The 72089-nt window shown below is 33.4% G+C and overlaps 2 protein-coding genes and 2 long non-coding RNA genes across 5 annotated transcripts; 3 read left to right on the forward strand and 1 right to left on the reverse strand.

Moving 5' to 3' along the window:
• The first annotated feature begins 1225 nt into the window (after positions 1-1225).
• On the forward strand, positions 1226-32599 carry LOC134855574 (uncharacterized). The gene is made up of 5 exons (XM_063872112.1): positions 1226-1339; positions 21757-21880; positions 23361-23515; positions 27253-27386; positions 32329-32599. The coding sequence occupies exons 1-5, from the start codon at positions 1300-1302 to the stop codon at positions 32596-32598; spliced, it is 723 nt and encodes a 240-aa protein (XP_063728182.1). The 5' UTR covers positions 1226-1299; the 3' UTR covers position 32599.
• A 346-nt stretch (positions 32600-32945) lies between these two features.
• On the reverse strand, positions 32946-53653 carry LOC134855228 (uncharacterized). Of its 2 annotated transcripts, none has more exons than XM_063871686.1 (8): positions 53560-53653; positions 51416-52493; positions 37917-38111; positions 37610-37780; positions 36578-36739; positions 36070-36272; positions 34135-34213; positions 32946-33455 (listed from the first exon to the last, which is right to left on the reverse strand). In XM_063871686.1, exons 2-8 carry the CDS (start codon positions 51752-51754, stop codon positions 33357-33359), a joined length of 1248 nt encoding a protein of 415 aa, XP_063727756.1. In that variant the 5' UTR covers positions 51755-52493; positions 53560-53653; the 3' UTR covers positions 32946-33356. The 2 variants fall into 2 exon arrangements, with proteins under 2 accessions (XP_063727756.1, XP_063727755.1); XM_063871685.1 differs by lacking the exon at positions 53560-53653 and adding an exon at positions 52940-53089 and having other exon boundaries at positions 51416-52562.
• Positions 42091-43157, forward strand: LOC134855664 (uncharacterized). The gene is made up of 3 exons (XR_010164527.1): positions 42091-42197; positions 42604-42715; positions 43015-43157. It is a non-coding gene; the product is annotated as an uncharacterized LOC134855664 (long non-coding RNA).
• On the forward strand, positions 43357-45627 carry LOC134855665 (uncharacterized). Its single transcript, XR_010164528.1, has 3 exons — positions 43357-43479; positions 45072-45250; positions 45514-45627. It is a non-coding gene; the product is annotated as an uncharacterized LOC134855665 (long non-coding RNA).
• Positions 53654-72089: the final 18436 nt, after the last annotated feature.

Below are 72089 nucleotides of genomic sequence, written 5' to 3' on the forward strand. Positions count from 1 at the left end.
AATTTTGTCATTTTAGAAACCGATTGTCTGTGCAGCTTTGAGGTATGCAGCAAGGCCATTGAGATCAAAAACCCCAGAAAAAAAAACTGAGGAAATTTCACAAACTAAGGGGGCAAACTAAGTACACAAAGTTTTTTCTTTAGTTCACCTCTTACAGCTCAAACTACTGTCATTGGATATAGAAGTTGCAGTTTTCAGTTTTCAAGCTAGGTAATGAACAAATTTTTCCCGTGCTGGCCGTTTTCTCGATATCGCCAAGATACAGGGATCAATTTTCTAGGGCAACTCTTACTTTTTGCCTTCCGAATAGACTTGGGACCCTTTTGCTTGTTTTTCATAGTTTTTTTCCCGAGATAAGTAGTCAACTAATTGACACCCCTAGAAAGAAAATTGCCGGCCAAACAAGTGATTTTATTCGAGCGTTTTACAAAATAATAATTAGACATAAAATCAATAAAATGATTTTTTTTGCATAAGCAGTTTTTCATCCAATGTAATTAACTTTACCGCCACAAAATCAATTATGTTAACTTTTTGCGCGACAATCTAGTATCAATGATTTTTTTGCTGCACAAAAATTGCGCTCTTAGACAAGTTGTTGAAAAAGGAGAAAGTTAGCACGTTAAGAAGCTCAGTCCTCATTGTTATGGCTGCATATTAACCAATTTCAAATATTTTTAACCTATATTAACCAACTTCAATTGATACAATTTTTAACAAAAATATCAAATACACTCTCTCTCCCACTATGAGTCAAAAACACACTCCTAACGTTCGCATCTAATAAAACAGTACTTAGCAATGGCTATTCTTTAAACAGTTTACTTTTTCCGAGTTAAAACTTCACATCTGAACAACAATTGAAATTATTTCTGAGTTATTGATCCCAATATTGTCAAGTTGATCCCAATATCATCAAAATATCGGCCTAAAGTTTCTAAAAAAATGCAGACTCAATGGACTTATAAATAGTATTTTGAGTTTTTTGTAAGTCAAATTTTGAATACAATCATCTATAATTTTCATGAGACTTCACTACAGGTTTCTTAAAGACGACATCTTAACGTCTGTCCAGTTTTTTTTCTAATAAAAATCTTGTAAGTGTTTCGCCAAATTCTTTGCACACGATGAACTGATTTCAGGACGTGAGCTCAAAATCACTACCAGATCTATGATGGACTAGCTCGCCTTTAGTTTGCCCAAACTTTGTTTGATTTGGAGTTACTGTATGCTCTTCATAAACAAAACTCTGTTCACCTTATTCGCAGATTTCTTTTTAACTTAACATTGACAATTATAATGATTTGCGTTACTTTGGTTTTATTTTGCCTGCGATGGCGTAAGTATGAGCGGACAAAAGTCACACTATCCAAAAAAATTTCGATGCTCTGTCTCTTTTCAACAATTTTTCAACACTTTACTTTTTTGCTGAACTTTTTGGACGTTTCCGTTCCAAACTTTGCTTTTTCTATAAATCTCTTCATTTTCGTTTTTCTCAAAGAGTAGTTGTCGCAATACGTCCGTTTTTTCTGTTTTATTTTTATTTGTTCAAAAATAGCTGAAAATTTGGTTGAATAGTTTCATTTTTTTGAAAACTCATTTACAATTACCCTAAGTTTTTGAACCAATCAGAAACAACGCATTGCTATTTTGAAAACGGAGCAATTCAAAAACTTTTAAAAAACTGAAAAAATCTGAACAGATTGTAGCTAAATTAAATCAAGATTTGCTGTCTAAATATTGGAGAATTCAGTCCCTTCTGGAACCTGATCTAAACTACATTTTATGATTGGATAAATTAGATATTTTACCAATGTAAAGTATTTAATATTAACCAATCATGATCCATCTGACTAACAATCCACTTATTTGTAAGTGCTGAAATTACTTGTAATTTCAGCACCAGAGAGATTTGAATTTAACTTAGAAATTAGTTGACTCTCCAAGAAGACTTCAGCAACCGCAATAAACCAGTATACCCTAGTTCTATTGAGCCTAGCAGAGACTAGTTAAACAACCTGAGACTAGATAGTATAAGAGTAAGATTAGGATCGGTATTAGACTAAGAAGTTGCACGAATCTATCCGGCCGAAAATAAGATAGCGTGACGAGCAGACGGTGTACCCTATCCGAAATTACTCTATGAGTTATACCCATCGGTCATAACTCATCTGGTGCGACCATAAGTCTCGAACAAGACCTTAATAGCTTAGAAATAACCAATAATAGATTAGAATTTAGACAAAACATTTACAAAATGTTATACGACAATAATTTAATCGAAATGTCTCTACGACTCAATAGATCAGAGCCAATATTCCGAACGATAACAGAACTACCCGGAATTGGAAGAAGACCTCGAACCAGAGACGACATACGACAAAGCAGAAACTTACCATATAGTTATATGATAGTTCGGCAAAAGCCAGAACAAACTTTTGTATTTAGAATACTACTAGCAATGAATTTAGATTTTCATTTGCAAACATAAAATTTTGAAGTCAATCTTCAAAATCATTTCAGGCGCTAAACAAAATTATTAATACACAATAACGATTGATAAAAAGATCTCAGATCGTTTTCCTAATTTCTGCAGTAATATACAAAACATGTTTAAAAAATATTTATTGAAAAAACAAAATAAAAATTAGTAGCATGACAATAAATGGTTAGTAATTATAAATCATCCTGTTGTTCCAGCTACATCACCTAAACATAACAGCATTCATAAAATCACTAATATCATAAAAATACTAAATCTTTTCTTTACACAAATTTAAATCATTATAAACTTAAATTCACTCAATTTTAAAATCAGATCATCAAGGCTTATCCTTGGATCTTAAATCATTTTCTATTTAATTAAATTTAAAACTTGATCATCAAGGCCTATCCTTGGATCAAAAAGAACAACTTTGTTCTCCCCCACCCACTTCACTAATGTCTAACGACCTCAAACGTCGATTCACTATCCAACCCTTTCTAAAAACCCAGGACTAATAGAAATTTTTGAACAAAACTAATCATTCAAATTAGGATAAACAGTGAAGAACTTCGGTTATTCATCCTTCACTTGATCCCCCCTCTTACCAGACCCAGCATAAATCTTAAACTTAGTAAGTTTAAAATAGTATCTAACGAACTACTCGCGTTCTAATTATACCTGAACCTTGTGGATCGATTTACTATTCTCCAACCCTGAACACAATCACTACCCTTAAGTAAGATTAAGTAAGTTAACACCTTAGCTTATACTAGCCACGAGAAAGTATAAAATCATTCTTCGGAATCGATATACTTTTCTCCCCAACCCTGAACAAATAGACCCAGGTTAGGCTAACAAAAAAATCGTAAGGACTAACAGTTTAAGCAAATAGAAATCATTTAACAACCTTTTGCACCCGTCATCCTAAACCTTATCTCATTTAAAAACCTAGGAAATAAACAAACAATCGTTTTTTTCACAATTGTGAAATAGATAACAAAAAATACGACCTTGTAATCACACCTCATACACAAACAGTTGGATACATTAGAACAAAACGACAAACATTAAAGAGAAAAATAATAACTAAACAAAGACAAATAACACGAAAAAGATTTTCAAAAAATCGAAACGCATTTTCAGAATCAGAAACCAACAGTTTAGACGAACTTTATAAACTAAAAGAATCAATAGATAAAAATTGCCCAATTCACGATCAATTATATTTCTCTGACTCAGAAACAACTTCAAATTCATCAAAAAGAGGAAAAAGAAGAATAAAAAAGCAGTATAAACACAAACCAGTACATTTATACAATTGGAATCAACCAATTAGACACATTGATAATTACATATTAACAGTCATCGAACGAAAAAATGAGCTCAAGGCACACCCCAGGTGAAGAAAGTCCAGATGATGATGATATCTTCCCCTTTATCGTAGATGCAACCACTGATAGAGGACAGCATATATTTTGCAAAAATTTACTCTTAAATTTGTTTGAACCCGGAATCAGTCCATGTAAAACAGAGTTCCCAGATGTAAAAATCAAAAGACAAATTATCGATCACTATCTAAAAAATATATGTAACCTAACACAACAATACGGAATCTACTCCATAGAATTCAACTCACCAAATCAGAATCACAATAAATATATAATTCAAACAGACGACCTTGATTTAGAATTTTCAAAAGTATTCTCAGAATATATAAAAAGCATCCAATATCATAACTCACAAAGAGCAAACTCCATATTCACCAATGAAGTTTTTGCGATAATATATAGTTATATATCGATATTAGAAAACGAAATCCAGATACCAAATGTCTCACCGACAGAAACATCTAAACATTTAAGAGTACGACATGAAATCACACTAATCTCTAGTTTTCTAAATATAATTAAAGAAAGTTTCACGAAAGATGAAGTTTCCCAACATACAAAACACGACTTACAAAAAATTTTGGCATGGTTCATAATAGATTATTTCACACATAATATTGATTTTATTTCACAAGCAAGAAAAAATTTTAGACCCCAAAACTCAAACGATGATACTGCCATCACAGAACAATCAGACTATGTTTGGGACCCCGAATGGTCTCATCCCGCATTCATAAACTTCCCACAATCAATCTCAAGTCAAGCAATAAGTACGATATCTTATGTAAGAGATTATGTAAGAGTAATACCATTAACCATTGATGCAACACCATTAAACTATAATACATTCTTACCCGATATGCAAAATAATAGTTTAAACTCTACAGTCATACACAATGAAAACCTCAATGGAACTAGGAATCTTACTCAACAAGATATCCAGACACCATCACACTTCATAAATGAAGAAATCGTACACACAACAACTACACAACAAAGTATTTCACCAATACGTCCCAACTTAACAACACCAAGAAATACAAACCCTTCACAAACACAGGTAACCTTACAATCAACCGTTAAACCTTCGGTTGCCCCAGAATATTCACACATGGATTACCAAACATACAGACCTATGACAATACCGCCAAAAACACGCAAAACGTTCACTAGAAACAATTTTGCAGACCATAATTATAATTACACACATCCATCAAAAACAAATTATCAACCGCGAAAAAATTTTAGTAATTATACAAGATCTCGAAACTGGGATAACTCAATTGCACCACCTAATTCAGTAAATTTCCAAACAAATTTACATCCTCCACAGGATCGTAGTGAAAACTATCCATTTTTTCAACAAAATAAAAATAAAAAACAAACATCTTATCAAATGGATTACTTATCCTCAGATGATGATTTCTTACAACCAGATATATTTGCACCCTATAATCAAGAATATCGTGGACAAGGAATACAGAAACCACATACACATCATAGAATTTTTTCTCCACCACCAATAGATACACAAAATCAACATCCAGTTCAGCAACAAAACCCAATTAATACACAATCTTTTCAACCAATTCAGCAACAAAACCCAATGATTGCAAACTCGTACCAACCAACACAAATGCAAAATGAAATACCACTCCCATATTATCTTCAACAACACGAAATAACAAGAAATCAACTTTCAAATTTTTCTCAAATGCCAAATGCAGCAGAATCATTACAAATGACAATGAATCCATACCTTATGGGTGGATCATCAATAACATCAAATAAACCTTTAATGGTATTCACAGGAACAGACCCTGAATATTCTGTAGAAGACTATTTAAATGCAGTAACAGCAAATTTGATTTTAAATATAAGACCTGAACCAATTAATACGCCACTACATCAAAACTGGATACATCGACGCACAGCGTTGATACAAACAACTTTAGATGGCGCAGCCCAAAAATGGTTTTCAATATTGCCTATAGAAATAAAATCAAAATGGAAAAGATTTACACAAGAATTTTCAAAAATGTTTGACTCCGAAAGAAACAAACAACAACAAAGAGTTTTATGTAATGAAATTCGCAGATTACCAAACGAAACTATCAAGCAATTAGCAGTACGAATCGAAACACTAGTTCGAAAAGCATATTCATTAAATACACATGACTATAAAAACACAAAGATGACAGAAATCTTAATGATGACCTTAACACCGCAATTAAGAAAAATAGCAATAAAAAAGAGAGCATCCCATCCTTCTTCAATTCGAGAACCCGATTTAGATTTTCGAAAACTAGTAGACAAACTAGAACAAGCAGAAATCACAATGAAACTCGAAGAAACGGGAAATCTGAAATTACAATACGTTAACAGAATTGAAACAGCTTCCACAAATATAAACAATATACAGGAATCAGATACAGACCTCGTTGAAAAAATCACTGAAATACTCAATATTTACGAAAAACACCCAAACTTTAAAGGCAAACCATCTTTCAAAAAATGGTGTAATTATTGCCGACGATACGGACATAGTATTTCTGAATGTAGACAAAAACAGCAAGACAATCAAAATAAACCTCAAAAATATAAAGAACCAAATAAATCATTCTATCAATACATGAAAAAAGATCAAAATCTACCGAACAAAACTGTGTACAGCAACAACAGTTCAGGAAAACCACTCCCGAACAATACAAATTATACAAGAAATCAATCACCATATAACTCAAGTTATAGAGGAAGATCACCAGAACGAAGAAACACGCAAAATTCATCACAAAATCACTACAATAGACCAAATAGTCGAAATAACTATTCCAGATCAAATTCAAATACACAACGATTTGTTTCTAGATCTAATTCCCAATCAAGAAATAATTACTATCCAAACAATCAATCACGAAATTCATCATACAATAGAAATAGAAACTACTCCAATAATCGCAATAGAAGTTATTCAAACAACCGAAACCAGAATTACCCGAACAATCAATCAAGGAATAATTCATATAATAGATCGAACTATAACAGACCAAACAATAATTACCAAAATAGATCGCGAAATAATTCACAAAATCGACACTCAAGTTATAATAATCGTTATAGAAATTATTCCCAGTCACCACACCGGAATAATAATAACTATAATAATTCTAATAATCGCCACAGAAGTAGTACACCTAAACATCAAAGACATATCAATCAAGTACAATCTAATCCAGAAACAACATCAGACCCTCCAGGTATTGATGACACAGTAACTGATACGTTACAACTCAATCAAATAAACTGTGGATCATCAGATTCAGAAAGCGATGCAGAAAACACTCTCTCCATCAATATGATAAAAGTCGAAAATGACTATGAACCTGTTATATATGAACAACCTTTTTCATCACACATATATGAGAATCAATCAGAACTCCTTCACAATTATTATATTGAACCCGTCCATTCCACACCGACGACACAAAAAACTAATGAAATTAACACTACAAATCAATCCAATGAGAACGAAAAAACAAAATGCTTGAATACAAATCACATCTATCAAAACATACAAAAAGAACAACCCAAAGAAAAAATTTGTACAATACCATTTCTTTTAGAAAGTCCAAGAAGCAAAGAATTTCAACCACCAGATCTTGAAATTGATTTTTTAATTGATTCAGGAGCAGAATCAAATATAATAAACATTCCCACATGGAATGAAATAAAAACCTTACACCCAAAGCTAACACCTCTTGAAACCTCCAGCAAACTAGCAACAGCACAAGGATCAACATTAATAAACTACGGAAAAATTCAATTGTTTCTTCTCCCCACAAGAACAATGGAACAAAACAAAATTTTAACCAAACCATTTAAACAAATATTCCATATCACTGATATTAAATATAATATCATTGGAATACCATTTATCTCTAAATATATACCAACAATCAACATATTGAATAGTAAAATATTAATCAAAGATAAATATACAAAAACAAAAGACACATCCCTAACATTTTTTCAAAGATTAAATAAACAACCACCATTCTTTTCAAAATTTTATCCAATATATAACCAACAGAGAAAACACCTGAAACCACTATCAGGAAACATCTATAATTTTTCAATCAAACAAGTTCACCAATATGATAAAAAACAAAACAAACAAAAATTTTATATGTCAGATTTTGAATTCAAACCTATTCATAAGTTTTTCAAAATCACAATCTCATCAATAAAATATTTGAAAAACTCGAATTCAGATATTATTTCCTTACATGTATACAACAATACACCTTACCAAGTAACATTACGTTTAGGACTTTTAGGCTATTGCGAAACCAACGCTACAATATCACCAATACACGAAAAAGCATATCGTGTAAATAATATACTCCAATTACTAGATATTTGCCAATCAACAATCCTTAATGAAGAATTATCTATAAATAATATAATAAGTAACGAAAACAGAAATACGGATTATTTCACAAAAACCCCATATTTCAAACCTACATTCAACATAAGTAACTACACAGAGAATCAAAAGAAATTTTTAACAATGTTTAATTTCCAACATTCACAAATAACACAAGACGAATTTGAAAAACTAGCCAAACAACTAATTAAATATTCATCAGTCTATGCAACATCCAAATTTGATGTTGGCAAAATCAGCTCATCACTACATCTCCCATTAAAACCAGACGCAGTTTTCAAAAAACAAAGAGCAAGTAAAGTACCAATTCACTTACACGATAAAGTAAACAGATTACCCGACATTTTAGAACAATACAACATTATATCACCAGTAAACAAAGAAGAACAACCAAAAGGCAACACATTTATCAACCCTGTTATCATTCTAGCCAAAGGAGAATCATTAAAAATTGTTCTCGATGCTAGATACCTCAACTCACTCATAGATGAATCAAAGTGTAATTGGCCTATTGAACCAATACAAGTTATTTTAACAAAAATAAACGGAAAATATTTTACAACCGCAGATATGAATAGTGCATACAATCAAATGCCATTAGATGAACAATCACGACGTTTAACACAATTTGTTATTGGAAACCAACAATACGAATTCAACCGCTTATTCTATGGAATATCCATAGGACCAGCAGCATTTTCAGCTTTTATGAGCAAAATTTTTCGACCACTAATACTCAAGAAAAACGCAATCACCTATTTAGACGATGTTTTTATGCAATCACAGACAAAAGAGGAAATGTTCAATGTTTTAGAACAATACCACCAAATACTTCAGAACGAAAATCTGAAGGCCGCCCCCGATAAATCACACTTCTTTCTGACAAGAGTTAAATTCTTAGGACATAATATAGAAAGAAAAACAATCACTCCATTGAAATCACGTATAGACGCTATTCAAAAACTCCAACCACCAACAAGTAAAAAGAAAATCCAAGAATTCCTTGGAATGTTAAACTTTTTAAGCGAATATGTTTATAAAATGCAATTATATCTACGACCATTCTATAATATACTTAGACAACAAAATAATTTTGAATGGAATACAGAACATCAAGCACGATTTGAAGAAATTAAAAAACTTCTAACTGAACAAATTTCAAACACAATTCCAGACTCAAATCAACCATTTTATGCAATGTGCGATGCTTCGAACTTTGGCATCGGCGCAGCATTATTACAATCACATAATGGTACAAATAAAATGAACCTCATATCAGCAAATTCTCGATTATTCACTCAAGCAGAGCTACGACTCTCAACTCTAATGAGAGAATGTACAGCCATAATATATACACTAACAGAATACGAATTTCTGATACTTGGATCAAAACATCCCACAGTTCTATTCACAGACCATAAACCAATCATCTTTCTTTTTACACAAAAGTCTAATCCAAACCACCGAGTTTATAGATTTTAACTAATTTTAATGAAATTCCCAAACTTACATATAGTTTGGACCGCAGGAAAAAATCTTGCATTACCAGACACATTAAGTCGAAATACGCCACCTGAATTACTTACACGTAAAACCACAGTTGAAATACCCAAAAATATAAAATTCTACCTTGCAGAAAATGAAACATCACCCCGATTAGAATGCAAATATGCAGTAAAAACTGACGTTGAACAATCACAAATAAACAATCTACAACACTTCCCACTTTATTTAGATTGTCAAAATAATCACTATGAAGTTGATCTACTTGGAACATCAACTTTTAAACCAATCCCATATTCACAATGGATAAAAAATAACACCCAACAAAAAAGAGTAAAACCACACTCGCATAAAAAGACCGTTTTCCACTAATTGAAAAAGAAAATTTAACTGATAAAATAAACTTATCAGGACCACAAACAAACGATTCAAAATACACAATAAATCAAGTTTTTGACCTCCATGACCCACTTGATACAATACCCTTATCTAAATTAGAAATTGAAAACTTTTTTCTCCCCCCAACAGAAACAATTACAATTTCAACACTGAAACAATATCAAAACCTTGACCCAGTAATTCGACAACTGAAATCATGGCACAAATATAAAACTAAACCTATCAAAGCAGATTCAACTATTCTAGGAAACAAAACACTCCTCCGATATTTTCGAAAATTCAATAATACAACAATTAACGAAAACACAGACCTTCTAGAATACAAACTAAATGAATCTACAGTTCCCTGTCTCCCTTTAAGTATGATTTTCATAGCTTTTAATATTTCACATACACAAAATATTAAAGGACACTCTGGATCAGAGAAAACATATTCAAATTTTATACAAAACTTTTATTTCCCAAATGCACCAATTTGGATAAAAGTACTATGCAATGACTGTATAGTATGTCAACTGAATAAACCTTACCCAAATCAAAAGCAAATAGCACAAAAACAAGATTTTAAAGGACAAAGTTTGTACTTTAATCATCGTATCTCATTTGATACCAAAGGACCAATTTCACCCTCATCCGAAGGAAACTCCTACATTATGGTAATTGTTGACGCATTTACACATTATGTAGCACTTAACCCAGTACCACATTGTAACGCTTATTACGCTTACACAACACTCTATGAACACTGGATAGCAAAATTCGGACTACCAGAAATTTTAGTTACAGACAACGGTACAGAATTCATAAATAATGAAATCATCACACTATGTCATTTATATAACATTAAACACAAACCTACGTACATCTCACGCACCTTGGACAAACGGCTTAGTCGAAGGTATGAACCGTTCATTACAAGAATATCTCAGATGTATCATCAATGGCAATGATACAAGATATACCGAATGGTCAGCAGATGTAAAACTATTTCCCTTAGCATATAATTCACAAATCACGACAACTTTAGGAATGTCACCATATGAAATGGTTTTTAACCAAAAGCCACGCAAACCAATAATGTTTACAGCAAACTCTCATAAAAACGCACAAGGTTATTGTCAACCAAATAAAGACTCAATTTGCTATAACCTACCATTACATACACACGATGAAGATCATTTTCATCACCCACAAATTCTTAAACTAGCCTCCGGTACACACACCGAATGGATTTTAAACAGAGATAAAAAACACAATGAAATTTACCAAAAAGTAACAAAAAAGTTGTTACAAAGGCAAAATATTAATGAACAAATAAATTCACGCTTTACACCAGCCTCCGATTTAAAAATTGGAACATTTGTTTTAATACCCAATTTTAATACTCAAAAAGGAATTTCAAAAAAATTACAACCCCTTCGTAAAGGACCATACCAAATAATTGCAAAACCCACTGACGTCACATATAAAATCACCGACTCAGACAAAAAAGAAATCGTTCAACACCGAAATAACCTATTACCTTATTATCCAAAAGAATACGCACTCCGCGAACTAACTCAATTATATTCTTTTACAGGTTTACAAGTTATTCAAAATGACCCACATACGGAAAATACAACAAAGGAACAAAATGATATTCACCTCGGAAATCAAAATACAAAATCAACCACCACAAAAAACAATACAAAAAAGCTAGATCAAAATACATCTCAAAAAGAAAGAAAAAGTAGAAAAATGACAGAACAAATAATACCCCAAGAACAAATCGACAAATCAGAACATAGAGAGTCTTCACGACTTAGAAATCAACCACGTAAAAATTATAAATTATTCATCCCACAATCTAAAATATTAAAGAAAGTTGAATTTCAAAAACAACTTTAATTCTACATTTAATAATCTTTGCACCTCTGAAACATTTTACACTTTCATTTTTCAAAATAACATGCTGACAAACAAGCAGCGATTCTAGTTCATAATTAGCCAATAGGATTCATCCAATCCGTCACCTTCTATAACTTTAACACAAACCAACTAGACGAAAAATATTAAACTCCAGGCATATCTATAACTGTAACTCTACGACCTCCAGGTCAAAAATAAGCAAACCACTCCAACTTGACAACTAAAATAAGTATCACCATAATATCATAACCCTCCCTTATCTAATAAACCAAAGATCAACAATATTTCCCCAACTCAGACCTCAAATATCCCCCAAACAAATATGTTAAATTAGCCTAAAGTAAAAGAACGACCATTTTATTTAGCCTAAAGTATAAAAATCTCAAAAATACCCCAGATCACTTGACAAATGAAAATAAAGACAAAGAAGACCTCCCGATCACCATAAAAATTGCCCCCAACAATTTTTCACAAAACTCAACCCACTTGTCAAAAAACTAATAAATAATCCGACCACACTTGAAAATTGCCCCAAACAACAAAAAATATTCGATCACGAAGTCATTTCTTAAATGCTCTTCTATCAAACAGTCACCAAAATTATCACAAACCTCAAACAATTTTTTACGATACTTAAAACTTTCATAATATTTCTTTTTGATATCCTTGAACCTTTTCTAATAATCTTAATCATTTTTTGTAATATTTTTTTAATTTTCTACACTATATTCGAACTATTTCTCCAACTTTCAAAAACCCTTGATTATATCCACAGGTACGATTTATTCAACTTGTCTAAATGATACGAACTATTTTCAGTAGAACTGATATTTTTCTACTATTCGTAATTTTCATAACATTTCTATCATCCCTCATTTTGACAATATGCAAATGTATAAAGAAAGCAATCATCACATTTGCTCTAGCAACAATCCTCCTAATTCTTTTCTTAGAAGAATACTATAATAAACATAAACTTTTTCACTAAAAGAATAGACCAAAAAGCTATCAAAAATTGCTACCCAACAGTCACAAAGTCAGTCTTCACCGACATCATCCCAAGATAACCCAACAACACCAACTACCCAAAATCCTCAAACATCTACACGAATTTCCTTTCAAGATAACCCATACACTTTTGAAGAACGACACGCTCGTTTATCAGAACCACTAGAACCAGTTCAACGACAAGCACCTCTAAGTGAACCAACATATAACTTATACCCAACACTACCACAAGAATTAAGTAGAATAAGAAATCCTAGTCAAAACCAAAATACAGTCGAAATAAATAGACAAATTATACATCCTCGACGAAACAGAAATTTTCAAACTCCCCGAGTTCATTTTGAAATACCTCAATCCCCATCACAAAACACTCCAGAAAACCCCATTGGTATATTACCAGAAACCCCTACGCTTCTTTCACAACGTAGCCCCTCAAGCTTACCATCAGATTATTTAGGTTCAACACCAACATCTGAACAAATACGTGAAAATCCCTTTAACCCCCCAAACCAGGCATCACGACTACCATATTGGACAACACATTCATTTACACAAGGTGAACTAAATTTAGTCAATGATCCAATAGATATTTCTACGGATACAACAACATCCTCATCACTACCATAAACATTATCACTACCATCAACAGCATCAATAAGCCAGATTTCACCACCACCTTTTAACTTAAATTTCCCAAATAACCTCGACGCTAGATATCGAGAACAATCATCAATAAATATCCCTTTAAGACTAGATTGGAATACATTTACAGCACCTCCACCATTATTTGGACAACATCTAGAAGGTAATCGCCTTCACAACTGGGCACTTTATAGATTACAATACCGACAAGACATTCACGACGATATCCGTGATCACAATATCCAAATACTCCAACAAAACAGTTTACAATTAAAGTTTGAAATCACAGTTAAATTAAACAACATTACTCAACATCCCTACCCATTAAATCCACCAAACATAACAGCTCAATCACTACCACCACCATTTATAACCACTGAAGTAATATATAAATACGACAGATATACCAAAAAGACAATTGGTTACATCACATTTTATAACCCATACTCAGGATTATCATACACATGTATATTCTAAAATTATTAATTTTTCTCCAACTCCTTTTTCTAGTAATCTCAAATCAAAACATAAAACCTTCTCCCCGCACAGGACCCCAAGATTTATTAGTAACACATTACGATTGTGAAGAAAACGAACAAAAAACACTACACAAGTATGCAATAAATCAAGTATCACAATGCGAAACAGAACCCCAAGCCATAGAAACTACAAATGTAATAGCAACACTTTATTCAAAAGCAACAACAGTTACAGGATATAAATTCACAGCAACATTTTCTGAAAAGAAAGTACATTGTTCACAAGTCTCAAACGGAAATAAAAACCGACTTGACCATGAATCATTCTACCAGAGTAATATAGAACGACTTTTACATCTCAATCCCGAAGATTGTAAAAAAGAGTTACTCCGACTAAACATCACAAAAAATAAAAACACAGATAGAAAGTTAGTATATTTCCAAGTTTTTTCAGATTCTGTACATCAAGCAGAACTTGAAAGATATCAAGGACATATAAAATTAGATGAAAAGTACCCATATAACGGCGCACACGGACGATTAACCTATGACATGCACGATAAACACTGGATACCACACATTGGTATAAATAACCCATCAAACTGCAAAGCAGACACAAAAAACAAAGGATACCAAGAGATCATGTTTTTCGATTGGAAAATACAACTCGAAAAAATACAACTCACACGAGATTTATCAGACAACACAATGATCTATCAAGGAATTAGATTACCTTGTAAAAACTACCAAGGTTATTGCGACCCTACAACACGAACACAAGCAACAATTGTTTGGTTCCCCGAAGACACATGTACAACATTTCAAGTAGCAAAAATACACGCTCGTATGATAAAATTTCACGAAAAATATTTTATACAATCAATACCATATGAACAAGTAAATCCATTACGAAAAATAAGTTCTAATTTTAGAAACATTAATAATATAGAAAATAAATTAACACGTTTTCAAATATATCAAGAAACAGAACTTGCATGTAAATACAGAAACCCACTCCACAAAACACAATACTCTGAAATATTAGTTGAATACGAAAATGGATTCGACATGACCACTGGAAAACTAAAAGTTGACCCATACGCCACAAGTCATCCTCCAAATGAAGGAACATCATACATACCAGTTCATTTTCAAAAGTATACAGGTCAACCTGGTGGACATTTAAAGCCCCAAGACGATCACAGCACACGTTTACAAGAACTATCCCTAATGAATAGTACATATTTTGGTAATATCCACTATGATATTCACTTGGATATGAAACTAGACTACACGATTAGCCGAATTTTTCAAGAAATGTCACTCTCCGAATTAGAAACACTACACCAACTATGCGAATTAGAAAGAACACAAATATTACAATCACTCGCACTAGCAGTATTAAAAATACCCTACGCAGGATATTTACTATCAGGAAATAGATCAAATTTTTTAGACTATGAAGGAAACATCTTATGGTTTTATACTTGTACTAAAAAAGTATCACCACTATACGTTTTTGAAGATAAACGATGCTATAAAAGAATCCCTATCTTTTATAGGAATAAAGTACATTTCGTTGACACACTTTCACGAAGAACCTATTTCTGGGATACCGCAGTCCCATGTGGATCAGAAAATAGCCACAACGTAGTACAGCTAAACCCTGATGAAGATAAATATTACCTTCTCACCCCATATCCCACATTAATGCAATCACTCAAAAAATTTTCACCAGAAAGCATTCGCGCTATCGCTCGAAACCCAAATATAGACTTACAATCAATAGGAATATACTCAAAATCAGATATTCAACATCACATTAGAACACAACAATTCCAAGACTTATTAACACAAATGGACACAATACAAAGACAATCAATTGACCAAAACTTACGCAAACTTGCCGAAACCGCAGGATTTGCTGACATCTATACGCAAGACTATAGCGGATATTTTAAAGACATTAAAGATTATATATATCTAAACGGTGAAAAATACCGTCCCCAAGATATATCACCTATCAATATTTTTAGCTTTGTTACACTCAAGAATGAAATTCTTGATTTTCTAGGATGGCCCTACTACATCTTAGAAAAACTGACTATTTTATACGCAATGTTTAACTTTATTGGATTTCTTTTTTCACTCTTAAAAGGAATCTATAACACATGTGCTATACACACACAAGTCAATAGACAAGCAAGTGTAGCACGCATACTATTTGCAGGATTTTTTGGAATCTTTTCTACATCTATAAACAAAATTCTTTTAGACGCACAAATAAAAGAATATAACACAAAAATAGCAACAAGACAGAACACATACGACGAAGAACATAACAATGTAGATACAACACCAACAGCACCACAGTTACCACCCCTACCACATAACCATCCATTATCCCTAGTCCCACGTAATTTTCGAAATTTAGCCATAACACATAATCAAAATTTTAGACCAACTATATCACAAAGTCCCATCCAACATATAATGCCACACCACTCACAAGATGACAATACTTATGAACAAATTATAGAACAACCCCATACCACCGCTTTTCAGTCTCAAAATAATAATTTTTTTAGCCCACGATGAGCCGACAACTTGGATCCCTACACCGTTCAAATTCCCACCCAACCAACCTCACTACTCCCATTACAATAATACCACTTTTTGCTTTCCCGCCACCCGATTTCCCAACCAGTAATGTAACATCAGGCATGAATTCCGATACTAATTCACACATCTCAGTTTTATACTCCACATCACAACTCAATAACCCGAATATTGAAACCCCCGATGAATTTGCCGACTCTGAACCATCTCCATCCAATAATTTTCCCACCAACCCCTCAATTTTTTCCCAACCCCCTTTTCAACCCATATTACCAAATAACCCTGACCCATCCAATTCTACACCCTCTTATGCTTCCCAAGTCACTCCAACCTATTCCTCACTTCACTCAGACCAATCATCTCATTCTCCAGATACCCCCCGAATCTCCCCAGAACTAGATAACTTCATTACCCTACAACAACAACCCTATCACCTTGACATCCCAACCATAAACCAAATCTCATCCACAATAGATTCATCCAACCCTCCTACCCCTACAGCCTCTTCAATTTATACTGAATCATTAGCACCATCATCCACATCTACTGAATCTTCACTCAGCACTAATAGAGCTTACCGCACTTTTAAAAGAAAGTTCCCCAACCATCCTTTCCCAGCGAAACCAGGAACAGCCCGTGAATATATCAACCATCCAAAACACACTAACACAAAAGAATTTTTAGCTATCACCTTACCCTCATTTCCACAATACACCTTAAACACCCCTCACGACACTAACGAGACACGTAACTTTGTAGACGAACACGTTTTAATGCCTACCCTTCCTTGGACCTCATATTATCATTTTACTAATCCCCTTTGCTTACCTTTATCTAGCACTCACATCGATATAGAACGAAATAAGGACATGCTATATCGACTCACTACACCACTAACATCTAGACAATTTACTTACATTGGATATAAAAAATCACTAAAAACACACACTGCACCCCGAGCAAATGAATTTACACTAGAATATTACGATCATAACATCATCAGAACTAACCAAGATCAATTCTTAGACGACGATCGCTTCGCTAACCCACAAATCACCGAGAAATTTTTCATTAAAGTACCATATGTATTTACACTAAATATCTTCGATCGCAAGTTTGACCACATTATTTCAGAAGCACTAACAGACACACAAGCCTACGAAAGTTTTAAAGAACGCTTCCAAATATTTTCACTAACCTTTCATTTCCTTGCACCACATGAAAGAGATTTGCACTGCTCACACGATATTATGTTGCGCACTAAACAAACACACACATATACTTATTATCGTTTTATCCAAAATCACTTCGACCTACACACTCCCTCCAGACAACCACACCATCGTTTTCAATTCATCAATTCCAAATACACCTCACCATTCTTTCTTAACTTCACATATTGTATTAAAGATATTAACCTTCATGGTATTCTTCGAAATTATGATCCCATAACCCAAATGTATATTTTTTGTCCCATCACCAAGACCTTCAACGCAGAAGAATCCCGACCCTTCCTTATCCCACACGAGTTTGTACAACCTATAGAAATCCCCATTTTAGAATTCATCCATAACACTAAATTCAATCACAAATTATATAATCTAATCCAAAACACACCTTATGAATTTGCAGTTGGCACTGAAGAACTAACCACCATTAAAGCACTTCAATTGCTTTGGCCAGTACTTCAAACTAAAAATATCATCCGCATTTTAGCTAAATTACTAACAACTTCAGATCTCATCCACGACATCTTCCCCCACGGTTTCTTCCCCGACGACTAACAGGTAAGTATGAATTATACATATTACTAACTAATTAAAATATTAGAAACTCACCATTCTTTATCCATGTTTTCTTTAGAATTTTAGCCTTCACCCAACGATCATCTGAAAAACTCACAAAGGAAAATAAACAATTGAAAACTTCTTCAAACTGTTTAAAACTCTATTAATTTTTTTTCATCAAATAATTAAATAAATATAATACCAATGCAGTAATTTAATTTATAAATTTTTCCCCCACAAGCAGTAAATCTAAAAAAAATGAAAATTTGTTTTTTCCCCCAACAACTAGCAGTAAAATTAAAAATTCTATGTAGTAAATTAATAAGAAGCAAATGCAGTACTAACCTTTTGATATTTTCATTCACTCGCACAAGAATTCTATCCAAACTCGCACAGCTCGCCCACGAAGAATTGTTTAAATAATGAACTTCAGTTTCAAGTTTTCACAACTCAACAACTCTAACACACGATAACAAGTTTCAAACTTTCCTTTAACCCGGTTGGAAAGGAATTATATACTAAACAAAACTAACCAATGCAGCTTACTAAACACCACAACACATAGCATAACAGCATGACTAAGAAAAGGAAACCAACGGTACCCAAACCGGATTAACCCAGTTTAAAACTGGATAATTTATTCTTTTGAAGACTATTATAAAGTCTAAGAAAGAAATAATAAAACACAAAAAGACAAACCCATACCACAAACAATTTGATTTTTGAAAAAAGGACACAACCAACAAAACATAAGAAAAACCACAACAAACCCAACATAAAACGTTGTCACATAACAGGACCTCTCACAAAAACCGCATGCAATCATACTCCCACTCCTGGCCTAACCCACCAGGAAGGACGTCCTGAGCATGCTCTATAGCCGGCCTAACCCACCGCGCTACATCCACGCTTTGTGACCACACTCCTATTTTTAATAAGAGCTACTCAAGGGTGAGTAACTCTTCAAAATAACTGAACTAAAACAAAAAGCTTTTGTGAAAACAACTAACTAAAATCATAATTAAAAGATATTAAACTAATAAAAGTTTTATAAAATGTAAATTACATTATGCAATACATAGATCAGAATACAACACTAAGGACGAACATCCAAAGACAAAACGACCCCACTACACTCGAGAAAGAATGGCCAACTACAATCGATATGCCGCTCACAATCACAACTCAAAGGATTTAGAGTACGACTTGACTTCGCAGAAAAGGACTTCATTGAACTAGACCAATGACCACCTCGATGTTCAAGTATACGTACAGATCCGAGTAACCAGGCATCCCCTCCATGCACAATCTCCACGCCATTCCTAGACAAGATCAAAACACAAAGAAGTTCTCATTAATGAAACAGAAAAACCTGACATAGCCAACCATTCTGAAATCAGATTTGAGTTTGTTGCAAAGACCCAGTCGTTGTCATGAGATGACACAACGATCGAACCTGGAACTTCTCTAACAAGAGAACCCAGAAGAAATATGATGTTCGCCAAATACCAACGTCCATCATCCATCCTTTGAATTGCAGAAAGACTATTCTAAAAAACTCTGTAAAACCCGGATGGGTGGAACCTGATCTAAACTACATTTTATGATTGGATAAATTAGATATTTTACCAATGTAAAGTATTTAATATTAACCAATCATGATCCATCTGACTAACAATCCACTTATTTGTAAGTGCTGAAATGACTTGTAATTTCAGCACTAGAGAGATTTGAATTTAACTTAGAAATTAGTTGACTCTCCAAGAAGACTTCAGCAACCGCAATAAACCAGTATACCCTAGATCTATTGAGCCTAGCAGAGACTAGTTAAACAACCTGAGACTAGATAGTATAAGAGTAAGATTAGGATCGGTATTAGACTAAGAAGTTGCACGAATCTATCCGGCCGAAAATAAGATAGCGTGACGAGCAGACGGTGTACCCTATCCGAAATTACTCTATGAGTTATACCCATCGGTCATAACTCACTTCAGCTGTAATATCAATTATTGTCAAAACTCAAGAAAATTCTGAGATAATGCTTGCTATGAAAACTTAAGATTTGCTGTCTATACAATAGAGAAATCACTCCCTGCTCAAGTAACTTATCAAGAAGTGTGAAAAAAGTGTTCATGAATTTTAATATTTTGGAAAATTACACCACAAAAAGAGAGAAAAACCTAGATCTAATTTCGATGAAAAATTTTTTTTTAAGTTTACTCAGCACAAGATTTGAGAAATGATTTCTCGCCTTTATAGACCTCTTTTCTTATATACTAGCTGGTAGACCCCCTTAACTTCGTAGATAAAGCTTTTTTTGATCGCTCAAAATTCATTTTAACAATGCGCTACTTCCTATAGGTCTAATGATAATAAATTATTTGTAGGTGAAATTGGAAAATTTTAGGTCCCGTTTTTTATTTTTATCTAATTATGCATAAATAGCAGAACCAGTTAAGTACATATTTTAGAGAGTTTTAGAATATTAAGATAATTCTATAATTTTCCGTTATTTCGCTATTATTTCACTGCTGTAATTTCACCGAGTGTTAACAATTTCATCACAGCTAAAAAAAAAAATACAAAGACTGATTGGTAATGGCAAGCAATGAGCAAACCTTGAATCAATCAATTTTTGTTTCTTAGAAAAAACGTTCTCTATTTTTTCTAGAAAAAACATTTGTCAAAAATGACTTAAATTGCTCTATAAATCAAATAATGCTCTCTTTCTTTTTTCTGCCCAAAAACAGTTTCGTGCCCCCTTCTCTAAAGTCTGCTGCTAGCCAAATAAACTAAGAAAAACACATTATTTTGAACATCATTTTTTAATGGTGGGCCAGAACTGTCAAAGAAAAGCTACCTGATTTTTGACCTTTTTGGAAAATTTGAGCAGCCAATGGGCCCAAGGGGAGGCACTCTTCTTGAATCAAGAAAATGTGCGGTCAAAAAGAAACAACTGTGGGATGTGATGCTAAAATTAACAAGATCAGCTCTCCTAAGTTAGCCATTTTTGCTGTATGCTGTAGTTAAATTTTCTAAATTACTAAATTTTAAAATTTTTCTAAATGATTTTTTGTGTTTTTATTGGCAGAATTTGTAGGAGCAACCGAGGTCATGGGTCCAATGGGGGTGCCAGACATGTGGCAATCTTTTTTGTATGTACTCCCCCATGATAACAGCACCATGTGGCAAGCAAGAACTTGTGCCGGCTTCAGGTAAGAACTATATTAAACTATTTGGGTAAGATTTACCTTAACAAACACTCAGGAATAATTTAACGGAAAAAAATCATAAATTCATTTTAGACAGAAATTGCGTGTTCTATATGGTTCAAAAATTCAGTCGTGTAAATTAACATGTTTTTCAAGTAACTTTTTAAGAAAATTTTGGAAACATTTGAAAAATGTGTGTTTCCAACTGAGCGTTTCCAGAGGTGTGGGTCCCCGTACCGAAAGAGTGCAGTTTTTACTTTATATCTAATCTAAATTTCTGGCAAGAATTTCTTGATGAAAAATTTAACTGAAGAAAGGATTTTCTTAAAAATGACTATTTCTCATCTTATTTCTGATTGGAAATGAGATCAATCTAAGCTATTTCTAGCAAGAAACAAATTCTCCTGATGGTATTCAATCTCCGACCTGCAATCGGATAAACGGATGTTTAAGAATAGTTTCGAATAATTTTAGCAGTCTAATGCAAAGCAACACTTGTTATAACAAGTGTTAATTTGCATTGTTTTCCTACGGCTATTGCGTATAATCGAAGCATGTTTTTCTCGCTGCGGTTAAGCAGGGAGCTAATTTCTGGTTGTTTTTTTTTCAGAAATTGTTCATTTCAAAACTAAGAAAAGAAGAATATCATTTCTGTACAGAAAATAATAGAGAAAACTTGACTAGATAATCTATATAACATTCTTTGCACTCACCCAGTTTTGAACTTCAAGTTTTAAAAATTTATTTAGTGTCATAATGCAAGGAAATTTTGCAAAGTGAAAGAACCAACACTTGTGAACAGTTTTGGTCCTCATAACTTGTATGTTTTACACTTTACATAGTAATATCCCGCATTTAGCCGTTAATACATGTAAGGACCATGAAAAAGGAAATTTTGATACGACAGAGGAAAATGAAAAAGAGCCAACATTTTATCTAGGGAAACAGCTTCTGTTGGGTACGGTTTCGAAACAAAATATAGCTTAAAAGACTTGCTGATTGCTCCGACTTTCGAAGAAAAAGCTAAATATTTTTTGCTTGAGGTTGAGTGGTCTTTTATTCAATCAACTTTCCACTTTCTAGTTCAGAATTTTTGACAAAAAATTTTATAATCATCTGAATGATAATGTTGACTGGAGCACAATTATAAACGTTTTTCTAACCATGATCATTTTTTGAAAAAATTATGGGAATTTTTCTGGCCAATTTGGTACAATTAGCGACCGTTATATTGTGTTCTTATTGTGTTCTCGCATCTCGCTCCAAATTGACTCAGACAATACATTTGGCGCTGGTATTAGGATATGATAAGCCAAAATATCCCTTCGCAATATTCATAGCGTATGTGGAATAAATTTTTAAAAAAATGAAATGAAAAAAGTATCAACTGTTTTTTTTTCTAATTGGGCTGATATTGCAGCCAGAACAATATACATACGAGCAGTCTTGTTTTACATCATGTGACATAATCTGTATGTTTTAGCAAACGTTATTGTTTCGTGGGTAATCTTATCAGGTCTAGAGGACACGAAGATTTTGAAGAAGCGCCAGATCAACATTATATTGACTTTATCAAACTGTTGAAACCATTATACACCTTAATCAATTGGTTCTCTATGTCATCATTAATGCCGCAAGGTAAGTTGTGCTGGTTTTTTATTCAATATTTGGCTTTTTGTAATATATTACGAGGAAAAATGCGTATTTTAAGAATTGTAAGCGGCTCCGCAAAACATTGAGAACAGAACTAATGCGGAATCCGCAATAATGTCAATTTTCTTGGTTCTTCTTTGCTGTTTTCGATTTGCGGAAATGGGAACGAAAACCATTTAAAACTGCTAATTTCCGAAGCAACTAGCTATTTTCGCTCATTGCAGAATTACGACAAGACCAAAGTGTCGACAAAAATTAGGTCTCATTTTTTGTGCGCGGATTCCACGTAAAGCTATATAGTGGAATCCACTTACATTTCGGTTAATCTAAAAACTTTTCTCTGGATTCCAGTGATCCACAGACCGTACTATGTGCCTATCCAGAGCTCAGTTTGGCCTCGTATAGTAAGAAAAGTAGGTTGTACCTCGCAAAACCCCCCTACTATTGCACCCTCGCATTTAAAATCCCCCACCCTCGCATTAAAAAAATTAGCCCAAGAGCTTCTATTGAGAAATCTAATTTTGGTGCATCTTGATTTGAATAAAAAGAAAGGAGAGATTGTTAGGTATAGGGTTCGAACTTCGATGGAAATTGCAAAAAAAACCTTGCTGACAGTTTAAATAAGTCTTTCATTTAAATCGGATTCAAGTCTTTGCCGTTTCTTTGTAGAAAAATAGCATTATTTACAGAAAAAAAGTCACACAAGCTGCAAACAGAAGTAAAACATGAATTTAACTTATTTGTTTTTAACAGTTGTCATCCGACCGAATTGGCAAATTAGAACTTATTTATCAATTGTTAAAAGCTCACTGCGTTGAGCTGGTCAGATGACCTTGCTTGATGGTCTGAAAGCATAACATTAAGATATATCGTTCAGAACATAAACAAAGACTTTACGGACTAGTTGTTTTATCTGTGCTCTCAGTTGGAGCTATTCATAGTTTACCAATCCGTTCGGATTCAATATCAATAGCGATCATACCATACGGTATGACATGGCGCAGCCAGCAGGATTTACACAAAACCTACTTAGCATTGATTCATTTTGGGAAAGAGCTTCAGTGGAACCGCCATTAGAATGCTCCAAGTGGGCCGCAATTGTCGAAAAGACAGTGTTCGCAAAAGACGGGATCGAAATTCGAAATATATTACATGACAAACTGGAACTCGTCGATCTAACAGAACCAGTTTTTGAAGTCGAAATAACAGGGAAAACCGAGGCACAACGGAAAAACAGAAAAATTAGAAACCAAGAAAAACCCGTCGGGTGGGAAAACCGATGCCTGAAAGCTCGCGAAAATGGCGTTTTGGGTAACTCAGTACCATGGGATGAAGCAGATGCGAAGGTGAGAAGTTATCTTTTCCTTTGTTTAGATACAGAAGGACAAAGGCAGGTTCAACAAAAACGCTCAGGGTTAAAAATACAATCTTCAAGAACAAAAGCACTAATGCGAGTGTTAGAAGATATTTTCATCACACAGAGTTTGCATTTGACCGAGACAAATTTATTTGCCGTAAACAGAAAAAAAATAATCGTTAGAAAAAATCCACGCTGACTTGGTAGAACTTGCATCACGAGCAGTCCGTGGAGACCGAGAGGATGAATGGGTTCGCGATATGTTCACAGCACACATGAACAACAAAAAATCGCAGAGGAACTAATAGCAGAAACACGCACGTCACAGGATGCATATAAATATGCTATCAGACGCGAAAAAGGTATCGAGGATAGCCGAACTATGAAATCAAATCCATTCCATCACCCATTCAAATAAAAATTAAGCCAATGAGGTGTATTCAACCTCGAGGCCGGGGTAAACAACCACAAATTTCCTACAATGATAGAGGCAAATGCTCGCGAGGAAGACAAATTGCACGCGGAAATCACAGCAGAAATTCACACAATAACTCGTCACAAAAACGATGTTATAAGTGCGGAAAAACTTTTGTATCTTTCCATTTTCGGACATGTCAAGCAAGAAACAAAATTTGTGCAAAATGTGCAAAACGGGGACATTTCGCAGTGGTCTGTAGATCGGAGAGTGCCATTCTCTTGTACAAAACAATAACGACGACCACCCTAGTGCTGATGATTATTAATCTGGAAACATAGAGGAGAATGACCCGGCCGAATTTACATCACAGAATGGCTTGGAGGAATTACAAAGAGACAACTTTTCCATGTTGGCAATCGCTGAAGCGTTCAAAATCAATAAATGCAATTGGAAACATCGTACAATCACCATCAAAGAAGTTTTCAATAGGATCGCCCAAAGATAAGACACGAAAAAGCCGCCACGACCAAAGAACAACAACATCAAAACCCGAACTCAAATCTAGCCTCAGTAGTCTTATCTCTGAAATGGGTTTTCATGAGAAATCGCCAGAATACAAAGCTTGTGTCCAATTTCTGGAAGCCATACGACCAAAAAGCGAAGAAGAAGACAATCAGAAAAGAGAGATTTCCCATTTGGTGTCCACTGCAGAAAGCCCACAGAAAACAGAAAACATGGAGGTTCTCGTCGTTACGAATTTTCAAAATAAGAAACTCACAAATTTAGACCACGACGACAGAAGAGATGACCTCGAGGAACACCAAGAACAACAGAACAAAGATGAACAGGACAACGAGGCCGTCGAACAACAAGAAGATAAAAAAGTAATCATTGGGACTTAAGAACTCAACACCGTCCTTGCGAAGAACTCCGGTCCTACTGGGACCTTAAAAAACTCAAAGTTCAATATTATGATTTTCATGAGAGTGACTAACAGCCGGCCGGATTGCCAAAGTAGAACCTCATTTAGATATTGTTATAAGCTCACTGCGTTGAGCTGGTCAGCTTACCTTGCCTGATGGTTTGAAAGCATAACATTAAGAGATGTCGTTCAGAACATAAATAAAGACTTTACAAACTAGATGTTTTATCTGTGCTCTCAGTTGGAGCTAATCCTAGTTTACCAATCTGTTCGGATTCAATATCAATAGCGATGATACCATACGGTATGACATGGCGCAACCAGCAGGAGTTACAAAAAACCCACTTAGCCTTGATCCATTTTGGGAAAGAGCTTCAGCGGAACCGCCATTAGAATGGTCCAAGTGGGCTGCAATTGTCGAAATGGCAGTATTCGCAAAAGACAGGATCGAAGTTCCAAATTTATTACATGACAAACAGGAACTCGTCGATCTAACAGAACCAGTTTTTGAAGTCGAAATAACAGGGAAAACCGAGGCAAACAGCAGTAAAACATGAATATAACTTATAATGTTTTTGGTAATGTAGAGAATCGCGCTGTTATCTTCGTATCATAGCGTATTGGATATCTGAGAAGGAAAGTTAGGAGCAATTGAGGATCTTGTCAATAATTCACATCTGGTACCTTGTAACGATTTAACCCTTTTAAGAAAGAATTTAACGGCTAAGTGTACTTACGGTTTATATCTTGTAACAAATTGGCCGCTTACATTTTTTTGGTTTTTAGCTGTAAAAATTACAAACAATCGGTGAAATTAAAGCGGTGAAATACTATCGAATTGACGAATTTTTAAAAAAATAATTTTTAAAAGTTTGTACACCACTGGGTCTGCTATTTATGCATATATGGATATAATGAACCCTTTCAAGCCAAATATTTATGCATATATTTATGCATATTTGCCTCTCTTTTGCAAAGGAAGGCAGATAGACGAGATCCGCAGTTTATTTTCATTTTTTCTTCAGAGGTGGGGTCGTGCTGTTTCAATCAAATGACTGTCTATCATAAGTTTGGAACCAAAAATGGAATGTCACCGATCGAATATGTTCACTCTGTCACAAACTTCAGTGCCGAAGGAAAACAGTTGAACTTGATACATGTGAGATTGTTATTATTTTTTTCTTATTAAACTACCTACTGGTATGTGGTCTAACAAATAGCTTTCAAAAAAATCAAAAAGTCATCTCATTTAGAACAAGACATGTATATGTTAAACGGGCCTTTTTTATTTCAAAATTATCTTTAAGTTACTGCAAGATAATGATAATTTGACGATCATGCAAAATCTTACAAGGACTTTGCAAGATGAACAAACAAGAATGCTTTGATGAAGTATAAGTTGACAACCAGAAAAACTTATAAAACGTATAATTGAGGATGTTGGATATAGTCACAAATAATACCAGTTTGATTTTGTCGAAATTACCCCAAGATGACTGTAAAAAGTTTTACGATATTACGAGGCCAAACTGTGTATTTTGAGAACTGAAAAAGAATTCCGCAACAAACTGAAAACAGTTGTTTTCAACAACGCTAGTTTTTTATCTTCTTTGCTGTTTTGCAATCCACAAAATAATATCTAAAGCACGGAAGGCGGAAAATTTTGTCCACAAACAAATAATATTATGTGAGTCTAGTAAAATTACGCTGTCGCGGGATCCACAACTGCAAGCGCAAACTGCAAAATGTAAGCGTAAGCCGCGGTTTGTGAGCAGAATCATCAAATTGCAAGCGAAATCCGCAAACTGTAAACGTAATTCCCAGTTTGTAAGGAGAATCTGCGGATTGTAGCAAAGTCTGCTGAATCCTTTCACAGTTGCTAATCCATTTGGACTTGCAGAATCAGGAATAACTAGCTATTTTCGCCCTGTGAAGCATCGGCGACAAAAAATGTGGTGAAAAAAAATCACTTTATGCGTATTTGAGCGCAGTGTGCACGGAAGTTTTTTTCTTTGAACCTACCTACAATTTGGAGCAATTTAAAATATTAGTCTATGGATTCCAGTGACGTAGAACAGCACTGTAACCATAAAACAAATCAAACAATTAGTTTTTTCAAATTTTTTGAAGAAAATTTTTGAGTTTTCGAAATTTTTGATTCATAAAAAAGGCGTTACAAAATTCCAAATCTCATTTAATTCTAATAAAGCAAAAGCAAACAGCTTATTGATAAGTATGCTCGCTGGCTTTATTCCTTCAAAATTAAATGTAAAATCTAAATTTTCACACCGTTTTTTTCTCGATTTGGGAAAAAGTTTGGAAAATTTTTATTGTGATAATAATCACGTCTAAAAGGGTTTTAATATGATATATCTCAATCCAGTCCGATGATTAATTGCGATACGTGAATTTGTGATGAAAAAAAAAGAAAAAACACACCGTTTAGACTTGATTGGATAAAACTACACATGTTTCTTAGGATAATTGTCTGATTGGTTAAACCAACATATCTGAGCTGAAGGAAAACCTCACAACTAAACTAAAAGTATTTTGTTTTCTATTCAGCTACTCCTTTTCTCAACATACTCCTCCAATAAAAAAAACGTCAGCTACTTATTATTTTTTTCTCTGTACGAAACATGATCTCTTGTACTCAGTGGAAGTCTCACTCAATATGTTCAAATTACAAGTTCGCAAGACATGATTTGGTGTCTTCCGACCTGAAACAGATCTCCCAATTCAAGTCTGGCACATGAAGGAACTAATGAGAAGAGATTTCTACTAGCATCAAAAAAACTCAAGGCCGAACTGCAAAAAACTAAATTAGATCAATGCAAATAATTGAGGAATATTCTAAGCATGTTGGAATGAACAATCCCGAGATTTTTGGTTCTAGATATATGGCCTAATCATTCAACGACTTCTTTTCTTTGGGAGGAGATGGGGTCATTCGAAAATCATTAGTTCAGAAAAAAAGGCAAAACATAATAAGAAATCCGCAATTGTTTTAAATTTTACAATTGATTTGATGAATTTGTTGAAAACATTGAAACAATATTTTGCATCTGGCTTAAAAAGTTTGCAAAATTGAAACTTTTCTTACACCCTAAAAAACAATTGAAGTCGTTTTCGTCTCTTGTTCAAAACATAATAAGTTTTTTGCTTCTTCTTCAAATACTTCAAAGTTTTCCCATGCTGTTGAACAACTTGACTGGTTTTTTCTTCAAACTTGAAAATCAATCAATCGGGACTCCACAGATCCAGTTGTACTTTTTTGTCCAGTTGATGAGAGTGAAAACACTTCTAGTACAGTTTTAATAATTGCATTTGTTTGTTTTAAAAGAAGACACCAAAAATGTAGTCAAGTTTGTGGAGAAAAGGTGCACTCAAAAAAGTCAACCACTTTATTCTAAAAATTTTTGTGCAGTTCAACCTTTCCTCGGTGATTGCTTGTGTTTGTATTCAGTTTGAAGCAAATTTGAAACTTAATAGAAAAAATGTAGTTTTTTCATGAATAACAATGAACCAATCAGATTTCCACTGAAGAAAATGACTTTTTTAATATCAAATTCACAAAAAAAGTTAAATACTTTTTGATTATTTCCTAATTCATTTAATATCTAAACACATAACTAGTGAGCCGGAAAAAGTTTAGCAGACAAACATTTCCTTGTTATCGTTGAACATTTCGTACCTAAAGTTCAGCTCAAGAATTTTTCTGAACAAGTTTTATGAAAATGATTAAGTTTCTTAAAAAAGCAACGCCCATATCTTTCCCCTCTTTACGTAAGAAAACCTGAGCAACCTGAGCAAGGAAAAATCTTGGGTTTCTATGTCTTTTTTCTAAAAACTCTTTGGAAACAGAAATTTATATTTTTTCCTTATTGCATATTAGCTGCCATCTATAAAAATGACATATACATAGAAATGAAGAGATTTACAAAAAAATATTGCCTAATTAGTCTCCATTCTGAAAACTTCGTTCAAAACAATCCACAAACGAACTTACCTCCTAACCTATATGGTGATCAAGATGACTCGTACTGTTGAGTTTTTCAACTTTCTTGGAATCTCAAAAAATATATATATTTTTTCAATTCTCATCATGTGATCAGTTCGCTCTTTTATTCAAAATATTAAAAGGGGAGAATTACTAAAAACCCTAAAAGGGGAGAATTACAGTGAATCGTGCTTTCAACTATTCAAGACGAATGAAATGGAACAAATTGAGAAACAACAGCAAGTCTGTCTTGGCAAAAAAAGAAGGAGAAGCAACGTCGGCAATAAGAAAGACTGTCATTCAAAATGCTGAGAACGTTGAACTTCATCCTATATTGGAACTCAATGCTCGTAAAGAGTCAACAAGGGATCAAATTCTTGCCATCTATAATAAAACAATGATAAATCAGCTTTCAATAGAAGCTGACAATCAAGAAAAACAATATTGAAAGCCAACTTACATTCAAATTTGGTTGTTTATTGCAAACAATAATCCAGCTATTAAGCAAGTAGCCTATCTAAACTAAACTTTAAGAAGATTCAAGAAGCAACACATAACCTTCTTGAAAAAAATCAAGTATAAAAAATTAAGTTGAAGAGTTTTTGGATGAAAATTTTTCATTAATAGTTCAAGCACTTGCAAACAGTAGTAATAATACTTTCGACGCTAACTTTTTTTGTTTGACTGAGACTTTTTCACCTTAAAAATAAAAGTCTTGACCAAAAAATTCACAATATGAGTTCAGTTGTGAAACGAAATAAAGCGCAGAAAGCATTAAGTTTCTGAAACCACATCACATTACTGAAAACTCAAGAAAATGTATAATGTAGAAACAAAACAAAATCAAACATGTTAGATCAAAGTTTTGATTGAACTTCATTCACTAGTTATTTTCCATAATTTTTCATTCTTTTTCAGATAAACAAGTCACCATTTCTTGATTTTGGTCTAATTTTGAGAACAAAAAATGAACAAGCAAGCTTTTTTCAACCAAAAACGTTAGACCACAAATAATGACTGGGATGGTTCGAGTTATATATCATTTTGAATTAATTGCAGTCTGCATTCAAACGATTTTATGAAAATTTCAAAAACTTTTCTTCGTGTTGAGACAAACAAATTGAAATTAATTGATTTTTAGTCGTTATTTGAGCAAATAAAGCAAGCGAGCAAGAATGACACAATGAAAATGATTTTGAAAACTTGATTCAATGCTTCCTTCACAGCATCTTTTTGTATAAAACTATTCAGCAGAAAACTTTGATTTTTTTCTTTTTTTTATTGTTTTTTTTTCATGTTGTTTTTTGTTTGTGGATGATGACTACCTTACTAACTGTTCCCGCATTTGGTTAGATCTCTCATCACTTTATGCACAAAAAACATATAGTATTTTTTCTGTTTTTTTTTAAAGAAAGGTCGAAACAGTCTCTTTAATTGCTCAGAAACCTACTATCCTTCCTTGACCTGATTTGCGTTTCAATTAAACAGATTTTTTTCTGTTCAGTATCCTAATAAATTTTAAATGTTTTATCACAATCGGACTGGCTAGAGCGATAAAAAAAAGATATGGATCGATAAAACGTTAAATTCGAGAAAAACACATCTGGTGTTTTTCAAAAGTTGACAATTGTTCGATTCTAAAAACTGATGTCATATTAAGTTCTTTGAATTTTAGCACTGAGTTCAACACTGAGTTACTATTGTTCAATGGTTTTGTTGACGAAGGGAGTGCAGTTGCAGAAATGTAAAAGTTTTTTTTCAAATTTGAAATAAGAGTTTATGACAGTGAAATCAGAAAATCATTTGTAATCAATGTCCACAAAATTTTTAGATAAGTCAAAACTCTAAAAAAAAACGTTGAAAAAAAATTTGAACCCATTTGCAGGCAAATGGGTTCAAATTAAACCCAAGACTAAAGAAACTGAATATTCTTCTCATTCAAGAAACAGAATTTTTTCCAAATCTTTTCAGTAATCCTGTTATTATTTGGAAATCTGAAAAAAAATGCATATAAGTTGAAGAAAATGGGATTTTTGCACAATCAAGGAAAAACAAAGTTATGAAAATTTTTGGAACCGACGTAAAGTTACCGATGTTTCAGGCACAATACAACAAATTCTTTTGTGTAAACATAATACAAGGTGTGGGTTTTGGCAGCGGCCGGATGAAATTTCGGGGCAAAATTCACAACGCAGTTTTCGTTTTGACTCCAAACGACAATGGATTGATTCACTTTTTTCCACCCGAACGAATCAAGGAGCAGCTGAATTATGATTGGTTCAAGCAAAACGTGATTTGCGAAGAACAATCTTGGATTTGTATAAGGTATCCTCCACGACAGTTAGCCTCCAACTCTTCTGCTTCAACTTAAACTCAAGAGTTTTGATAACAGTAGCTGTTATGTAGATTCTTTTTGCAAAAACGTTAATCAATGTTAATGTTTATGTTGTTTTGTCAGTATAATCACAGTTTTCATGTTTTACTTTGTTAGCTGTGCTAGAAAAATAGCTCTTTTTTTAAATATTTTTGAAAAATTTTATACGGCCGTCAAATATCAAAATAGGTGGTTGTTTGTTATTTCAGTGACACGGATTAAGCTTATAAAAATTGAGAAAACAAAATTTAGTTTTTCGTTGGATATAAATTTTGTATTTTATCATTTTTAACGGAATCAGGAACAAGTAAATATCACTCGAAAAAAAATTGTGAATTAAATTGAAAAGCATAAGCTTTGGATCTATCAAGCTATGACTAAAAGGGTGTCAATTGATTAAATTTGGTGTCGATCACTGGACATCGCATAAGAAAATTACACTAACGGCCGTAGCTCTATGTTTACATTAAGAAGTCAAATCTGGTTGGTCCTAAATGGGATTTAGGCCAAATCAAAACAGACAATTGAAGCAATAATAAAATTTGATGAACAACGAACCACAATAAATATGCAATAAGATCTGAAAAGATGAATGAAACTTCACTTGTAGGTGATTTATCTAAACATAAGCTACGAAAACATCCCATAAATCCAAAATCAACAATAAAGATTACACTTTTTCCCCGAAACTTGAGATTGGGATTGTGTGGATTCAAGTTAAGATTTATAACTCTGCTGGTTATAACAAAGAGAGATTACGCCCCAATGAGATGTGCTGAGAATTCACTCTCTTCTTTGATGATGACCTTGACCTTGGATGCGTTTTCAACTTCCACTGTGAGAGGAGTGCCGGCCTAAAAGAGAAAAGATTATTAAGAAAAACTTTGAAACAAATTTGAAAAAAAAGATGATTAACGAATTTCGTTAAAGCCAAATTGATTCTGCGCAAATCGATCTGAATACGTAACACAAACTGATAAATTTCCTTCTTTAGTTGTTTTTGTAGTCCAGAAATTTGTTGCATTACTATCAAGCCACGAGCAGGTATCAAATTTGGCGCAAATTTGTGATACATTCAATTATATTAGACTGTATATGTCGAAAAAAAACAGCTGATACATTTTATTTTGATATATAAGTTCGTTACTTTTGTAAAAAGTATATAATAAGATGGTACATGCAGTAAAAAAATGTTGTATTACTATCAAGCCACGAGCAGGTACCAAACATTGTAATAACAAAATCGTAACAAATAATTTTGAGTATATTAGGCTTCATACGTGGAATAAATACTTGATAAATCTTATTAATTCGACCTAAAAATGATTTGCTTGTCAAATCGATTTATAAAAGATTGCACCTGTGGTAAAAAAATATGTTGTATTACTATTAAGTCACAAGCATGTACCAAAAATATTACCTGATTTATTCATAGATATTAGACATCATATGTAAAAGTAAACACTTGATATAACCAGTTAACTCACCTTCAAATTAGTTAGTAGTCAAAAGTAATTATAAAAGGTGTTATACCTGCAGGTAAAGTGTTGTGGAGAAATGTACTGTGAACTGCTTCGCTTGTGGAATGGTCGACAAGTACTGCGAACTGGGTCTGAACAACAAAGTGAAAATTTACACAGATGCGAAACATCGCTTCTTAAACTCTTGCGAGAACACGACAAAAAGCAGCTCTATAATGTGCAATAATAATAAAAATTAGAAATGAGCCTCGAATTAGTAAAAATTCGGCATCCTCTGATATTCGAACCTGTGACCAAGGGATTACGAGTCTCACTCACTAACCACTCAGCCACGGAAGATTGATAGGCACCAAATACTAGCCACAGAGCCGAGAACAGATGCTATGCATTTTCCAATGCTACAGTGAAATTTCCAAATAAGTGAACACTTTTAATGAACATTTTTATTTAGGCTAGAAAAAAAATAGGTTAGAAAAAAAAGGATCGTAAAAATAAACTAAGAATTGTTGGTTGCTAAGCAAACATTCCCAAAAATTCTGCCGTTTTTGCTGTATAAAAAAAATTGAAAATCGACCAAAAATCAAAAAGCGAGTGAAAAAAATAGGAAAGCAAGAGGAGGGATACTTACACCTCAATATTCAATGACAATAAATAAAATTTGTAAGTAGCCTAAACAAATAGTAAAAGGTAGCCTAATACGTTAAAAACTTACGGAATGGTGAGTCTCTTGAGTTTATAAAGCAAAAAAATCAAAAATAAGTTTCTTGAAAAAGAAAAAAGGCTTTTTGCCGTAGTGGCTTTTAATTTTGATCAAAAAAGGTTCAAATAAAACTTTCTTTCCCATTCACTATTAAAAACTTGAAATTGATGCATGCTATTCTTGTTTATTGTTTTTTGTTCAGCCGCTGTAACAGTTTGACATCCTCATTTATGCAGCAGCAAAATGGAGCAGCGAATTTGCAAATAACAAAATTTTCTATTACATTGTAATTAGATCCAGAAAATCTGAAGTGCGTAGAACAATTAGAAAAATTCTCGATTTTCGACATAAATATGTACAAGATATTCGAATTGTTAGCAGGAATTGTACGATATGAGCACACTTTCGACTATGTGAATGAGTTATTTCTTCCTAAGTGTGATTCAGATAAAAAAGATAACAGAATTCAAAAATTACTCAGCAGAGTACGCTTGACAAAAATAACTTTTTTAAAACGATAGCAACATTTTAGGAAAAACGATAGAAAAAATGATAGCAACACGAGTACAAAAATTAAAAACACTTTTTCTAAAATTCGAATCAATACTTAAATTTTTATATGATATTGATTGATCAGAAGGTAAATTTTAATATCGATTAAAAAATTAGTTATATATTAGACTCTGAGGTGTTTACAAAACTATATATACGTAGTTGGGTTTCTAACTTTTTTCTCAGGGAAAATTTCATTTAAAAGATTTTTGTCATTTTTTTCCGAATTCTTTGACAACTTTCCTTAGGATGAAATATTTTTCTTTGAAAATGAATTCTGAAAAATTAAAATCCCCAGGCAAAAAAAAACAGGGAAAATTCTCACAGGGCGCATTTAAACAGGCAGTAAAGCCAACAGCATCGATCCAAGTTCAATGCTTGGTGAATGATGATTTATACTCAATTATTATAACAATCTGTATCCGAGAACAATTCGTCATTAGTATAATTTTTTGTTGTTTTTTCTTAAAATATATTTTTTGTGTTATTTTTATTATGTGAAAAATTGTTCGATTAAGTCTAATTGATATTTACTCTTCCTCTCTGAAAACACGTAACTCGTAGCAAAAACAGACACATCTACGTTTGTGCTCTAGTGGATTGTGCTCTAATTCAGCGACATTTGCTTTTAACGTGAGGTAGAAAAAAACTTGCTCGTCACTTTATATTATCAAAAATTACGACAAATTTTCTGCTTATTTGACACTTTTGCTATTTCGTCTAATTGATACTCACTTTCTCTCTGTATACACGTAGTCTGTTGCGAGGATAGACACGACCACGTTGTGTTTTAGCCGAATGTGTTCTAGGTCGGCCACTGACAGTCTGAAATGGAGGGAGAGGGAGAGAGAGTAGACTCCGCTGAGGGGCACTGTGACGTCACTGGAGAGCAGGTTGGACAGGCGGAAGCCACGGATGAAGCTTCCAGTGCCAGAGGGCTGGAACGAAACTAAATCTATAGTTAGGAATATTCAGAGTTACATCGCATAGGTGAAAACCCGCATTGAACAGGAAATGGATGGGGAAACAATTACTTGAATTTCAACTCCTCGGTTATGGCCAAATTTTTGGCACAGGTAGAGCTTAGAACCTCTAAAATTAATTAAAAAGAACCTATCTGCCATTTTTGGCAAATTTGAATTTTCCAGCGAATTTGAGACCTTTTTTTGTCTAAAAATTAGGCTTTTGCATAAAAAACTTTTCTTAAACAAGTTATTTTGCATTTCAAAAAAGTCCAACTAACGATGTAGAAGTTGTTGAGTTTAATTTGGGTCCAGGGGTTGGCAATCATCTGGTCTCTCAGTCTGAGATTGAATCCGTGGGAGAGGGGGAAGGGGTCCATTCTGGTGTCCAGCAGGAACCCAGGCAGGCCCTGGGTGGGGTAATACTCACACACGTTGCCACACTGGAAAAAAATAATTGAAATTCAATTTATAAATAAATGCAAGTAGATTTTTTATTGATAAGGTTTAATTATAATTTTTACTCAGTTTTTATATCACACTGAACAAAAAATTTTTTAAAAAAAATTATATTTTTTTGTCTTTTCACGATCAGTAAATCCCACGATGGTTTTATGTTAACTCAAATTTGCTTCCATTTACAATTTAAAAATAAAAATTTAGTTTTTAGATAACAGAGAAATACTGTTAAATATGTCTTGCTTTTTTCCTGGATAATAAGCTGAGAGCAACGAACACACATCAAAATAAATACTTTAAAATGAGTGTTTTTTTTTCATTATGAATTAGGATACAAAAATGGGCACTTTCAGATTATCTTTGAATTAAAATTAGGGGGCGGATCTAGGATTTTCTCCAACTTTTGAAAAACAGGCCAAAAAAGGTGTTTTTAGGCACTTTTTGGGAATTTTTATTCAAAAAATTGCGTTTTTTCGGCGTGCGCTCCCCCCTCAAAATTAGAATGAGCCTTAAGAAAAATTTCATGGTCAGACAGCCAAAAATGGATATCTCAAAATAGTACAAAATGGGAACCTTTTGCGTCGGCAGGGGGTCAAAACTCTGAGGAGAGAGGCGTCGCATCACACCCCCCCATCCCCCGCCGACACCGCCCCACCCTAAATCCGCTGGTTCCGAAAATGACAAAACGAGTTTTAGATGTATTTTTTATGATTCCAGATAGACATATTAAATCTTCCACTTTTATATAATGCATTGCAATCGAAATTAGATTATCTATTTATTTTTTTCGCCGCAATTACAAAGTTTTAACATGCCATTTAATTCTTTTTCCGAATTTAGAACATAAAACTAACTTGTGACTGGATGACGTAAGCAGCTCTCTGTTCCGACAGTTGTTTCACTTCCTGTCTGATCTCATTCAGCAATTGGGCCGCAAGAGGGCTGTAACTGGGTGCAAATTGAGCATGTCTGCCGTAGTCGTAATTTGAACGATGGGTGTTCCAGTTCGAATTTTCTACTTTACTCTGAAACAGTTGACTTTAAATTATAAATACGAACTGAGATAATTACTTTGTGCTTCAGGGCCGTTTTTTATATTTCAACCGGTTGGTTTTTGTAAAAAAAAACTTAAGGAAAAAGTCGAAATTTGCTCCAGCTTACTTCTGGGAAGTCGAGTATATTTTCCAGCTGCTCCTCTTCATTGTTGTTATTATTGTTTTTATTCTGCGTCTTTTTGTCGTCCGTGTTTTGTTGAAATTGGAGGAATTCTGGGAATGTCAACATGGCATCATCGCCTCCCAGGGAAGAAATGCCTACCGGGCTAGCATGGAGCTCTGATTGGTCGGTTCTGTCTGTCTAAAAAAAACAAGAATGACTCCCGGGTTGACCTTCATACACCAAAAATGCTTATCATTTAATTCCATACATCAAGTGTGTGGAAAAATGCTTGTCATACAATTTTCATACAATTTCTAAAAATGGTTGAAAAAAGATATAAACTTATTTCTGTGGCTGTTTGATTCTAATAAAACAGTCTGGTAAAAAAACCGAGGTTTTCGTTTTTTGAAAAAAAAGCTTATCATACAGTTCCCATATATGCAAATTGTATGACTGGCATTTTTTGATGGCGACACAAAAATTTTTTAAGTAATTTTGAAAATTTGGCCCGAAAACTTTTTGTTTTTTTTTTCAACCGCAAATCGAATTTCGTACGCAAACAAACATTTTTCGAAAAAAAATTTTGCATGCAAAAGTTAATTTTTTTGTGTGCATAACGTAGTCCTGGTTACGATAATATTGGCTTTTATTTTCTTTTGACTTAACTTTTTTTCTTCAAAAACGCTGAAAATTCTTATTTCCTTTGTATGGGGGTGTTTATATATGCCTTGATCAATGTCCGATAATTAGAAAATTCAAAAATTTAAAATAATGACCATTAAAAAAATTTGCCAAAAAACAAAAGTTTGTTGCTTTTGTTATATCAATTGTGAAAGACAGCCGAAATCAGGTCGTTTTCTATGCATTGTAAATGCAAAGGCCGAACAACCTTTGGTGCTTTGAGTAACCAAGGTCTTTGTCACTTGCGTTTGGGTGCAAACACAACCGAAAATTTTTCAGAAATATATTTAGAAAGAAAAAATCAAACTTTTTGGTTTATCGTAAAACACCTTTCATACTATTTTCATTTATGGAAAAATGATTATCATAGAGATTTCATACAATTTTCTGTACGTATGGCATTGTATGGCAAGAAGTTTCTCATATATGGGAATTGTATGATAAGAAGTTTCGGTCATCCTGGGCTGTTTTCCGTGGAAGTGTGACAGAATTGATCGACCATACTAATCTTCACAAAATTTCAAAAGCTCAAAAATTAATTTTTAAATAACAATTTTGGAGTTGGCTTATTTAATTATATTCAAATTTCTGCATGATGCTTCATACTGATATAACTTATCATTTCTTTGCTCTAAATTGTTCGAAAAAACTACCGACCAAACATGAACCGTTTTCGTACAATAACTAGGAAATTTTCAGAAACTGTTAACCCGGGTTGACCTCCATACACCAAAAATGCTTATCATACAATTCCATACATCAAGTGTGTGGAAAATTGCTTGTCACACAATTTTCATACAATTTCTTAAAATGGTTGAAAAAAGATATAAACTTATTTCTGTGGCTGTTTGATTCTAATAAAACAGTCTGCTAAAAAACCGAGGTTTTCGTTTTTTGAAAACAATGCTTATCATACAATTCCCATATAATTGCAGCTCGAATCACGATTGAAAAATCGGCGATGTTACAATAGATGGTAATTTTGTATTTGGAGTGTATGGAAAAATGTTCATCGTACAATTTCATTTAAGTATAAAGAAAATTGTATCTCAATATGCTTGGTTTAACAAGGCAATTGAAATCGAAGTTCCTCCAAATTTATAGTGGCCGGAACAAATTGATTAATCGGTCGCAGAGCGAGTAGCACAGTCAAGTGAGATCACGAAAAAATAAAAAGATCATTTTTTCAAACTGCCTCATCCCTTTTATTGCTGCTGCCTCAAAAATGTTTTAAAGCTAAAAAACGACAAAAATTTGCATCAAAAATTGGGCACTTTTTCCTTTACCCCCACATGTGAGTTTCTACAATAATTATTTTTTCGCATCATCCGTTTGATATAAAAGCTGACACGCGGACTAATAAGGCCATGACAAACTTTTTTAGGCTTCCAATTTCAACCTTGTAAACCCACTAACCGGGTTGACCTCCATACACGAAAAATGCTCATCATATAATTCCAAACAAGAAAAAACTATATCGTACAATTTTATATTTGGAGTGTATGGAAAAATGTTCATCGTACAATTTCATTTAAGTATAAAGAAAATTGTATAATAAGCAATTTTTAGTTTCAGAAAATATTTAAAATTGAAATAAACATTCTTCGAATGCATGCATTTTTTTTGTTTTTGTCTATAAGGTAGTCTAGGCTGGGTTTTTCGTCTGAAAGAAAAAACGATAATAAAAACTTTTGTGCGAATCACTAATTGAAAACTTCATCCTTTTAAACTGTGAGATACACTCTATTTTGTCGAAAGAGAAACAGGCCAAGATTTTCGAGTAGTTAAAGTTTTAACAATAGTAAAACTAATTTTGAATAATAGTAAAATCAAGTTTGACCCGGAATTGAACAAATCTGGTGAAAAAAAAATCAAACTTTTGAACCTCGCTCCTATAAAAACTCTTTTCATTGTTCGTAACTCAAAAGAAATATCTGTTATTCACTAAAAAATTTGGGCACAAAAATTTTAAAGCATACGGATTTTTCTTGGTTTGGTAACGTGTAAAGCTGAAAATTCTCGGCCTAGAAATAACACAAAATTTACGAAGAATTGCAATTTAACAAAGAAGTAAATTTTTCAACTTTTTCTGAACTGAGTCACAATTGTAGAACACCAATTTTTCTTTTTGTTACAGAAATTTCGTAAGGTTTTTTTGCAACTTTTTCCATGACAAACCTCAATTTTTGAGAAAATCATTTTATAAATTTTCAATCAAATTCTGATTTTGTTTCTTTGCTTTAATTATGGATGAAATTTATCCCGGAAAAATTTGTTTTGTTTTCAGATTTGTTGTAAAAATGATGAAATTGTGGTTAATTCAAAACATCTATCTTTTTTCTTTTTTCAAGTTTTTGGAAAGACTTTGAGCCAACTTTTGTTCTAAAAATAAAAAAACAAAAAACCTCAGACAAAGACTCTGTGTAAACACGGGCAACAACAAGAAAAGCAAGCATTGCTGAAGCAGTTTTGTATTTGTGTTTTGCATGGATTAACTGACAACGTCCTTACGAGGCCAAAATGTGCATTGAATAAGAAACAAATTTTGTCGGAATGATCGAAGAAAACGAAAGAACAAATTAAAATCAAAGAGAGCGTCACTGTTGCGGAGTCCACTTACATTTCACAAAATCAACAGATTGACCTCGCATTGGAATCCTGAGCAAAAACTGTTTTGGTAGAGTTGTCGCTGGCTAAAAAATTTCGCAATATCTTAAAAACTTCAAATATTAAAAATAGGTTTGAGGTTTTTTAAATTCATAGTTTGTTTCTATCTTCAAAAACAGGTCCAGACAATTCGGACAAAGAAAATTCAGCCTTATAAAGTTCAGACTATTCAGCTAAAATATACAGAAAATTGAGCCACAGTCAATTCAAACAAAACTTGGTTCAAGTGCCAAATAATGATTAACTTCCTGCTTAAAATTTTATGCTTTAATATCTAATAATGACCGCTGCAGTCGCCTCAAAAATTGCGAATCTGCCATCAGGGGTCAGAACTTAGAGCCGGTTATTCCCGCAAAGCGGCGACGCGCGCCTATCGTGCTTACCTGCTACCTTAAACGGAAAGTTACTCCATATCCAATTTTTTTGTTAGAATCTAGCCTGGTAAAAGCTGACAAAGTTGTATGCGTATTTTTGGCAAAAAAAATTGAATTTCATTTTGGCTGTAATATTTTTGACGACTGTGGGTCCTAACAAAACTGGTCTAATAATCTTGTTTCACGGTCGGAATACTTTTTTCAGGCATAACTTTTCGATTATCTGACGCTTCAAACAAAATTACAATATCTGCAGCTTCGCAAGTTTTCAGAAGCTGTGAATCTCATTTTCTATTCACAATTTTTTTGTTTGATTTTCATAGCTGCTTAAATATCAATAATTTCTTCTTAGTCACTTTTTATTTTTGCGTTTTCTCAAATTGAGGCCGAGAACAATAGATTGGAAAGGTCAAGTTCTTAAATCACCTTTGAACTCGACTTTTTTTGTAAATAAGTAGAAACAACAAACATGTCAGTTTTAGTAAACTAATTACGAATTTGAAGTTTCATAACCAAGAAGCCAAAATGTTGATCCAACTCTTTGTTTTGACTTTAAATGTCGGTTAGTCCTTTTCTTAAATTTTCAGTCTCAAATTTATAAAAACTCTGAAAAAATTATCTTATCAATGAAACAAAAACAAGCTAGTGAGAAAACTGCTTGAGACTCCTTGATTTGAAAAGTTGAAAAAATCGAAAACTACCCCAAAAATGAAAATAAAACTATCATTTAAAATTGAACCTTGCAAAAAATAGAGGTTATTAATTAAAGGTCAAACAAAACTTAGAGGTTTTTGATACAAACAAAATTTTTCGTAGGTTCCAACTCAGAAATCAGAGATTAAAATAGTGCAAATTCGAGAAAAAAAATTGCTCAGAAGTTATTTTTGTCGCCCTTTTAATTCTCAATTCCAAGAATTTATAGTTTTAATTCCAAATTTTATACGTTTTTTATTTTTTATTTTTTCTAGCTCAATCGATGTACGTGCCTGATGATGCATTGACAGATGACTGGCAATCGCTGGTATTCGCAGCACCGTTTGAACACGGAAATATACTATCAGCCAAATGCGCCGTATTCAGGTCAGTATATCTTCATAAATTTCATCAACTAAAACTTTTTCCTAATCTATATCAGTGTGATGAAAATGTCTCGGTGAATGAATATGTATTTTGAGAAAAGAAATACAAAAACCGCCGTATGAAAAAAAATATGAAAATCGAAAGGCAAATTTCCAAGAAGTGAGTAGAACTATCTGGGAAAAAAAACAAATTTCAGAAAAATTGTTAGCGAAAAACAAATGGAGAGAGTCAATTTCAGTTTAGCCCGAATAAATTGAATTACGAATCGTTCAATTTTTTCAACCTATGTTGTGTTTCAGTGATAATTTTTGCCTGCTCGGTTTCATAGTATACACACAACAAACCAGAAGACCCCCACTTGATATCGACGCCTTCAGATTCCTAGATTTGATCGATAATAATTACCCAGAAATCAACTTCTACTCATTCTCTACGACCCGTCCTAATGGCTAGTAATTTTTTTCCTAGAAAAAATGATAAAACGATTTAATTCCAACAAAAAGTGGGTGGGTTCCTGCAAACCTGGAAAAATTTCAGGCTGTTTTTTTCCATCGAAGAAAAAAATTTTAACTTTTTTTTTAGAAAAATTGAACTAACTAAAAAAATGAATCAAAATATTTATTTTCCTAGAAATGGGAGGTTGTTGTTCATATCAGATTGGAATCTACAACAGATTCGGATCAGAGAAAGGATTGTCTCCACGAGTTTACTATGACAAATTAACAGACTTCTCAAGCGCCAACAAACACCTCAACTTAATTAAGGTATTCTGCTGATTAAAATAAAATTTGAGAAGTTTTTGGATCAATGAAATTAATCCATTCAATTACGAAGCACGGCATATCATGGATTTTGCACAAAAGTGATTTTTATTTTAAGAAATCTAAAGCTTTGTCGACACTTCTTTTAGATCTGCAAAGTTTATTTTCTGAGATCTCCCTAAATACTAATAGGACAATATTTCGAGACAAATCTTTTTGCTCTTTATTCTAAAGATATTTGGTCAAATTATGGGGTCGAGTCCACGGCGAGTAGGGAAGGGGTTTGGGCATATTCACCCCTGTCAAGGAGTAAAAGACCATCACACCATCTGTGAAACTCAGGGGTTCTATTGCGAGGATAGATTGCGTTTTTATCTACTTTTGTTCTTTTGTTTTCTTTGATTGCTCCAACAAAATGTTGACTTGTTTAAAGATTTTTCTCTGGATTCCAGAGATAAACGAACACTAAATTGCGCGTCTATCCAGTGCAGTTTGGTAATGTCAATTTCGTAATGTCAAATTCCAGGCAACTTCTACTTTGCAGTGACAAGCATTGTAGTTTATTCTAATTGAATACATTTGCTTTTTTGGAAATAGGTTTTGATACGAGCAAATCAGACGCTTGTAGTACTTGCTTTTAAATGAGAACTGTGTAAATATTAAAACATAGCCAACTTAAATTTGGTAAAGAGGGGCACATTTGGAAATGAACGAAAAGAAACAGAAAAAAACTGACTTCTTTTTTGAAAAAAACTCAATTTGCGAATTTGAAAGAAAAAATAAATACCCTTGGATCTCTTTCATTTTCATTATCAATTTATGATCGGTGCTTTTTTGATAAAACTAACCCAGTTTGGGAAACTCGATCTCGAACAATAGATAACGCTTTTAATCCGCTGGAAAATCTGATGATTACATTCCATTTTCCATTACAAGGCCCAATTTTGCACTGGATAAGCGCACAATTTAGTGTATGTAAGTCTCTGGAATCCAGAGAAAACTCTTGAACATGTTGAAATTTTAATGATGCCGCATTAAAAATTTGTTACTTTTATTATATCACTCGTGCATGAGCAACCAATAAGACAATTCAGGTCGTTTCCTATGCATTGTAAATGGAAGACCGTCCCACCTTTGGTGACTCTAGATTTGAGTAAACCAAGTTCTTTGTCGCTAGTGTTCGGTTGCGAACACAACCCAAAAACTTTCAGAAAGTAAATATTAAAAAAATCAAAACTATTAAATTATGGAAAAATTGTATTCCTTACAACTCATAAAAATCATGTTAATTTTGTTGTCGACATACTAAGTGTAATTGCAGAAAAAATGTTTGAGGATTTTTTTGTAAAGTTTATGAAAATAAAGTTGCGTTTTTTTGGCGCACCCCTCGCCTCCTCAAAAATAGCATAGGGTCTGCCAGAGTCGATAAGGATGTTCTAAATAGTACCAAAGGTGGGACCCTTTGGGTGCGCAGGGAGTATAATTCCTATGGGCTGGTTTTCCCCCCTCTCCCCCTAAATTCGCTACTACTTATGAACCAGTTTTCGAATATTTCAAATTTTTGTTACGTATTCAAATGTCAAGACTGTTTTTAGGCTCAGTACGACTTCGACCTTTGCGTGAATTTAATTTCTGTGGTTGGGTTTGGTCGAGGGAACTTAAGGCGGCGAGGAAGCCAGCTGGTGGCGCCCTACATGTTCCCACCTTACGAGCAAGATTATCAATTATTCGTGTTCGATTTCGATTCCATTCAGGCTACCCTATCTTTTGACTGGTATGTTTTAAATTTACAGTTGATAGAGTAGAAACATTGAATGAAAAAAAATGTATTTGAAAAAAAAAAGGTTTAACAGCGTTTTTTTTTAATTGAAACTGTTTTTTTTAATCACAAAATAGTCTTTTAACAATGTCAAACTCCCATTTTTGGCAAATTTTTGCCAAACTGATCCTTGAAAAAATTATTGACCATCATATTTCATTTTGAACAAATCTAGTCAGCTTTTGTGTATACTTATTCATTAAGGTTTCCAATTTAAGGTATAAAAATACATTTATCTGCGATGAACACCATTGGATTTGCGACGAATTTCCAAATATCAACACATACCACGAGTTCAGACGAAGACTTAGAAGCACAAACCAAATCCAGCGCACAAACAGAACAGTTGATAGAAATTAGAGTTTTGATTCAATTTGAAACAACTTTGATAAATAATGCAATATATTTTGTTAGAAAAAAAAAACTAAAAATTTGAGTTTCAAAGCAATGTTCAAAAAATGTCGTTACCGTACTAAATTCAACAAAGAACAGCACATTGAAAAACAGAATGTTGTGATCAGTAGAACTTTTTTTAAATCTTACTTTTTATATTGGTTCGATAAATTCTCGAAAAATTCAAGTCGTTCCTTTCTGGAGGATGCGAAAAATCCGTGCCTGTACAAAACAATCCGATACAGAACAATCCAGTACAAAATAGTCAAAAATAATTTTTGGATTTTCGAGAGAAAGCTGACATTAAATTATAAACTTACGTTTGCTTGTTTTCACTGTTGAATTTCTCCTAACAAAAAACTTTCAACATTTTTCTTTCATTTTTCAAAAAATGAGCTAGAGTTGATACACGTTTTCATATTTAACCAAATTTTATTTTTTCTTTTGGTAAAATAGAAAACTTTTGCGCCTCCGAAGATTTAGTCCAATGACCTCTAAATTTTGAGTCATACCATTATTCAATAAAGCTCTTGATTTCATCTGATTTAAGGTTCGATTTTCGGTTCTTTGATCTTTTATTAATCTCAGTTCTTTGATCTCAAGTTCGATTCTGTCGTCTCCTAAAGATCAAGGCCAAAAGGTTCAAATGGTTCTCGACTGTTTTGTTTCGACTGTTTTTTTTACTACTTTTCTGATGTTTTGTATGGGATTGTTTTATGTCGGATAATTTATGTACAACCGAAACATCGAGTTTTTTAGATTCTAAAAATTACACCCAATTTTTGCTCTGCTTTCTCGGAAAACTGATAATGACCATCACTAATATCTTTGCCTGAAATTCCAACCTTCTTCCTTATTGCAGCAAGTCTCTAATCAAAGGACGATATTGCAGACTTTTCATGATTTCTTTATATCATTTACGATTATATTAACGTTTTCAGTTTGCCAAGAAAACCAATCACAGAAGCAAGTAGAACCAATGTTACAAGAACAATAATTATTGACAGAAAAATCAACATTTAAAGTGTTCCAAGCTTGGAAAGCCTTTTTGGTAACAATTGAGAAGTAAAAAATTTCATATTTAAAAACAAAAGCAATGCTCGATTTTCTTTCCTTTTTCACTGAGTTTTGAGATTGAATAGCAAAAATTTCAGGCCAGTTTTTCGTCTCCCAGGAAAAACATTTTAAATGTTTTTTTTTTGAAATCCGAACAAAACTGAAATGAAACTGAAATTAAACTAAACAAATTAATAATCAAATGCTATGCTTATTAAGCATATGCTATTCATAGTAATTGACCCCTTTGACACTTTTCTGATAATTGAAATTAAATGGATTAGAATAAACTCCATAGGTAGTTCTGACTGTTTGAATAATAGCAACAGCACAGTTGAGCTACTTAGTGCTAGCAAATCATTTGATGTCTTTGGATTGTTAACGACCGATAAACAAATGGTATAGGAAACATTTGTATAGGTAGCTAAGATTGAAAAGAATTAGTAAAACTGGCACTATTATCATGATGGAGGGACCGAATGATGGATATGTTTCAACCAACCAAAATCGTTACTGTTCGCTGGTATCTTTGCAATGATAAGTTTTTCAAATGCGTCTGAGATCTGACATTAATTGAAACGCTATCTGTCTGCTTAATCTGTATTCGATTTATTTTTATGTTAATGACCAGGATTGATTTGCCAGAACTGAAAATTTCGGAAACCAACTGTTTTTCAAAATTAAACGCTAACATCGATATCTTCACTAAGGCCTGTGATCACATGGTGGGGAAGCTGGTTAGCGGCTGTAAATTTTAAAATTGAAAATGTGAAACGTTTCTGATTAAGGTTGCCACAAATGAATTACTCGGTTTTCTCTCAGACTCGCTACTTTTTGTAGCAGAGAATTCACTGAAATTGATTTTGTTCGCTGTTAACGCAGCAAATCTTTTTGTTTTAAAGCAAAAAATTTCAGCAAAAAGTTTTAAAAATTTTTTCTTCTAAATTGATGGTTTTTGAGGAACTATTTAATTAACTTAAATGGCTTTTTTATTTATTTAAAATCTGGGGCCTAGTCAAATGAAACGCAACCAGCAAAAACAGATAAAAGAACTTCAATGAAGAAGTATTTGAAAAAGTTCGAAAAACGTATGCATATAAATACAACTTTCTAGACAAGATTCAAAAGCGGCGGAATCAAAACTTCTGGCAAAATTATGCCAAAACTTAGAAGCATTTTAAAAATTTTTAGTTCTGAAAAAAAAAGTAGTCAAACAATTTCAAACTACGAGACAATGCTGGTCGTCTTTGAAAAATGCATCTTGGTAAACGAAGTAGTTTTGGATGTAAAATCTTTATGAATTATTTCAAATATTCAAATGCTTAAAATCTACGGAAGAATTTTGAGCAAAGACACGACCAGCATTTTTTCAATCAGGTTTCAATTTGGCTTGGGATAACTTTCAAATTAAACCAGCAGGCTAAGGTTTGCATGTTAAAACATTTTACAATTTGAAAATAATGAAAAAGATTGGCTTAACAAGTAATTTTATCGAATTCCTAAAAAGGTGAGGATTATGTTGGCTTTGGATGTTTTTTTTTCAGTCGAAGTGTTGACAAAAAACGACAGGGTATGTGGATCGCTCTGGAAATCTTCGGATCGCCAAGCGTGTGTGCTTGCACAAGACTTAAATGGGTTGCAAGTTGCTCAATAAAAAATTAATATTCCAATATGCCAAATGTTTATGCGTCCTCATTATCCCACTCTCCAAATTGAGCAAAAAATAGACTTATTATTTCGACTCAAATGTTTACACCTTGGATCGGTCATTGAACGTTCTTTATTTACTTTAGGAGACTATTTAGGAGGAAATTGGAACAAGCAATGTTGTTTCTTTAATTATTGTTATTTTACTGTCCATTTTTCTCTCCCCCCCCCCCCCCCCCCAAATGTGACTTTTTTAATAAATAGGTTTTTGTTCGCCTTGCCAAATTCTCACAAAAACTGGCATGCGGACCAACTAGGCCATGACAAGCTCATTTCGTCTTACGTAAACTTAAAAAACCCCTCATTACGCTATGAAATTGATGGTTTTTAGGGAAAAAGAAAAAGAAAAAGAGTCAATTTACTTACGACTTACAACTATCAATCATTTTGTTGATGGCACTGTTTTGTGTAATTTTAGTGTTTGGTTGGTAATTGGAATTTAATCTTTGTCTTCTTTTTCAAGCTTCATATTTTGAGGTCATCCAATTTTTTCTGACACCAAATTTTTTGACACCAAATTTACATATACTCCTCCTCTGCTCACTCTTTACTATTCCATCTATTTTTTTTCCTTTAAACAGATAAATTGTTACAGGCCTAAATCGATAAATTTTTACAGGCCTAAGAACACCAAACTTTGTTCTTTGGTCAAATTTCGAATGAAACAAAAGCCTTGATTTTTCCCGATGCTCTTTGACGAGTATGACGAACAATATTGCTTTGTTTTTGAAATTTGAACATATTTAAATTGAAAAAAAATATTACGTTTTTTGAAAAATTTCCCCTTATCCACAAAAATACAGTGTAATGAATATAACGCCCAGCAAGGTCTTCAAAAAACAAATTAATTGCCTAAACATAATTTTGAACTATTTGAGAGCCGTATCAAGTCGCTGCTTACGCGTTGAAAGCACAAAGCATATCGCGCGTTAAGTTCAAAACTCCCATACAAAAATCTTAACCAGAAACTATTTAATTTTTTTTTTAATTATTCAATTAAAAATGTAAATAATTTTAAGGTGGTAAAAAAAGAAATTCTGATCAAAAAAGACCGAGGTTTAAACATTGAAATTGGTCCATTAAAATTATTTTTTGAAATCTCTCGTCATTCCTGTTATGTGGTCGCACCGACCACATAACAGGAATGACGAGAAATTTCAAAAAATAATTTTAATCGACCAATTTCAATGTTTAAACCTCGGTCTTTTTTGATCAGAATTTCTTTTTTTACCTTCTTAAAATTATTTACATTTTCAATTGAATAATTAAAAAAAAATTTAAATAGTTTCTGGTTAAGATTTTTGTATGGGAGTTTTGAACTTAACGCGCGATATGCTTTGTGCTTTCAACGCGTAAGCAGCGACTTGATACGGCTTTCAAATAGTTCAAAATTATGTTTAGGCAATTAATTTGTTTTTTGAAGACCTTGCTGGGCGTTATATTCATTACACTGTATTTTTACACTGTAACCACAGAGCTCCATTTCCGGATAGCCAAAAAAAAACTGAATTTCTTGTCGATGTTATTGGCAAGAAAAGAAAATTTAACTAAAAAGGCAACTTCGTCACAGATATTGGACCAATTTTATTTAAACCCTTAAATTATCTCATTTTTTTCAGAATTTAGCTAAGAAAAATCTAAAAAATAAAAAACGTTTTAAATGCGTACTAGCTTTGATTTCATGGAATTAATTAACAAAAAAGTGTGACTACTTTGATACGCAATATTTTTTCGGCTTTCCGGGAATAAAACTGTCGTTCGGTTATCCGGGAACAAATTTTCTTGGCTATCCAATGACAAAGTTTTTTTTGGCTATCCTCGAACAAATTTTTTTTTCAGCCATCCAGTAAATATCCAAATAAGAGAAAAATACATTAGGTGTCTTGAGATTGGCGCGGGGAGCAGGCACCAAAAAAGTTCAAAAATTCGGTTTATTGCCAATGTCTTTTTTTTCAAATATTTGCCACTGTAGCAAAAAATTTTGCAATTAAGATTTTTACAGCGTTTTGGATTACCTCAGCTTTATTCGATTCAATATAAAAAGTTGATGGAGTTTCCGAATTTCTTAAAGAATTATCTTCCTTCATCGTGTAATTTTTCTATTCTGAGGGCATGTAAATTACTTGGGGTAGGAGCTTTATTAGTAAAAATCCTTTTTTAAATTATCTATGCTAAAATAGTATTTGCAGCGATTAAATTTTGCGTGTAGCGAATCTTTTTTTGGCTATTGGGGACAAAAAAGATTTAGGCTATCCAGAAACTAAAAAATTTTCGGCTATCCATGAATTTTTGACTCTGTGACAACACATCATATGCACTCAAAAACTGATCTTGTTAATTTTCAAAATTAGATCATAAAGCTCGAAATTGGTTGGTTATTAGAATAAATTATATTAAAAAATCTTGATTTAAAAAACATAATCTAAAATATTAGTTGAATATACGTTCTTGGGTCGTAAAAACAAACTCGACAGTTGGAGGAACCTTTATCAAAAATGTTTATTTGTCGTTTTTTGGGTCTTTTAAATTATTCCGTCCAAAAATCATTATTTCAACAAATTAGCCAATCAGATTTCAGCACCATCTCAAAATGTTTTATTCACAGTTTTAAGTCGAAATATAAACAAATCGATATGGCCTAAAATGAAGAATTTTTGGTAAACTACACAAAATTATTTCAAAAATCCTCCAGAGTTTTAACCAGATTAGAAAAAAAACACAGAAAACAGCTGCAAGGAAAAAGGTGACCCACTTTGTATCTGCTCAAAATTCGTCCTTGTTAGAAGTCGGCTCACGAATAAAGTGATCGCATTTGTATTAACCAAATTAACCAGTGCTATCAGTATGTTGTTCTCGGCATTTTTCATTGAATATATTACAAAATCGTAAAATTAAGAAAATTGGGCGGAATAAGTAAAAAGACTTTTTAAAAAGAGTTTTTTAATAAAAGAAGCAAAAAATTACCTTTTGATGGTCGTTAAGTGCTGCGCCCGGGGCTAACACGTAACCTTGGTCTTGTAAGTTTGACGAATCATTAAAAATTTTAGTATTAATTTCATCATCTGCATCATTCATAACTCTTGTCATAAGTGAGTTATTTCGATGAACGAATTGAGGTAAAAGTTCGGAATCAAATTGCGTTTCAGAACCATTGCCAAACAGAATTGATGCGACATTTCTGGAAATAATTGCCTTTTGATCTTGTAAGATGGGGTTTTGGTTCGATACATACGGTAGCGTAAGAAATTGTAAAACATAAATTAAGTAATGCTTCGATAAATTACGAATTTTTGACGATTTCATTGTGGATTTTATTTACGGTTTTTGAATTTCAACTTTTTTGCATAATAAAAGTCGGAATTTGAATTTAATTAGGATAGTTTTTGTAGATCGAGCGGATATTAAACGTAAATTAGGCTGTTTTGGCTCGTTTGGGAAATAAACAAGATTACTAGAAAATCAATGTTTGTTGAAAATTGGTATATTTTGACAGATTTCTATCAGCAAAATAAGAGTAGTATGTTCAGGTGGCTTTGATTAAATGATTTGTCAATGAGGGGAAGTATTAGTTATAACCAAGTTATAAAAGGAGTTACTGACCGAAATTTGGTAAATTAGTCTGAAAATGAGATCAGAGCGCCAATTTGTTTATTTTGGCAACTTCACCCGATCTCAAATTAAGATTATGATTTTGTAAAGGTAAAGTTTATTTAATCTACTTTCCTGTCTGCTGTTCGTTTACACGTGTGTGGTCGAATCTGGAAAGGACAAAAACAATCCGTTTCTGTTTTGTCCGACCGACTTAAAAATAATCTCGGGTGAAAAGAACACGAAGAATAACAACCAAATACGAAATTTTCTATAATTTGGTAAATAATATGTTCAAAAAGACGAATTAATACTTTGTGAAAAAATGACACGAAGAATTGTGACTTTACTATTTTCAGCTTAAGAAGATTTTAGTCTCTTTCTAGCTGTTTTTATTGGTACGAAAACTGGTCAATAGGCGATCAGAAAATGCCAGAAAAGCCAGAAATTGGAACTACAATGCCAGAAAATACAACGAAAACGCCAGTATTCTAACTTTTCGTTTTTGAAAGGGCTCCTTAATCTTATTTCACCGGCGTCAATTGATAAATCGGGCCAAATTACTTAGTTTTTCGTTACAAATTTGTCAACAATTCGGCCGCGCTTAAAATTAAGTGTGGTCTTTAAAATTGCTTAGAGCTAATTCCTGTCTAAATTTAAAAGCAAAATACGCAAATGGCTTAACCCCCCAGGAACTACCATTCAGACCTGTACCCCCCTCTATCTTTTTATCTCAAAATTAGATGTTTAATTTTACAAGTGGTAATATCGATACCATTTTGTAATTTATGAATTGTAGCCTGTAATTATAAAGAAAATACACAAGTTTCTTTACATCTTGAACAAAAACGCAAATTTTGTGAGTTGTAAAAATATAATTGTACGTTTATTAATTGACACCTGCTAATAAATCAATTATATTCGACTTGTTAAGTCAAACATAACACAAAAATTATGCGTGCTCAAATTTTTGATGGAGTTTAAATGAAATTTTCTTTGGTTTCTTGAAGGTTGTAAGACGTCATATTTCTTTTATTGTGGATTTTCTTCATAAAGTGCTTTTCTGTTTGATATCTGAAGTGCAAAACGATCTGTTTGTTTTCAGAATGAACAAATTATCGGTGATCGGCCATACGACCGAATGTTCAATAAGCAGACCCATTTTTCCGGGCCCATGTGGACAATCGCCCCCCTTAGAAGACCAAGTAAACAATCTACCCCGTAAAATTAAATGGCAAATTCAAGACATAAGGCATGCATGTACTATGCTCAAATCTGATTGGCTGAAAAACATTACTTTTAGCCAAGTTAACTCCCCCCCCTTAAATTGATTTAGGGGGAGATTGTCCACTTGGTCTTTTTCCGTTTTCCTAAATTCACAAAAAAATAATGTATTTCAAACTGTTTTTTGAACAGTAACTTTATTCTCGAAGTTTTTCAATTAAAAAAGTTTTATAGGTCTTCATTTGTTTTTAATTGCACTCTTTGTATTTTTGTTCAGAACGATTCGGCTGATTTACTATTCGGTTTTTCGATCCGTTTTCAAGCGATATCAAATGATAGACAGCGTCCGTCAATTCGGACTACAAATAGAGCCGATCTTTTATCAATCTCGGTCAGAGCAGACAAATGTATGCACTGATTACAAAAGCGAAAAGTAGAGACCACTTTCTGGCTACAAATTCTCTTTTGTAAATTTATCTAATTACTGCCTTCAGGCGCCTAAGTTTTATAACCTGATTATAAGTGAAGTGTACTTAACTAGACAGCCATCTGATTGATTTACCTGTTTTGATGTAAGTGAACGAAACGATCACGGATTTGAATGGGCTGAAGTGTAAAATAGCTAAATTTTACATTGGTTCAACCCGAAAGTATATTTCAGAGTATTGAACATAATCTACCCCCTAAATAATGGGGTATGTCGGGGCTCTTTTCTGTTTTACGGCCCAGAAATTATTATTTCAGCCATTTTGAAAGTCTGATCATGATGCTCGAATCTGATTGGTTGAAATTAGTATCGGCGAAAAGAGTGCGGTCTGTATTTAGACAGGTATTCACACATTTCGCGCCTCACACGTTTTGCCCCTCTTAAATCTAGTGGCACATTTCGCCCAAGAAAGCGGCGTTAATTAACTGTGTAATAAGTTAGGGGCGAAACTTGCGAGGACGAAATGTGTGAAATTATTAGGGGCGAAATGTGTGAGGGACGAAATGTGCCACTAGTTTTAAGAGGGGCGAAATGTGCCACTAGATTTAAGAGGGGCGAAATGTGCGAGGGGCGAAACGTGGGGCATTCATTTAGACAACCGCGTATTCATACTCGTCAGTAAGCAGACAATTACCATACTAACCAATCAGAATTGAGATGAGAAAGCAAGTTTACGAAATGAATAGTTATTAATTATTCATTTCTTCCTTGTCTCGATTCGGATTGGTTTATACAGTTTTTGTCTTCTTACTGACGAGTCTGAATACGCGGTTGTCTAAATACTGCAACCCAACCGATATTTTGGACCGTATAACAGAAAAGGGGCGCTCAACAGTGCCCAAAATACCACAGTGCAGAAACTGAAAAAGTTTTCAAGAAGAAGAAGAAAAATGTATTTATCCAAAATCATGTAAAGACAAACAACAATCATCAATTTATTTCCAACTAGGGGTCTTATGCACTAAACAGCCCAAAATCAAATTTTCTACATCGTAAGCTGGAAATTATGCGATCAACTTTGATTGGGTAATTTTAGCCAATAAATTTCAAGTTACACGGTCAGGCATTCCGATAAACCTTTCTAGCAGATAAAAATTACAACCGAAATTGCCGAAAAGTTGGAACTTTGAGTCGAAGTATCAAATTAATTTTAAGTCACTTGTGAAACTTGCCCAGACAAGCAAAATTCAGTAAAATGGCATGATCAAACCAAATTTAATTTTCTTTATCATTTCGGCTAATAATTTTATATGCTTGAAATTTCAATTAAAATGGCAGAAAATGTCGATGGAACTTGATTGGCTAATTAGCCAATTAAATTCATCCACAATAATTTCAGTTCAAGAGATGTAGAAATAACGAATTTGGGCCGTTTAGTGCATAAGACACCCAACTAGTTACAAACAATTGATATGGACCCATTCAAATCAGTACATGAAATTGGAAAGGATAGAGGAAAGGCGCATTGCGCACCTACTTAAAGTCTACCCTCAACAGTGCCGCAAATTAATGATATTTGATAAATATGATCTCTGTTTGTGAATTGCTGGCAATGGGCACTACAACAGTGCCGAAGTACAACAGTGCCGAACAAAAAAATAGTCCAACAGTGCCGAAAATGAAAACTTTATGCAACAGTGCCGAAAATTTGAACAAATTTCAACATATGTAAGGGCGGCAATCGAAAACTGAACGGCGATTGTCTACAATCTTAAGTGACATTTTAAGATTTTGAGCAAGAAAATTGGCAACTTAGACAATTTGGGGCCAAAATAATTGTTTAATTTGCAGTTGAAGACATTTTGGCGCCAAAATTGGAGTGATTTTCTTTGTTATTTAGCGTCAATAATTTCCGGCTTCTTAGAAAATGCGTTTAATTTATTCTGAAATTTTCCCGCCTTTTTCGGCACTGTTGTACTTTAGCACTGTTGAACGCCCCCGCTGGCAATTTTACGTGAATGCGGTTTTGTTTTGGAGCGAAACCGAGAAGAAAGTTTGAAAATTCGCTTAGTTGTTTGAAAAAGTTTGAGTTAGTTGTTTGTTCAGAAAAATTTATGACGCCGCGCTAGGGCAACTTTTGCTGGTTTACGCCGCATCAATTTAAAATGGGTAATGGTGTCTTTTCAACTAGCGTTTTTTCGAATAAAATTAAATTAAGATTTGGGATGAGTTAAAACAGTATTCAAAATGATTTTCGGCACCGTTGAACATTATTTTAAATTTCGGCATTGGTGTACTGCCCCAACAGAAAATACCCTATGTCGGGGTGCTAGGAAATTTAGTAAACCGGTTCTTAAGCAGACCTAAAAATGACCAATCAGAAAGCTCCACCATTTATTCGCATAAAAAGGCTCAAAATTGCAGTTTTTTTTTTAAATTTTAGTAAAGCATCCCTGGTTGACCAGAAATGCTAGTCATACAATTTTTATATATGGAAAAATGATAAGCATACATTTTTCATGCAATTTCACAAGTACAAAAAGTGCATGAAAAGTCTATGATTAGTAATTTTTCGTATATGGAAACTGTATGACTAGCATTTTTCGGTAAATCAAAATTATTGATCTTTTACACATTTTCTTTTTTCAAATTTTTTTTTGGTTGTGTTCGTTACTGAACACAAGTAACAAAAATCCTGGTTAGTCAAACATAGAGTACCTAATAGTTTTACCATCTCGCATTTAAATGCGTTGGAAACGGCCTCAATTGTCATAAATCTGTCTCACACAAATAATATAACAATGTATCAAACTTTTAAATTTGGCAAAAACTTTCAAAGATGATAATTTTTAAGTTTTGAATTTTTAAATTATCAGACATTGATCAAAGCATACCTAAGCGATACAAAAGAAAGAGGAGTTTTCAGTGTTTTTGAGAAAGATTATCAAGCGAAAAGGAAAACAGTTCAATATTTGTGTATCCAGGACTAAGTTATGCACACAAAAAAAATAACTTTTGCATGCAAATTTTTGTTCTAGAAATATTAGTTTAGGTAAAAAAATCATTTTGTGGTTGGAAAAAAAACACAAAAAAAAATTTGGGGTTAATTCAAAAAAAATATGAAAAATTTTTGTTGTCGCCATCAAAAAAACGCTATTCAGACAATTTCCATATTATCATTTTTTTGGCAATCAGTTTTTGTTTTCCATTTGGTGCGATACAGCGAATTTTTGTGCCAAACTAGGAAAAAGATCTTCGAAACTTCGATGACACCATTTTAGCAAAATGTATGAAACTTAAATGATTAATTTTTTTTTCATAGACTCAGATTATGGAATTGTATGACTAGCATTTTTGGTCTATGGAGGTCAACCCGGTATTTTAAGAAAAACTATCGGAAGTAACGAGCTCAACATTAATTGAGTCCATTAAAGTGAGTTTTTATTTAGTTGTTACTGAAAAAGGTAAACTAAAGATTTTTTTCGGAAAAATTGTTGAATTTTTTCATCGTTAAAATAAAAAGTGAAATTTTCGCAAAATGCGCTGGGAATAATGAAACCAACGGACTAAGTTAATATCCTCCCCCCACACAAAAAAAAAGAACTCTTTAGGGGGAAGATGTTAACTTGGTTCTGAGTTCGAAATTTCGGCCAATCAGAATAGAGCATTTTACATGCAGCCCTATGTAGATTTAAATTTAATTGTTCTCGTGTAAACCATGAAGTAACCCTAATTTGTTCTTTTTCACAATTCTTTTTAAAATAAAAAAATCCACTTGGATGTTGGAATTGATAAAAATACTGGAAAAAATTAAAGAACTACATAACACGTGAGGAGGTAATTGTTAAGTAGGTTACGTTGTCGTATGTTCGACCAATCAAAAAACAGTAAAATTCAATTTTTGAATACAACGCTCTAGTTGTAGCTTACTGATTTTATTTGTAGGGCTGACAAATTTGTAGTAGATACCAAATGGATGGCGATTCTTTCCGTTTTTTTTCTCAGGATTTAGCTTATAAACTATAAACTATAATAGAAAGTTTGTTTCTGTTAAAATTGTTTCTGAATCAAATTGTTTCTCATTGGAATTTTTTGGTTTTTGAACAGTTAGGCTGATGAAATTTGAACTTGATATGTTATTCTTGCGCACAACTAAATTTTATATATTGATACATTTTTTTAACTGAGAGTCTTAGATGTACGTAGATTTTGACAAGATGCTATACAAGAAATGAGAAAAAATTGAGAGTTGAGCTCAGATTTCTTTCTTTAATTGTTTTGTATGTCACACAAAAAAGTCGATTAACAAGCACAGGCCATTGACGTGATCATTGTGTTGAACATTTTGTCATTTTTCTACATAGATTTTCCTTGCGCGGATCTGTTTTCTAATTTAATGAAAGTAATAAAAGGAAGACAACCGCGTAAGCAGGTAGATGCATGAGCAGACTAAGTTTTCAATTTCTATATTTAAGGCGATTTTTGCCAAAAAAGCCACTTTATCAATCCGCAGAAAAATCCACATAACCTTGTTTTTCCCAAAGTTTTGTAGATATCAACTGATATTGAGAAAACTTGGTATGAAAAAATAGCCGTTCTCCGACCGGTTTTTAGTAAACATTTCAAAAACGTTTCTGAATAATAATTTTTTCAGCCTATCAGATATTAGCTTTGTCAAAAAATTTGCTTACTGCACTGTCTGCTTACTCGGTTGTCTGCTTACAGGCCGCATACCGGAAAAGTCTATTGAAATTACATGAGGCGGATCTGGGATTATCTCGAAGTGTAGAAGGATTTTCAAAATCTTTATTTTTTAATGGGTCAACTAAATTGATTTTCTGAGCATTCCTAAATTATTGCAAAGACCCAGGGGCGGATTTAGGGGGGGGGGGGAGGGGGGTTAGGCGGACGCCCTCTCTTAGGGATTCGACCCCCTGCCTACCCAAAGGGTCCCCCGTTTGTAATATTTTGAGATATCCATATTTGGTAACGGACCCTAAAATTTTTTTTAAGACGCCTTCGGCGTTATTATATACTTACTTTGAGTGGGGAGCGCGCGCCAAAAAAAAACCCGATTTTTTATTCAAAATTTTGTAAAAAGTGCCCAAAAACGGCTTTTTGACCTGTTTTTTAAAAAGTCTGCTTGCGGCGGAGAAAATTTGGTGAAAACAGCGTCCTTCAGTGCTTTAGGAGAGCCAGAAAATCAATTTGTTCGACCTAAAAAAAAGGTCAAAATTTTCGAAATTTTTTTGAAAACCGGAGGCAAATTTTTTTGAAAACAGAACCAGAAAGGCGTTTTTAGTCATTTTTGGAAATAATGATCAAACAATTGAGTTTTTTGGCAAGCGCTTAATCCTCAAGATTCGTATATTTTGTCGTCTTTAGAAATAATTCAGTGCAATTTTGCCAAAACTAGTGCTAGAGGGGGATCTTCAGGGTCGGCAGGTGGTCGACTTCTTGAGGGGGGCACCCCCCCAAAACCCGCCCCTGTAACTACGATATGTTCAATTTCAGGGTCTGAATTAGCAGAAAAGTGGACTAAAATGAAATTATTTTAGGCAACCACGTTTTTCATTTTCTTAGGTCGTCATTACTGAAAATCCGACGCTGGTCCACGCTTTGTCTTTATATTATTTTCCTTTAGAAGTCGGTATTAAAGCGTAATAACTTGAGGAAGTGCCGCCACAAAACTCATTTTTTCCAAAAGTTTGCTGTTGTAAAGGAAAATTTGAAGTTGTTCTTGCTGGGCAAAACATGGCAAACACAATTCAAATTTTAAAGTGAAATCTGAAAAAAAAATTTTTTGAGAAATTGAGAGAAGAAAGTTCTTTCTCAATTGCTTTTTGAGGTTGTCCCCCCACCTCCCACCCAGCAGTTGTTAATTTTTGTAACTAATCTTACGAAAATGGCATGCGGATTAATTTATTTGGTCTTACTTGGTATTTCCACACAAGTTTGTTCTTCATACTTTTCGTTGTCAAACCATTCGTTAGACCATAAAATTGACGTTTATGTGAAATGGGCAAGATAGCGAAAGAAAAGGAGCCCATTTCACTAATGAACGTTGAATTCCAAAAATTTAATGTGCGAATTGCACGGTTTGGATTTTTCACAATAATTTCTACTCAAAAACATGTATTTGAGTTGTTATAATCCCTTTCAAATAATTTTAATAGAAGACTAGGCTATCTGCACAATATCGGCTAAGTGCACTTGCGAGTACGCACTCGGCCAACTGGTATATCCGTGTCCCTTGTCCTGTGGTCGTGTGTCGTGATCGCGACTGTTATACTAATGACAGGCTGGGATACTCACCACAGGCTGATTTGGAAAACTCTTGTGACATCCGGGCCGTCTAACAAGAATTTGCCGCACTCTTCTGTAAAACTCGGGCCAAAAAACCTGTTTCAACGTCTGTGATTTATCAGCAATGAAAAAACAGAACAATACTTAAATAAAAAACTTCTGAAAAATGATGTAATAGTTTCCGGTTAAAATGAGTTCACAAAATTTTCAACATTGATAACAATAGGTAAACAACTTGATAGCAAACTGACCTAATCAGACAAACCAACCCAATAATTTCAAAGCATTTTTTTTTTCTGCCGCGCAAAAAAAAATCAATTACTATCTATTTTTAACCCCGGACGAAGTCACTATTTCATTTATTCTGTCTGTCGTTTTTCCAATTCAGATTTCTTATATGGTTTATGAGCATGTTTTAACACCTCTGAAATTACTTAGGATATTCTATCTGTTTTAGACCTTCAAAACAATTTAATCGAATTTCGAAGCGGTTGTCGTTGTAAATAGTTTCAACTAGCTTTTGTTAAAACTTCAACCCTATATCTTTATTAATTGAAAAAAAACTTTTGTTCATTTGCTTGTTGAAATCCCCCTATGTATATCTGTGTCTGTTTTTCCTTTTTCCTGATTGTTTTTATCATTCGTAGATTGGACTAGAACTGCCCTCATTGACTCTCATACCCGATGCCCACTGAGGTCACTGGCTCTCTTACCCGGTGCCCGCTGAGGTCACTGGCTCTCTTACTCGTTGCCCACTGAGGTCACTGGTTCTCCTACCCGATGCCCTCTGAGGTCACTGGTTCTCCTACCCGATGCCCACTGAGGTCACTGGCTCTCTTACCCGGTGCCCGCTGAGGTCACTGGCTCTCTTACTCGTTGCCCACTGAGGTCACTGGTTCTCCTACCCGATGCCCTCTGAGGTCACTGGTTCTCCTACCCGATGCCCACTGAGGTCACTGGCTCTCTTACCCGGTGCCCGCTGAGGTCACTGGCTCTCTTAATCGGTGCCCACTGAGGTCACTGGCTCTCCTACCCGATGCCCACTGAGGTCATTGGTTCTCCAACCCGATGCCCACTGAGGTCACTGGCTCTCTTACCCGATGCCCGCTGAGGTCACTGGTTCTCCTACCCGATGCCCACCGAGCTCACTGGCTCTCTAACCCGGTGCCCGCAGAGGTCACTGGCTCTCTAACCCGGTGCCCGCAGAGGTCACTGGCTCTCTTACTCGGTGCCCACTGAGGTCACTGGTTCTCATAGGAGAACTTTGTATTTTTAGATTTTTAAACTTGCTTTTTTCTTCCAGACATAGTTACCCGCACTGAAGTTTCATGGATAATAATCGATTATATTGGTTTTTCATTGTCAGTCTCCACAAAACAACAAAAATAATCGATTATAATCGATTGAAAATGGATTATAATGATAATATTTTTTTAAGCAATAAAATCCCAATATAGTCGATTATAATCGATTATTTTCAAAAAATTTTATCAAAAGAAAAATAATCCATTTTAATCGATTATAATGGATAATAATCTTTTTATTCAAATCTTTTTGTGTGTTGTGTTCGTTTTCTCATAATTTTGTTAAACTTAACTTAGTTATTTTGTTCTCTCGCTTAATTTCATTTTTTCATTTTTCAATCAAGTTATGAAAAATTACAAATAGCTACCTATAGATCCCATGCCAACTACCCCCCACGCTTACCCGTACTACAGTTAGATGTCCCTTAACTAGAGAGAGAGGAGGTACGTCGTGGTTGGGGGTACGTTGCGGGGGTACGTTGGCGTGGATACGTTGGATAATTCTTCCATTATAATCGATTATTATAAATGGCACTCCGGTGCTGGTACTTATTTGTTGTAAGCTAGTTCTGTCTGCGCGCCAGATAACGCTAACCCAATAACTAAGAAGCAATGGATCTTTGAGACAGCATCTTTATGATATTAAAATCAAATTTTGAAATAATTCAACAAACGATTATCGATTTTTTGCCTCTTTCATAATTCTCTCCACTTTTGATTTGTTCTGAAGCTCGTTTTAGAAAAATCGAATCAAAGCGAATTCTGCAAGTGTTCTAAGCTGTTTAACATGACAGCATGGAAAACGAACCAGATATTACAACGTTTCTTGGATCTTTTCCACCTCCCCCATTTTTTTTCAAGATCATTTTTTTAAGGCGTTTTAACCAGGTCATAATGCAATGAATTTGGCATGGTGAACAAACTGACAACTGTGAATATATTTTTTTAAGTATAACTTACATCGTAACCTCAAGCATTTAGAAGCAATTACACGTAAAACAAAACAGTTAAATGATTTTATAAAAGGTGGGGGATGGGAGTGGAAAAGAGCCCATTTCTTACATGTCAATTATAGCTAAACGCATAATGGGCTGTTTCTTCCTTTTCACCCACCTCGTATGAAATCGTTTTTGGGCTAATTTGAGATTTTACGAGGTTAAATATGAGAACAAAATTCTTAGCTGTGACATAATGACTCCGTATATCAATTTTTATAACAATTGGGCAATGAAAACAATATTTCAATTGTAAAAATTTGAAGGTGTGGGGAAAGAGCCTTACGATGTGGTTTATTGAGAACAAATCTGTTCACTATTTTTATTTGTTCACCATGAAAAGTTTAAAGACTTTATGACATTATAAAAATACTTTTTTCTCGATCATTGAGAATGGGCGGAACCTCGTTTTCGGGTTCGTTTTTTTGTTTTTTCAAAATTGTTTTTTTTTTGTTTTTTATTTTGTTTTTTTTTTAAGCAAAATCAAACACCACATTTAAAAATCACACTCGATTAAGTGATATATCTTTTCAAAACCCTCTCAACCTTGCAGTCCTGATTCGAGCGATGTTTTAAAATTTCAAAAAAAAAATTTCCAGGGTCGAGAAATACCCGTTTGAAATTTTTGATTTTTTGTTTCTTATTTTAGAATTATACAGAAGGACAACCTTATTATAGAAATATAGTCGCAGATTAGTAGTATAATACAATTTTTTTTATATCGGGCACTGATTAATCAAGAAAATTGAGTTTTCGATTTTTTAGCGCCATCTTGGGATTGAAAAACTTCAAGAACTTTAGAAAAAAACTTCTGCAAAATAGTTTAGCAGAAAAGTTTTCTTGCGTTTTTGTTCGTCATTTTTCGAAGAAAACACATTGCAATATGCTGAAATTACTATGAAGATTGGAAATGACCAAAATCTAGTTTTTCGGAACTGTCTAAAAGCTAGTGATCCTAATTTAAAAACTTGTTTTGTTGTTTTGTAAGGAAATTGCCGGAACATTCGACTAGCCTTGTTCAAAAAAGATGTTTGACGGTGGAGGAAAATGAACAAGAGCCTAAACGTTAAATTGTGACGGATGGGGGAAAATGGACAAGAGCCTAAACTTTAAATTGTGACGGATGGGGGAAAATGGACAAGAGCCTAAACTTTAAATTGTGACGGATGGGGGAAAAAGAACAAGAGCCTAAACTTTAAATTGTGACGGATGGAGGAAAATGGACAAGAGCCTAAACTTTAAATTGTGACGGATGGGGGAAAATGGACAAGAGCCTAAACTTTAAATTGTGGCGGATGGGGGAAAATGGACAAGAGCCTAAACTTTAAATTGTGACGGATGGGGGAAAATGGACAAGAGCCTAAACTTTAAATTGTGACGGATGGGGGAAAAAGAACAAGAGCCTAAACTTTAAATTGTGACGGATGGGGGAAAATGGACAAGAGCCTAAACTTTAAATTGTGACGGATGGAGGAAAATGGACAAGAGCCTAAACTTTAAATTGTGGCGGATGGGGGAAAATGGACAAGAGCCTAAACGTTAAATTGTGACGGATGGGGGAAAATGGACAAGAGCCTAAACTTTAAATTGTGACGGATGGGGGAAAATGGACAAGAGCCTAAACTTTAAATTGTGACGGATGGGGGAAAAAGAACAAGAGCCTAAACTTTAAATTGTGACGGATGGAGGAAAATGGACAAGAGCCTAAACTTTAAATTGTGACGGATGGGGGAAAATGGACAAGAGCCTAAACTTTAAATTGTGACGGATGGAGGAAAATGGACAAGAGCCTAAACTTTAAATTGTGACGGATGGAGGAAAATGGACAAGAGCCTAAACTTTAAATTGTGACGGATGGGGGAAAATGGACAGGAGCCTAAACTTTAAATTGTGACGGATGGGGGAAAATGGACAAGATGGAACCTGATCTAAACTATATTTTATGATTGGATAAATTAAATGTTTTACCAATGTAAAGTATTTAATATTAACCAATCATGATCCATCTAACTAACAACCCACTTATTTGTAAGTGCTGAAGTTACTTGTAATTTCAGCACCAGAGAGATTTGAATTTAACTTAGAAATTAGTTGGACTCTCCCGAGCACTTCCGCAGCCGCAATAAACCAGTATACCCTAGATCTATTGAGCCTAGCAGAGACTAGTTAAACAACCTGAGACTAGATAGTATAAGAGTAAGATTAGGATCGGTATTAGACTAAGAAGTTGCACGAATCTATCCGGCCGAAAATAAGATAGCGTGACGAGCAGACGGTGTACCCTATCCGAAATTACTCTATGAGTTACACTTCGGTCCTAACTCATCTGGTGCGACCATAAGTCTCGAACAAGACCTTATTAGATTAGAATTAACCAAAAATAGATTAGAAATTAGACAAAAACATTTACAAAATGTTATACGACAATAATTTAATTGAAATGTCTCTCCGACTCAATAGATCAGAGCCAATATTCCGAACCATAATAGAACTACCCGGAATTGGAAGAAGACCTCGAACCAAAGACGACATACGACAAAGTAGAAACTTGCCGTATAGTTATATGATAGTTCGGCAAAAGCCAGAACAAACTTTTATATTTCGAATACTACTTGCAATGAATTTAGATTTCCATTTGCAAACATAAAACCTTGAAGTTACTCTTCAAAATCATTTCAGGCGCTAAACAAAATTAATATTATACAATAACGATTGATAAAAAAATCTAAGATCGTTTTCCTAAAACTCTGCAGTATTATACAAAACATGTTTGAAAAATATTTATTGGAAAATAAAAATAAAAATTAGTAGCATGACAATAAATGGTTAGTAATCATAAATCATCCTGTTGTTCCAGCTTCATCACCTAAAACATAACAGCAATCATCAATTCACTAACATCATAAAACACTAAATCTTTCCTTTACACAAATTTAAAACTTTATTAAAACTTAAAGTCACTTAATTTAAAATCAGATCATCAAGGCTTACCCTTGGATCTTAAATCATTTTCTACTTAATTAAATTTCAAACTTGATCATCAAGGCTTATCCTTGGATCAAACAGAACAACTTTGTTCTCCCCCACCCACTTAATTAGTGTCTAACGACCTCAAACGTCGATTCACTACCCAACCCTTTCTAAAGACCCAAGACTAATAGAAATTTTTAAACAAAACTAATCATTCAAATTAGGATAAATAGTGAAGAACTTCGGTTATTCATCCTTCACTTGACCCCCCCTCTTACCAGACCCAGGATAAATCTTAGACTTAGTAAGTTTAAAATAGTATCTAACGAACTACTCGCGTTCTAATTATACCTGAACCTTGTGGATCGATTTACTATTCTCCAACCCTTGAACACAATCACTACCCCTAAGTAAGATTAAGTAAGTTAACACCTTAGCTTATACTAGTCACGAGAAAGTAAAAATCATTCTTCGGAATCGATATACTTTTCTCTCCAACCCTGAACAAACAGACCCAGGTTAAGCTAACCAAAAAATCGTAAGAACTAACAGTTTAAGAAAATAGAAACCATTTAACAACCTTTTGCATCCGTCATCCTAAACCTTATGTCATTTAAAAACCTAGGAAATAAACAAACAATCGTTTTACACAATTGTGAAATAGATAATAAAAAATACGACCTTGTAATCACACCTCATACACAAACAGTTGGATACATTCGAACAAAACGACAAACACTAAAGAGGAAAATAATAACTAAACAAAGACAAATAACACGAAAAAGATTTTCAAAAAATCGAAACGCATTTTCAGAATCAGAAACCAACAGTTTAGACGAACTTTATAAACTAAAAGAATCAATAGATAAAAATTACCCACTTCACGATCAATTATATTTTTCTGACTCAGAAACAACTTCAAATTCATCACAAAGAGGAAAAAGAAGAATAAAAAAACAGTACAAACACAAACCAGTACATCTATACAATTGGAATCAACCAATTCGACACATTAATAATTACATATTAACAGTCATCGAACGAAAAAATGAGCTCAACGCACACTCCAGGTGAAGAAACTCCAGATGATGATGAAATCTTTCCTTTTATAGTAGATGCAGATACCGATAGAGGACAACACATATTTTGTCAAAATTTACTCGTAAATTTATTTGAACCCGGAATTAGTCCATGTAAAACAGAGTTCCCCGATGTAAAAATCAAAAGACAAATCATAGATCACTATCTAAAAGATATATGCAACATAACACAACAGTATGGAATCTACTCTATAGAATTCACTTCCCCAAACCATAATAATAGAACATATACTATTCAAACAGACGATCTTGATTTAGAATTTTCAAAAGTTTTTTCAGAATATATAAAAAGCATCCAATACCATAACTCACAAAGAGCAAACTCCATTTTCACCAATGAAGTTTTCGCAATAATATATAGTTATATTTCGATATTAGAAAATGAACTCCCATTAACAAACGTCTCACCGACAGAAACATCTAAACATTTAAGAGTACGACATGAAATCACACTACTCTCTAGTTATTTAAACATCATTAAAGAAAATTTCACGAAAGACGACGTTTCACAACATACCAAACACGATCTACAAAAACTCTTGGCATGGTTCATAATAGATTATTTCACACATAATATTGATTTAATTGCACAAGCAAGAAAAAATTTTAGACCCCAAAACTCGAACGATGATACCGCTATCACAGAACAATCAGATTATGTTTGGGACCCCGAATGGTCTCATCCCGCATTTATAAGCTTCCCACAATCAATCTCAAGTCAAGCAATAAGTACGATATCTTACATAAGAGACTATGTAAGAGTAATACCATTAACCATTGATGCAACACCATTAAACTATAATACATTTTTGCCCGATACACAAAATAATAGTTTAAACTCTACAGTTATACACAATGAAAATCTCAATGGAACTAGGAATCTTACTCAACAAGATATCCAGACACCATCACACTTCATAAATGAAGAAATTGTACACACAACAACTACACAACAAAGTATTTCACCAATACGCCCAAATTTAACAACACCAAGAAATACAAATCCTTCACAAACACAGGTAACCTTACAATCAACCGTTAAACCTTCGGTTGCCCCTAATTATTCACATATGGATTACCAAACATACAGACCCATGACAATACCATCAAAAACACGCAAAACATTCAATAGAAACAACTTTGCAGACCATAATTATAATTATACACATCCGTCAAAAACAAATTATCAACCACAACGGAATTTTAATCAATATACAAAACCTCGAAACTGGGATAACCCAACGGCCCAATATAATTCCAAAAATTTTCAACCAAATCCTCCACAGGATCGCAGTGAAAATTACCCATTTTTTCAACAAAATAAAAATAAAAAACAAACATCTTATCAAATGGATTATTTATCCTCAGATGATGATTTTTTACAACCAGATATATTTGCACAAAATACTCAAGAATATCGTAGACAAGGAATACAGAAAACACGTACAAATCATAGGAATTTTTCTCCACAACTAATAGATGCACAACATCAACAATCAATTCAACAACAAAATCCAATTAATACACAATCTTTTCAACCAATTCAACAACAAAATCCAATGACTGCACACTCGTATCAACCATCACAAATGCAAAATGAAATACCACTCCCATATTATCTTCAACAACATGAAATAACAAGAAACCAACTTTCAAATTTTTCTCAAATGCCAAATGCAGCAGAATCATTACAAATGACAATGAATCCATACCTTATGGGTGGATCATCAATAACATCAAACAAACCTTTAATGGTTTTCACAGGAACAGACCCTGAATATTCTGTAGAAGATTATTTAAATGCAGTAACAGCAAACCTGATTTTAAACATTGGACCTGAACCAATTAATACGCCACTACATCAAAACTGGATACATCGACGCACAGCGTTGATACAAACAACCTTAGATGGCGCAGCCCAAAAATGGTTTTCAGTACTACCTCTAGAAATAAAATAAAACTGGAAAAGATTTACACAAGAATTTTCAAAAATGTTTGACTCCGAAAGAAACAAACAACAACAAAGAGTTTTATGTAATGAAATTCGCAGATTACCAAACGAAACCATCAAGCAAATAGCAGTACGAATCGAAACACTAGTTCGAAAAGCATACTCACTAAATACACATGACTATAAAAACACAAAGATGACAGAAATCTTAATGATGACCTTAACACCACAATTAAGGAAAATAGCAATAAAAAAGAGAGCATCCCATCCTTCTTCAATTCGAGAACCCGATTTAGATTTTCGAAAACTAGTAGACAAATTAGAACAAGCAGAAATCACGATGAAACTAGAAGAAACGGAAAATCTGAAATTACAATACGTTAACAAAATTGAAACGACTCCCACTAATGTTAATAATATACAGGAATCAGAAACAGACCTCGTTGAAAAAATCACTGAAATACTCAATATTTATGAAAAGAACCCAAACTTCAAAGGCAAACCATCTTTCAAAAAATGGTGTAATTATTGCCGACGATACGGACATAGTATTTCCGAATGTAGACAAAAACAGCAAGATAGTCAAAATAAACCTCAAAAATACAAAGAACCAAATAAATCATTCTATCAATACATGAAAAAAGATCAAAATCTACCAAACAAAAATGTATACAGCAACAACAGTTCAGGAAAGCCACTTCCGAACAATACAAGTTATACAAGAAATCAATCCCCATATAACTCAAGTTATAGAGGAAGATCACCAGAACGAAGAAATACACAAAATTCATCACAAAATCACTACAATAGACCAAATAGTAGAAATAACTACTCCAGATCAAATTCAAATACACAACGATTTGTTTCTAGATCTAATTCCCAATCAAGAAATAACTACTATCCAAACAACCAGTCACGAAATTCATCATACAATAGGAATAGAAACTACTCCTATAATAGAAATAGAAGTTATTCAAACAACCGAAACCAGAATTACCCAAACAATCGATCAAGGAATAACTCATATAATAGATCGAACTATAACAGACCAAACAATAATTACCAAAACAGATCGCGAAATAATTCACAAAATCGACACCCAAGTTATAATAATCGTTACAGAAATTATTCCCAATCACCACACCGGAATAATAATCACTATAATAACTCTAATAATCGTCATAGAAGCAGTACACCTAAACATCAAAGACAAATCAATCAAGTACAAGCTAACCCAGAAACAACATCAGACCCTCCAGGTATTGATGACACAGTAACTGATACGTTACAACTCAATCAATTAAACTGTACATCATCAGATTCAGAAAGTGATACTGAAAACACTCTTGCTATCAATATGATAAAAGTCGAAAATGACTACGAATCTGTCATATATGAACAACCCTTTCCATCACATATATATGAAAATCAATCAGAATTTCTTCAAAATTATTACACTACACCCATAAATTCCACACCAACAACGCAAGAAACAAATGAGATTAACACTACAAATCAAACCAATAAAAACACCAAAACAAAATGCTTGAATACAAACCACATTTATCAAAATATACAAAAAGAACAACCCAAAGAAAAAATTTGGACAATACCATTTCTATTAGAAAGCCCAAGAAATAAAGAATTTCAACCACCAGACCTTGAAATAGATTTTTTAATTGATTCAGGAGCAGAATCAAACATAATAAACATCCCCACATGGAATGAAATAAAAACTTTACACCCAAAGCTAACACCTCTTGAAACCTCCAGTAAGCTAGCAACAGCACAAGGATCAACATTGATAAACTACGGAAAAATCCAATTATTTCTCCTCCCTACCAGAACAATGGAGCAAAGTAAAATTCTAAACAAGCCATTTAAACAAATATTCCATATCACTGATATTAAATATAATATCATTGGAATACCATTTATTTCAAAATATATACCAACAATTAACATACTAAATAGTAAAATATTAATCAAAGATAAATATACAAAAACAAAAGAAACATCCCTAACATTTTTTTAAAGATTAAATAAACAACCACCATTCTTTTCAAAATTCTATCCAATATATAACCAACAAAGAAAACACCTGAAACCACTATCAGGAAACATCTATAATTTTTCAATCAAACAAGTTCACCAATATGATAAAGAACAAAACAAACAAAAATTTTATATGTCAGATTTTGAATTCAAACCTATTCATAAATTTTTCAAAATCACAATCTCTTCAATAAAATATTTGAAACATTCGAATTCAGATATTATTTCCTTACATGTTTATAACAACACACCTTACCAAGTAACATTACCTTTAGGACTTTTAGGATATTGTGAAACCAACGCTACAATATCACCAATACACGAAAAAGCCTATCGCGTAAATAATATACTCCAATTACTAGATATTTGCCAATCTACAATTCTTAATGAAGAATTATCTATAAATAATATAATAAGTAACGAAAACAGAAATACGGATTATTTCACAAAAACTCCATATTTCAAACCTACATTCAATATAAGTAACTACACAGAGGACCAACAGAAATTTTTAACAATGTTTAATTTCCAACATTCACAAATAACACAAGACGAATTCGAAAAATTAGCCAAACAGCTAATTAAATATTCATCAGTCTATGCAACATCAAAATTCGATGTTGGCAAAATCAGTTCATCACTACATCTCCCATTAAAACCAGACGCAGTTTTCAAAAAACAGAGAGCAAGTAAAGTACCAATTCACTTACATGATAAAGTAAACAGATTACTCGATATTTTAGAACAATACAATATTATATCACCAGTTAATAAAGAAGAACAACCAAAAGGCAACACATTCATCAACCCCGTTATCATTCTAGCTAAAGGAGAATCATTAAAAATCGTTCTCGATGCTAGATACCTCAATTCACTTATAGACGAATCAAAATGTAATTGGCCCATTGAACCAATACAAGTTATTTTAACAAAAATAAACGGCAAATACTTTACAACCGCCGATATGAATAGTGCATACAATCAAATGCCACTAGATGAACAATCACGACGTTTAACACAATTTGTTATCGGAAACCAACAATATGAATTCAACCGCTTATTCTATGGAATATCCATAGGACCAGCAGCATTTTCAGCTTTTATGAGCAAAATTTTTAGACCACTGATACTCAAGAAAAACGCAATCACCTATTTAGACGATGTTTTTATGCAATCACAAACAAAAGACGAAATGTTCAATGTTTTAGAAAAATATCACCAAATACTTCAGAACGAAAATCTGAAGGCCGCCCCCGATAAATCACACTTCTTTTTGACAAGAGTTAAATTCTTAGGACATAACATAGAAAGAAAAACAATCACTCCACTGAAATCACGCATTGACGCTATTCAAAAACTTCAACCACCAACTAATAAAAAGAAAATCCAAGAATTCCTTGGAATGTTAAACTTTTTAAGTAAATATGTTTATAAAATGCAATTATATCTACGACCATTTTATAACATCCTTAGACAACAAAATAATTTTGAATGGAATACAGAACATCAAACACGATTCGATGAAATAAAGAAACTTTTAACTGAACAAATTTCAAACACAATTCCAGACCCTAATCAACCATTTTAAGCAATGTGCGATGCTTCGAACTTTGGCATCGGTGCAGCACTATTACAATCACATAATGGTACAAATAAAATGAACCTCATATCAGCAAATTCTCGATTATTCACTCAAGCAGAGCTACGACTCTCAACTC

The sequence above is a fragment of the Symsagittifera roscoffensis genome, chromosome 10 (assembly GCF_963678635.1).
Source record: "Symsagittifera roscoffensis chromosome 10, txSymRosc1.1, whole genome shotgun sequence".
Classification (NCBI taxonomy): domain Eukaryota; kingdom Metazoa; phylum Xenacoelomorpha; order Acoela; family Convolutidae; genus Symsagittifera; species Symsagittifera roscoffensis.

Coding starts and splice junctions, on each gene's coding strand:
- LOC134855574 (XM_063872112.1), top strand. CDS start 1,300: ATGATTTGCGTTACTTTGGTTTTATTTTGCCTGCGATGGC. Junction 1,340..21,756: donor TTTATTTTGCCTGCGATGGC/GTAAGTATGAGC, acceptor TTTTATTGGCAG/AATTTGTAGGAGCAACCGAG. Junction 23,516..27,252: donor GTCATCATTAATGCCGCAAG/GTAAGTTGTGCT, acceptor TTTTTTCTTCAG/AGGTGGGGTCGTGCTGTTTC.
- LOC134855228 (XM_063871686.1), bottom strand. CDS start 51,754: ATGAAATCGTCAAAAATTCGTAATTTATCGAAGCATTACTTAATTTAT. Junction 36,273..36,577: donor AACTCAACAACTTCTACATC/GTTAGTTGGACT, acceptor GTTTCGTTCCAG/CCCTCTGGCACTGGAAGCTT. Junction 34,214..36,069: donor TACGTGTATACAGAGAGAAA/GTGAGTATCAAT, acceptor TTTGTTGTTCAG/ACCCAGTTCGCAGTACTTGT.